Here is a 72,089-nt window from a genome sequence, read left to right as displayed (position 1 = left end):
CATGGTGGGCACTCAGTTCCTGATCTTATTACAGACTTGATCCGCAAATTCACAAACAGCTGAATTCCTGAGGTGAGGTGAGGGTAAACAGCAGAGCCCTGCACAAAAACCACGTACTTCCACTTCAGTGACAATGACTGACAGTGACACCTTAGTTTCAGCTCATCTGCTGAACCTCTCATCTATTCCTGTGTTACCTCTAGGCTTAACTATCCAAACTCACTGCCAGTCGGCCTCCCACATTCAATGTCCCTGTAACCTCAAGAATACCTAAAGTTCTGCTGCACACAAGTACATTTGTACCAAGACCTGTTCACCCATCACTGCTGTGCTCCCTGACCCACAAAGGCTCCTGTTTATAAGCAACAATTTAAAATTCTCAGATAATAAAATGTGAGGCTGGATGAACACAGCAGGCCAAGCAGCATCTCAGGAGCACATTGGCCTGCTGTGAAGCTTTTGTGCTCCTGAGATGCTGCTTGGCCTGCTGTGAAGCTTTTGTGCTCCTGAGATGCTGCTTGGCCTGCTGTGAGCTTTTGTGCTCCTGAGATGCTGCTTGGCCTGCTGTGAGCTTTTGTGCTCCTGAGATGCTGCTTGGCCTGCTGTGAGCTTTTGTGCTCCTGAGATGCTGCTTGGCCTGCTGTGAGCTTTTGTGCTCCTGAGATGCTGCTTGGCCTGCTGTGAGCTTTTGTGCTCCTGAGATGCTGCTTGGCCTGCTGTGAGCTTTTGTGCTCCTGAGATGCTGCTTGGCCTGCTGTGAGCTTTTGTGCTCCTGAGATGCTGCTTGGCCTGCTGTGAGCTTTTGTGCTCCTGAGATGCTGCTTGGCCTGCTGTGTTCATCCAGCCTCACATTTTATTATCTTGGAATCTCCAGCATCTGCAGTTCCCATTATCTCTGATAGTAATTTAAAATTCTCACCCGTGATTTAATTCCTGGCTGTGACGAGCCCTATCTCCCTGCACCACACAACCTTCAAGAGTTCGATAACTCATTTAGTTCCAGACTCCAACAATGTGTTTAATCATCCCTTCACTATTGGAGGCTGTTTCTACAGTTGCCAGAAAACGTGATCTGGAATTCCCCTGATAAACCTCTTAGGTTTGCTTTCCTTGAGAGAGTCAGGAAAACCTGTAGATATGGTAACTTTTTGGTCACCTGACCTAATATGGCCTTACGTCAAAAGTTTGTTGATAATATTTTTGTGAAATTATAAAACATGATAAAAATACAAATAGTTTGTTGATTTGGACATACACCATTAGCTCTTCAGTATCGCTAGATGAATGATCTGTAACTTCTCAAATGGAGCATTGTGAGAGCACCTTTATCATACAAACTGAAGCAGCACACGAAAGTTAAACATCACCTTCTCCACAGGGAACAGGGCTTTGGCAACGATCGCTGGTATCTGTGGAAGGAGAAACACACAGTAAATGTTGCAGAAGTGCAAAATGAATGACAGATAAAAACGCTGTAGAATTTGGTGGTCTGAAATGGAAGAAAAATACACTCTCTTTCTGGGAAAATATTTCCTGACTGTGAAAGATACCATTCAAAAATTAATCTGGTAAGAGAGCAGCACATGGTCAGGGGGTGGGCAGCAGTGGAAAATTTATTTACAAAAAAGGTACAAGGAAATTACAGTAAAATACTACAGAGATCAAATCTATCCATCATTAGAGACTGAAGAGATTAGACACCGACAAAGGTGATCAGGGAGCACAGAAGTGAGCAAGAGCAGTGTGAGCTGCTATGATCCAACAGTCTGGGAAAAAAAATCCATAAGAAACAAACATTTCTCTTGGATAAGAGATAATAGGAACTGCAGATGCTGGAGAATCCAAGATAACAAGGTGTGGAGCTGGATGAACACAGCAGGCCAAGGAGCATCTTCGGAGCAGGAAAGCTGACGTTTTGGGCCTGGACACTTCATCAGAAACGGGGGAGGGGAGAAGAGGATTCTGAACGAAATAGGGAGAGGGGGGAGACAGATCAAAGATGGAGAGAAAAGATATTTGGAGAGGAGACAGACAAGTTAAAGAGGCGGGCATGGAGCAGGTAAAGATGAGGAGAGGTGGGGAGGTAGGGAGGTGATAGGTCAGTCCAGGGAGGACAGACAGGTCAAGGGGGTGGGATGAAGTTAGTAAGCAGGAAATAGGGGTGCAGCTTGAGGTGGGAGGAGGCGATAGGAGAGAGGAAGAACAGGTTAGGGAGGCAGGGACAAGCTGGGCTAGTTTTGGGAGGCAGTTGGGGGAGGGGAGATTTTGAGGCTTCTGAAATCCACATGGACACCATTGGGCTGCAGGGTTCCCAGGCAGAATATGTGTTGCTATTCCTGCAACCCTTGGGTGGCATCATTGTGGCACTGCAGGTGGCCCAGGATGGACATGTCATCTGAGGAATGGGATGGGGAGTTGAAATGGTTCGCAACTGGGAGGTGCAGTTGTTTCTTGCGAACTGAGCGTAGGTGTTCTGCAAAGCAGTCCCCAAGCCTCCGCTTGGTTTCCGCAATGTAGAGGAGGCCACAACGGGTACAGGGGATGCAGTATACCACATTGGCAGATGTGCAGGTGAACATCTGCTCGATGTAGAAAGTCTTCTTGGGGCCTGGGATGGGGGGGGGGGGGGGGAAGAGAAGAGGGAGGGGGTGTGGAGGCAAGTGTAGCACTTCCTTTGGTTGCAGGGGAAGGTGCTGGGAGTAGTGGGGTTGGAGGGCAGCGTGGAGCGGACAAGGGAGTCACGGAGAGACTGGTCTCTCCGGCAGGCAAGCAAGGGTGGGGAGGGAAAAATGTCTTTGATGGTGAGGTCGGATTGCTGATGGCGGAAGTGTCAGAGGATGACGTGTTCGATCCGGAGATTGGTGGAGTGGTATGTGAGGATGAGGGGGATTCTTTTTCAGTTGTTATTGCAGGGACAGGGTGCGAGGGAGGAGTTGTAGAAAAATGCAGGAGACACGGTCAAGGGTGTTCTTGACCACTCCGGTGGGGAGGTGGGGAGTGGAGTTGCGGTCCTTGAAAAACAAGGACATCATAGATGTACGGGAGTGGAATCCTGGGAGCAGATGCGGCAGAGGTGAAGCAATTGGGAATAGGAGATGGCACTTTTGCAGGACGGTGGGTGGGTGTGAGATGTTAATGTGATAACATCCCATTAATTTAAAGAAGTATAGAAATCAAAGTCTTTCATCTGCATTTGATTCCTATACAGAGACTTTGACTTATAGAAGTAAAGTCTTTTATCTACTCACATCGGTATGCAGACACTGCCCTGAAGCTTCCTGCCCAGCTAGGAATTCAGTGTAAAGCTTTTGTAACTCCTTATCTTCTCACACATCGGCATGCAGACACTGTCTTAAGTTTCCTGACTGAACTGAAATTAGAATCAATCTGTATCAAATAGGGTTAGGTGGGGAAATTTTGTAAAGGTGTGAAACCTCTAAAGCATGTAACTTCTGTCGCTGACTAAGGGGCCAGGGCACTGACTTTGTCCTAGCCAGACACACTGGCAACTTGAAATCACAATCTGTCCCGGACAACAACTCAAAATCATCTCCTGCCATGAGCAGCTACTTCACAAGCAATCGATACTATATCCTGGTCTTTTATGTTGTCCATGTAATAATTGCTTGGTATCCTGTTTTTGTCTGTTGTAGTAATTGTTTTATGTATCATGTCATTGGAGGTTGTGAAATCGTTTTCTGTATCATGTCTTTTGTAAAGTATAAAAAGCAGGGACTGTCCGGGGAGAACTCCTTGTGAGACTTTGCACTGTGTGCCGGGTTGAGTACAGTGATTCTTCACAGCTTGTACTTGCTTGGTAAGAAAATGATTTGTGTTTTTCTAAACAGGTCAGTGTCTTGTTATTGCAGCACGTCCGTGAGGGTCTCCGAAAACAAACTTGACAGGTGGGAGGAGGTGTATTCTAGGTAGCCGTGGGAGTCAGTGGGCTTGAAATATATATCGGTTTTGAGATTGTTCCCCAAGATGGAAATAGAGGACCAGGAAGGTGAGAGAGGTGGTTAGAGATGGTCCAGGTGAACTTAAGGTTGGGGTGGAAGGTGTTGGTGAAGTGGGCAAACTGTTCGAGCTCCTCATAGGAGCACGAGGCAGCGCCGATACAGTCATCCATGTACTGGAGGAAGAGGTACGGAAGAGGGATTGTTCCAACAAAGAGACAGGCAAAGCTTGGGCCCATGCAGGTACCCATGGCCACCCCCTTTGTCTGTAGGCAGTGGGACGAGTTCACCGAAGCACATAATGGGGTCAGTGGAGGGGAACTGGTCAGACCTGCAGGACAGGAAATAGCGTAGGGCTTTGAGGCCATCTGTATGGGGTATGCAGGTGCTAATGTGGTATGCTGCACCCGTTCTGGCCTCCTCTATATCAGGGAAACCAAGCAGAGGCTTGGGGACCACTTTACAGAACACCTACACTCAGTTCGCAATAAACAATTGCTCATCCCCACCTCCCTAACCTGCTCTTCCTCTCACCTATCCCCTCCTCCCATCTCAAGCCACACCCCCATTTCCTACTTGCTAACCTCATCCCACCCCTTTGACTTGTTGGTCCTCCATAGACTGACCCATCCCCTCCCCACCTACACTCACCTTTACCTGCTCCATCCTCACCTCTTTAACTTGTCTGTCTCCTCTCCACTTGTCTCCCACTCTCTCCCTGTTTGTTTCAGCATCCCCTTCCCCTCCCCCATTTCTGAAGGGTGTGGGCCCGAATACGTCAGTTTTCCTGTTTCTCTGATGCTGCCTGTCCTGTTGTGTTCCTCCAGCTTCACCCCCGGCCCTTTTAAAGTTTCAAAGCTGTCGCGCATGCGCCCCGCGGATCACTGCCCCCAATAAAGATGGTGACGGTCACACGGGCCTATCGCCATCTGAGGCGTTGATTTGTTTTCTGCAAACGTGAGTCTGGGAGTTTCAAATGGGTGTGTTTTCCGACGTGCACTAACTGTTTGTAAAACTTCCAAACCCATACGAATATCACTTCCCTCCAGCTTTCTACCGTTTTGCTTTCTTTACTGTGGCCTGCTCTTACCTCAATTGCACAAATCTTGGTCTCAGCGAAGGATCTAGGCCCGAAACGTCAGCTTTCCTGCTTGACCTGCTGTGTACATCCAGCTGCACACCGTGTTATCTCGGATTCTCCAGCATCTGCAGTTCCGGTTATCTCAGCGACTCTGCACCGCACTCGTGGATGATCACGTGGTTTTCACTGATCCCGCCCTCCCTTCATTCCGATTGGGCGACATCCGTCCGTTCATGCACGGCACACCTGTGCTCCTATTGGTCGCGCACTGACATCAATCAGCCAGACTTCACTGTGAGCTGGAGCATGCGCAGTGCTTTGTGTTATTGTTGGAAGCAAATGAACGTCGTCGCAATGTTTCATTTTGAGACGAATGAGACTGAAAACTGGATCTGTCTTTTTACCTTCACAGATGCTGCCAGACCTGCTGAGCTTTTCCAGCAACTTTGTTTTTGTTCCTGATTGACAACATCCCAGTTCTTTTGTTATTTTTTAATAAGTCGCGATTGAAAAGGCTTCCGGCAGCTCAAAGCTAAAGGTACTCTTGATACCGCTCTGTCAGCCAATAGAGAAATAGCGATGAAATAAGGGTAATAAATACAGGTCTAGCAGTCCTCAGGTAAGATGTAAAGGGAATAATTATGAATATGAAGAACATCACGTGGTGAAGTGAGGTGAGTGTTGTTCATATGAACTGTGATTGGACAGAGAGGGAGGTTAATCAAAAAAGAACAAGCAGAAAAGAGATTCTCAAGAAAGGTCTGTGCAATGGAAAGCAACGAGAATCAGAAGATAAAAGCCCAACACAAGAAAAAGTTTGAAGACCGCGGCTGCAGAAACTCCAATAAGTTGTTTCACTGCTCTACTGCCTAGTTATTGACTTAAGCAGTATAATCCACATTCAACTGTAAGTAGCTGTCTGAGTTTGTCACTGTAGTTTACTTCATAACAGATAAACTCCACACTTTGTCTCAATAAAGCTGACAGTTGGTTCACCAATTAGTTCTGCTGCCAAGTCCGTTCTTGTTTGAAAAGGGGTATAGATCACATTTAAATAGACAATGAAAAATGTCAATCCAGGCTGGGAGCAAAATTCTACTCCCTCGCCACTGACTCCATCCCTGCCCCGGGTAACTGGCAGGTAACACACTGGTCACAGTCAGGGTGCAATATTTGACCCCAAGATGAGCTTCTAACCACATTACTCACCCCCACACTCATTATCACAAAGACCACATACAATTTCAACCTCAACAGCATCTCAGGTCATCTGCTGCTGAAACTCTCATCCATTCCTTTGCTACCTCTCGACTTAACTCCCCAAACACACTCCTGGCCGGCTTCTTAATACTACTTCCCTGAAATCTTGAACTGATCCAAAAATCTGCTGCCCATGTGTTTATTCTCACCGATTTTAACATCTTCAAGTTTTGCCATTCTGTGCTCACTGACATAAACATTTTCTCAGTGGCAAAGCACCAAGGTTTTGAAATTCATATCCTTATTTTGAAATTTTGGCATCACACCACTTTCGTTTGATAGTCCCTCCAGCTGCAAACCCCTCTGAGATATATCTGAAGAAGGGTCACTGGACACAAAACAGTAATGCTGCTCTCTCTCTCCACAAGCACTGCCAGATAAGCTGAGTTTTACATCAATTTCTGCTTGTGTTACAACTTTCAAGCATCTACTGTCCTTTTGCTTTTTCCTTCAAGACATTTGTTCTCCCTGACTTCCAACCTCCTGTGGATTTCTGGTTTTAACTCCCACCTTTTTCATGTTTTCAGTTCCTAAGGCCATAAGCTCTTGAATTTACTCCCTAAACATCCGTGGTTTTCAAAGTCCCCTTGTTTGTTCAGGATATTCCTTGAAACCTACTTCTTTGGCCAGTTTTGGGTCACTTGTCCTAATAAGTACCTGGTATCAAATATTGTTTTGTGACAACCTTGTGTAATATGTCAGATCATTGGATTGAATCAAAAATGTGAAAACATTTAAATTGTTCTTTTGGAAAACATCACTAATCCTTCACGATCATTTGGGAACTCGTTACCTAATATCATTGCAAGTGCGACTTCACCACATGACCTGCACTGGTTCAGAAAGGTCAGACATCAAGTTCTCCAGATGTAACTGAGGATTGGCAATAGTTACTGATACCTTTGGAGAGTGATCCAACGTTCATGTATCTGGATATGGTGAATGAATAGACAATAGGTGCTGGAGTAGGCCGTTCGACCCTTCGAGCCAGCACCACCATTCATTACGATCATGGCTGATCATCCACAATCAGTATCCTGTTCCTGCCTTATCCTCATAACCCTTGATTCCACTATCTTTAAGTGCTCTATCTATCTCTTTCTTGAAAGTATCCAGAGAGTTGGCCTCCACTGCCTTCTGGGGCAGTGCATTCCATATATCCATCGCTCTCTGGGTGAAGAAGTTTTTCCTCAACTCTGCTCTAAATGGCCTACCCCTTATTTTTAAACTGTGTCTTCTGTTCTGGACTCACCCATCAGCGGAAACATGCTTCCTGCCTCCAGAGTGTCCAATCCCTTAATAATCTTATACGCCTCAATCAGATCCCCTCTCATCCTTGTAAACTCAAGTGTATACAAGCCCAGTCGCTCCAATCTTTCAACATATGATAGTCCCGGACGCCATTCCAGGAATTGAGCTCGTGAACCTACGCTGCACTCCCTGAATAGCCAGAATGTCCTTCCTCAAATTTGGAGACCAAAGCAGCACACAATACTCCAGGTGCGGTCTCACCAGGGCCCTGTACAGCTGCAGAAGGTCCTCTTTGCTCCTGTACTCAATTCCTCTTGTTATGAGGCCAGCATGCTATTAGCTTTCTTCACTGCTTGCTGTACATGCATGCTTGCTTTCATTGACTGATGTACAAGAACACCTAGATCTCGTTGTACTTCCCTTTTACCGAACTTGACTGCATTGAGATAGTAATCTGCCTTCCTGTTCTTGCCACCAAAGTGTATAACCACACATTTATCCACATTAAACTGCATCTGCCACGTATCCGTCCACTCACCTAGCTTGTCCAACTCACCCTGTATTCTCATAACATCCTCCTCACATTTCACACTGCCACCCAATTTTGTGTCATCAGCAAATTTGCTAATATTACTTCTAATGCCTTCGTCTATATCATTAATATATATCGTAAACAGCTGCGGTCCCAGCACTGAACCTTGTGGTACCCCACTGGCCACTGCCTGCCATTCTGAAAGGGACCCGTTTATCACTACATTTTGCTTCCTGTCAGCCAGCCAATTTTCAATCCAACTCAGTATTTTGCCCCCAGTACCATGTGCCCTAATTTTATTCACCAATCTCCTATGTGGGACTTTATCAAAGGCTTTCTGAAAGTCCAGGTACACTACATCCACTGGTTCTCCCTTATCCATCTTCATATGGACATGTTGCAGAACCTGTTGGGTAGGAGAAGTTCAGAAACAGAACAGCGATGGCTTCCTTCTGACTCGAGAGGGTCTAACTTTACTTTTTAATTGAAAAATCTTCAGGTTCATTTATAGTTCTTCACGGAGTATGAATTGTTGAACTTATTCAGCTGCATGTGTCCAATAAATTTCTTCAGATGTGAGGTCAAAGAAATTCAAAACTATTCCTCATCCTCCCACAGACTTTCTCTCACTGTTAAGGTGCCTACTCATGGACTTAGGGGATCCAGGTACATGATTATTTGAAGTTTACATCCCATTTAGACAGTGGTTAAACAGTCTTTTGGCACGGCAGCCTTCATTGCTCAATTGTTTCAGTTTAGGAGTTGGGAAGTCATATTGAGGTTGCACAGGATGTTGATGAGACCTCTTCTGGAATACAATGTGCGGTTTCTGTCACACAATTACAGGAGGCATATCATGAAGCTGGTGAGCGTTAAGAAGAGGTTTACCAGGATGTTGCCTGGTATGGAAGCTTTGATTTATAAAGAAAGGTTGGATAGACTTTGACTTTTCTTGCTGGTGCTTAGGAGGTTGAGAGGCGGCCTGTTAGAAGTTCATAAAATAATGAGACATGTAGATAGTATGAATTGTGGTCGTCATTTCCCAAGGATGGGAGATTTCAAGACTAGGGAATGTCTTTAAGTTGGGAGGAGATAATTTAATAAAAAAAATATGCAAGGCAGAACTTTGCAGTGACTGTGAACAAAGCAATGGCAAGTTCCAGCAGAGAAACGGGTGGCAAAGAAACAGGTGACAGTGAACCAGGCATGTGAGGGCTAATGTGTTTCGTTTGCCAGTGACATTCACCGCTTCACAAAGTGGAGAATGTTGAAGTGCAGCAGCGACGGTGATTATTTTGCAGGATATTCACCTTGCAAATGGGTTTTCCGCCAGTATCCCTGATTACATCGCAATCGACAGGATGAAAGCTGCAGCAAGACGTGTGGAGCCAGTGGTGTAATTGATACGGCATCTGATTTTGAATTGGAAGTTTGGAATATTGTATCCTCTCTCACTCGAGTGAAGTTGACAGCTTTTCTACCCTTGCAAATTGACAGACACTCCCGAAGAGGAATGTCTGGCCAACGCTGTTTTTGTCAGGTTCCCAGCAGCTTAAGTGAATGGATTGCTGGGTTTTGGAAATTGAAAATTGAAATTAAAAGGTAAATGAGTAACTTGAGTGTGGGGCTACTTCATCTCATTGTATATTTCATATCCCAGCTCATGGCAACAGTACCCATTGTCAGGAGAAACTGCATGTGTTCCACACAAAGCTGCCTTTTGCTGGGAAACCTTGTGTACAGCAGGAGAAGCGGGTAGAACACTGTGTGTATAAGACTGACACTGAGCCACACATTAAACGGTAAAGATAACAAATAAAGTTGTAAACTTGCTCACCCAGCTGGCTTGTTTTCGTTCAGACTTTTCGTCACCACGCAAGGTAACGTCATGAGTGAGACTTCCGAAGAAGCGATGTTGTTCTCCTCCACTTGAAATTTATACTGCCCGGTCTGTTCCAGCAACTTCTGTCATTTCGCATTCTGTTCTGTATGGGTTGCATATGGGGTCCAATTCTATATGTTTGCCGACTGCATCATGGATTGAGAACCATGCCTCTAGGAATTCCCATGTGTGGCTATGTTTGGATTGCACTACTACGGTTATGTTGTCCCAGTTAAACTGATGGCCTTCATTATCCGGGTGTACTGATATTAGGGAAAGTTTGTCATGTCATTTTGCTGCCGGCTGATGTTCATGTACACTGACGGCTAGTTTCCTTCCTGTCTGTCTGATATAATGTTTGTGGCAATCGTTGCACAGTATTTTGTAAACACTGTCAGTTCTGCATGTCGTGGGTATGGTGTCTTTAATCCTTGAGAATGTTTGTCGTAGCATGGCTTTGGGCTTGTGTGCTACCGTAATTCCTAGTGGTCATAGGAGTTGTCAGTTCTGATATGTTCTTGATGTGTGGCAGTGTGTCCAGTGTGTTAGGGCATAATGTGTCCTCTTCGTGTTGCTGTTTAGTCAGTACCTGTGGATGAAATTGCAGGGATAGCCATTCAAAGCGAAGATTTTGTATTGGTGTTCTTCCTCTTTCTGCATAGTTCTGGGTCATTGCAATGAGTGGTGACCCATTTAAATAGTGTCCCGACACAGCTTAGTTTGTGCACCACTGACCTGAGTTAGTTGCCAAATTAAAAATATCCGAGCCCCTCAAGGCACTGACCCGAGTTGTTTTGTGCAAAGGACAACACACAAAGGAGGATCCTTGTGTGATTGATCCAATGTGATCTGTATGCCAGGGTAACAGTGAAGACTGGTCTTCAACACCCACATTGAACCTGGCTCCACTTGGCCTCCAGTCACCTCTCACAAACTACCATGGCCCTTCACTTTTCCTGGCCTCCCCTCTATTCTTGTTTTAAACTGATTGCACGCCAGGCAGTTTCAGCTGGCATTGCTGCTGTGGAACTGTAACATGGAGTGAATTGATTTTGACTGATCAATGACATAATTCTGCTTCTCAAGATCAGTCAATATTTCAGATTTATTACTTTAAATGATAACCATGAACAGGCTACAACAGTGAAGGCACTGAATCGTAATCTCTGGACCAGCAGGAAAGATCAGTTTATGGCACTCAGGACACTGTCTGATTCGGCCTTGCATTCTCCCAACCTTCTGCACATGATGCCCCTCTGCTCTGTTTCGGTTTTGTTACGTCTTGATATATAATAGTCTCCAGTTATCTATTCTTTTGTCATTTCCAATACATGAGACCCTCTTTCCATGTCTTGTGCCTGGCCCCACAGCTCAGTGGTCAGAGCACTGGTCTCAGAAACTAGTGGTTGTGAGTTCGAGCCTGTGATAGTGTTTGTACACCCCCTGCTTCAAAGGTCAAAAAGAGCCCTTTAAAAATTATCTGAAATTATAACAGTATCATTTCCTCCACAGGCCGGAAATATGTGTGAATTTCCACATTGCTGTTTGTCCTTCCACTTGAGGAGGAGCATTTGGAATGGCAGGAAGCAGCTGACATCAGTGATGTTTGGCTGGAAGTACAAGGTGAAGCAGGAAAACTGTAGGTGAGCAATGGGGGAGGAGCACAAACCCAGGGCATCCATCAAATACTTCCATTTGTTGCTGTAAACAGGTTCTAGTTTTGGAGTCTGGAATGGGACAATAGAGCCAAGTGAGTGAAGTTCTGCTTTCTGGGGGTTGCTCTCTCCGAAAGCCTCTGGCACTCTCGGTGGAAGGTGTCCTTGTTAGTTTCCTTCTGTGGGTGAAAATGAGGGTCACTTCCCCGAGGGGGCATGGACACAGTCTTCCCACCTCAAACTTCAGTTTTGCTTGTTGGTTCCTCAAAGTGTTGACACAGAAACCCGCACTGCACACACTTCATTGGGGAGACAGTGGCCTGAGATTGTTATCACTGGACACTTAATCCAGAGACCCAGATAGTACTTTGGGGACTTGTGTTTGAATCCAGTTGCAGCAGACGGCGGAATTTGAATTCAATACAAACCTGGAATTAAGCGTCTAATGATGAGCATGAATCTGTTGTCCTTTAAGGGAAGTAAACTGCCAGCCTCGCTTACATGTAACTCCTGACCCACAGCAATGTGGTTGACTCTTAACTGCTCTCTGGACATTTAGGAATTGGTAATAAATGTTACCCTAGCCAGTGATGCCCTCATCCCGTGAATGAATTTAACAAGTATGTCAGGAATTCCTCCTGTATGCAATGATAACTGATTTGCTTTGCCCAATCTTTATGCAGACTGAAGTCACCTGACTCTTGAAGTCAGTGACCTTTCATCATAGTTAGAGCTCTCCCTTTCTGCTGGTGTCTTCAATTTCCTGTTTAGTGCCTTCTGCTAAAATTACCACTTGAGTTGACTGGGGTGGATATACATCGACCACTGTCAATTTCTGTCCCTTGATGTTTCTAAACTGTACCCAGACTCCATTTCACCAGAACTAATATCCATTGTCATTACCATATTAATTTTATTCCGTAACCAGTAATGCTAACCTACCTCCTCCTTCTTGTCAGTCCTTCCAAGAAACTGAATACCCCTGGAGCCCAGCTTCAGACATCGTAGATATTTTGGTTTCTGATTTACCAAAATATCCTGGAGTCTGGAAAAGTCTGAGTTCAGTAGAAATTAGCAGTTGTAACACTGCTATGTAAGAAAGAAAGAGGAGCAAAAATAAGGGATAAAGCCAGTTAACATGATTTCAATCAGTTGGGAAAGTGCTTAATAATGTCTCTTCATTAAGTATGTTTCAGCAATGCTTTTAAAACAAAAATCGTATCATCTGATTAAATCAACGTGGTCAATCCAGAAGAAGACATTCCATGATGGAGACAGGGCAGTTGCAGGTAAGTTCAAGGTCACCCTGGGGCCAGGCATGTTTGACAATTTCATTCCTTTTTCAGAGTCAAACAAGTGAGGTCGCAAAGAGGAAACCAACAGCTGCATAGCACTTGGATTCCCAAGAGGCACTTTGTAGGGTGTCACACTGGTGGCTAATAGATAAGATAAGGGCTCTGGAACTGAAGGTAATGTATGAGCATGAATAGAGAGTTGGTGAACATGCAGGACATAACACTAAGTGTTGTTGTGACTGTGATGAGAGGAGTGCAAAGGATTCGAAGGTGAATATAAAGGTTAAATTAACTTCAGGGATGTTTTTAAGGGACTTTCAGGACAGATGAGACCATCCATCCTCTTGACAGCTGACCAGCCAGTCTGGCCACCAAATAAATTAATAGACGGATTGGTCACGTGGGCAGGCCTCCTGGTGCCTTCACCCCCATGGGCAATATACCAGGAAGGCTGTTATGGGAAGATGGTGAAGATGGGAAACTGCATCCATGTTATGATGCCCACGTTTACAAACAAGCCCTCCCCACATGACAACCGCGTACATGGAGATGAAGTGGAAAACAGCAGGTAACTGCTCGAACAGGTTTTGTGTTCTTTCTCAGGAAGGTTTTCTTTTAAAAAAGAATAAGCCCATTGACGTCACAATGGTTTGCCTGTGATGTCATAAACACAAACAAGAATAAACAATAACTGCTGTGTGTCTTCACTTCATGTTGAGACAACGTGAGGTGAACATTGCAGACTTGTAGCTCTGCAGTTTCAAGTGCGCATCGCTTATTTCTTTTCTCTCCCTCGTCAGTGTAATTAGAACTAACACTAATTGAAGCGGAGGGAAAGGAGCAATACATTCGTGGTATCACTCTTGGTTGTGAGAAGAGTTTTGAGGTAATTTGAATTCAATATATACTGGACACTATTTGTAAAGAAATTGGATTTTAGTACGAATTTCAAAGACGGGAAAACTGGAAAAATGATGTGAATGTGGGGTAACCCGATTGAATTGATGCGTGTATGTTGTGGGTCACAATGGTTCCAGTACTTGCCAAAACCAAAATTATATTGGCCACATTTTTGTGTCCACTCTTTGATGGAGCAAAATGTTTCTTCTGGTCTTTGCTGAAGGTGATATTAGCAGGGAAAATGTTCATCTCGGATGACCACAAGATCCCATTATCACAACAATTCGCAAAAAAAACAAGAATGGAATTCTCCCGTATAAATCATCTACTATTTATCCCTCAGTGAATGTTGTTTCAATGGAGAAACTAGTCATTACCAATTGTTATTCATGAAAACGTGCTTTCTGCACATTAACCAGTGCCTTTCCTACATTACAGCAGCCAAAAAATAGTATTTGGATGAAAAAGGCCCTTTGGGAAATCATTCCAAATGTTCAAGGAGTTGAATTAGAGCACAGCTTCGTTGAGTTTCATTTTGAACTGAAGTATCTGAAGGGTGATGTCCTGGCTGCTCAGTTGACAAGTTAAAATGTTAAATTGTTGAAGGAAGACCAAGTAGACAGTGAAGAGGCAAATGAATATTTGACATATATAATGAGGCTGAAGTCAGCAGTTGATATTTTTTGGTCTAGTATTTAAGTGTGATCGTACTCTTTCTCTTTTCATGTTGAATTTGGCTTTTACTTTTATGGTGTTTTCATTTGTCTTTTAGGTTTGACGATACTTCACCTTTCTCATTCCTCAGACTCCAACCCACTTTGATTCTGAAAGGTATGAGTTATCATTAATTTTTCACAAAGCACAAGCTTCAATCCAGTTCCTTGTCTCCCTGTGTTCAGTCAGGCATTGACTCACTTATTCCAGACTTCACATGGAAATTTGCCTTTCGAGTCAATGGGGACTGCAGATGCTGGAGAATCCAAGATAACAAAGTATGGAGCTGGATGAACACAGCAGGGAACTGCAGCAGCTTGGCCTGCTGTGTTCATCCAGCCCCACACTTTGTTATCTTGGAAATATTCCTGCTCCTTTGTTCCATTTGCTCATACTCATCTCTGACATATTAAATTAGATTAGATTCCCTACGGTGTGGAAACAGGCCCTTCAGCCCAATAAGTCCAAACCGCCCCTTGAAGCATCCCACCCAGACCCATCTTCCTTTCACCCACACACCCTTCAACACTACGGGCAAATTAGCATGGCCGATCCACCTAGCCTACACATCTTTGGACTGTGGGAGCACCCAGGGGAAACCCATGCAGACACGGGGAGAATATGCAAACTCCACACAGTCAGCCTGAGCCTGGAATCGAGCCCGGGTTCCTGGCACTGTGAAGCTGCAGTGCTAATCACTGAGCCACCGTGCCTCCCATATCCGACGAGATTAAAACAGCAGCGGTCCATTGACACCTCTGAAAAGTAATAGTTGTCAGCCTTGCATCAATGACAGCAGCCTGACCCTGGAGTCAGACATTTCTCAGTGTAATATCACTGAGCACAATGAGGACTGATGTGGCAGCCCCCTTGAGCGACCTTGACAGACTGAGCAATAGGTGACCCGACATCTAACTGATGTCTCTACAGTTTCCCAGCTGTTTTCTCCCCACTCCCCACACTGGGTTCAGTCTCCCACTGGGCTGACTGAGTCCCACTCACTGGACTGCAGAGGTGTGGACTCTGAGAAGCTGACTGCCTCGGGTGTCCATCTGGCAGTGCCCATTACCCTGTATTAATGCCAGAGACTGCTCTTGGTGAACCTATCCTGCATGAAGGCAGCCTACCTTGCCTCGACTGTGGGTTACTCCCTTTAGATTCTGAGACAGTGCTTCCAGGGTGTGTAGAGTGATTTTTACTTATATATTGATGTGAAAGCTTTGTTGATTTTTATTTTGAGTGGCCTAAAAGTCTGAAACCTGACGTCCGTGTTGGCTTAGTTAGGATTTTAGAGTTGTGTTTTCTAAGCAAGAGCAATGTGATATCAGAAGAGCAAACAGATCATGGACAGATGTAACTACACTGAAGTCAGCATTTTATCTTTTTTGGTCCAGTATTTAATTTTTATGGCAGTCTTTCTCTTTACATGTTTAATTTTGTTTTGTCTGTCATGATGGTTTCATTTATCTTATAGATTTGACTGTTATTTCCGGTCAGTCAGCTTGCCGAAGCAGTCAGATTTCCGTCATACTACTCTGAATAAAAATGGTTTGTACTATCCTTGGTTTTTTACACATGACAAATTCCAATCCCCTGATTACTTATTCTTCATATTCCTATATACCATCCAACACTCACTCACTCGCACGTTCTTCCACGATGTGCAAGATGTTTTATATATTTGGTCACAGGTTTGTCCCATTTCATTCTGAGGGAGCTGAAATATTTGAAGGCTGATGCTCTCGTCTGCTCACTTGGCCTTTTAAAGTTTCAATTGTTCTAAGGAAGAGCAAGATGATATTGAAAGAGTAAACAACATTTGTGTTGACCATGAGGGATTGTCCTTCTCAACTTCTCCCCGTGCCTGACATGCTGGTTAAACAACCACCAGCTGTCTCTCTCTCTCACTCATGTGAGCACAGCCCTATGATGTGGTGTGATAATGGTGACTTTTTTTTTCGAAAGGTGGGTCACTTTGAAACAGACAAGCGGGTTTTTCTTGTGATAATCACTGACTGTTTATGTCAGGAAATATCTATTGCTGCACTTTTCAAATCCAAGCTATGTCCGTTGGGTGTGAAATCTGGCGACAGACGTTTTTCCAAAAATGTTGTCCGTTGGAGCTTCTGAAGTTGGAGTCTGTTGGGTTCATTCAGAACTTCAAGACTGCCATTTATGTTATGCCAGTGTATTCACGGTAAATGGATAAATGGTGGATAAATGGAGTTAAGAGAGAAACACATCATGATGTGATACAATAGAGCAAGCTCAAGAAACCTTATTCCTATGAATTCAGAAAATATCGTTTAAGTTCTGAGATATTCAGCAAGCAAACTGTAAGACAAATGGAGTAACAAAAGTATGCTGTGTACTAGGATAGAGATCTGTTCAACTTTTCTAATTGGTATTAATTAAGTAAGCGACGTGCAAATTCTTCTTTTCAATTTAAGACTGAGATAGAATAGTCACCCAATTTACATTCATGATGAACATAGAACAACGACATAATCATGAAGAGGAATTGTGTCCCTTGATGTAGTGTAGTGGGGGTGGTGAACATAACTGTCATGTTTTTCGTAAATTTTTGACAATCATCATGACTAGAACTAACTTATAGCCACAAACTGGAGTGTGTTAATAGGAGTTAAGTGTGGACATGAGATGGTGTTTCAATCACTGGCCACATTCCACCGCTCTGCCACATGCTGTGCCTGGCAACCTTCAGTTAACAAAGTCCAAATTTGAACCAGATTTGCAAACCAGTTCCTGAATTTGAAACAAGAAGAGAACATGTCATCTGTCAGGCAAGCTAGTGTGTTGTGGCATTTTGACTACGAGAGGTAAATAAAACAATGTTCATGTGGAACTCTACTTAATATTTGAAACCTGAATGTGCACACTTCAGTTGATTTTCTCCACTGCATAATTAACTTCAACTCTTCCATCCTGCTTTTATTGACATGTTAATATCTGCTTGAGAGATTTCCTCCATGCCTGTTGATTGCTTACTAATTGCATATGTTCAATATGCTGTGAAAATGCACCAGTTTTGAATTATCGCCGCAAAAACTGTGCGTTAAGGGACTGTGATTTACTGTGCTCGATTATTTTTTTTTCCTTTTTGCTGGCATTGTGAAAACTTAGAACACTGAAGGGCACATCCTTCCATAGATATCCTGCCCTTTCTTCTGTTACACCGTGCGATGAATGGGAAGGAAAGGAGCGGGAAGAATGATTATGAAGTAAATTTGAGTAGGGGAGCTGATAGCTTGGTACCACAACAGCAGAACAGATGGAAGGAATGAGAAGTAGGGTGAGAGAGGAAGGAACAGAGATTTCACCATTAAAAATGGTGAAAGCAATGTATTGACAGCTGGTAGCCTTTATTTTAGTAACGTATTGCAACCATTCAATAGTTTTGCTCTTGTAATATTTAAACATGGACATTACGTAATTTCTCTTGCTGAGATTGTCAGCATGGTCATAAAACATCAATTTATTTTTAATGTTATTTGTCTTACTGGATCAAAATATGGTGACACATAAACAATTTGAGCTTCAAAATCTCCCCTTCCCCTACCGCATCCCAATACCAGCCCAACTCGTCCCCGCTTCCCTAATCTGTTCTTCCTCTCACCTATCCCCTCCTCCCACCCCAAGCCACACACCCATTTCCTTCTGTCTAACCTCATCCCGCCCCCTTGACCTATCCGACCTCCCCAGCCTGACCTATCCCCCCCACCTCCCCACCTACACTCACCTTTACTGGCTCCATTCCTGCCTCGAAACTTGTCTGTCTCCTCCCCACCGAACTTCTCCTCTATCCATCTTCGATCTGCCTCCCCCTCTCTCCCCATTTATTTCAGAACCCTCTCCCCCTCCCCCTTTTCTGATGGAGGGTCTAGGCCCGAAACATCAGCTTTTGTGCTCCTAAGATGCTGCATGGCCTCCTGTGTTCACCCAGCTCCACACTTTGTTAGAGATAATGGGAACTGCAGATGCTGGAGAATTCCAAGACAGTAAAATGTGAGGCTGGATGAACACAGCAGGCCAAGCAGCATCTTGTGCTCCTAAGATGCTGCTTGGCCTGCTGTGTTCATCCAGCCTCACATTTTATTATCCACACTTTGTTATCTTTGTTTGAAGGTTATGCTTTTCTTCAGTCATGCTTTTTTATACTTGTGTGGGGTAAAGTTCTTAAAACGACAACTTCATTTAATTGAAACACATTTTGTACAATTTTCTATTACTTGGAACAAGTCTTGGAAATACATTTCCTGTGATTACAGACAATTCATCATTCTGACTGAACCGGCCAGCTACTCTGGCAAAGTTGAGAGGTTCACATTGGATTTCAAATTTCAAATCAGGCTCCTTAAAGAGTGCTCCAATTCCCTCCTTTGCTGACATGCTCCACCCTGACCCCTGCCCAATCCCAAAGGTATATTCATCTGCTGACATGAAGGAAACTGAATTTGATATAGGGGTGCTTGATGCGATTTGAACTATGAAGTTCTTTGTGAGAGTTCTTAGTTTCTTTTGCACACTCCACAGTATCAAGTATGATAACCCTTAGGCAGCACATTGGAAGAGACCTTGCATAGCACGAGCTGTGGAACAAAAAACAACAGAGGTTTCCTTTTTCTTCAGTTTCTCCCTCCTTCTATTTTCCGCCAAGTCAGCAAACATTTTACACCTCTCTGTTTTCCGACCAGTTATGTAAGCTTGCTTTCAAGAGTAATTAGATTCCTAAAAACAATATTGTTCAGAAATGTGAAGTCAGTGATATTGTTAGCAGAGAATTCAAACAGGATTGAAGCCAGACTGTCCTGTTTCCGGTAGCTTGCTGTGGCCTCGAGCTGTAGACGGAAGTTGCTGTACATAATTCCACATTTACTCTGTTGTGGAAACTTTCTGGCCCATCTGATGACTGGATTGAAGTAGAAATTGAGAAATAGTGGGTGGTCAGCTGAAGGGATTTAATATTAAATGTTTATTTACTTAAAATGATGGTTTAATATTCTTGAGATCGATACAAAATAACTCCAAGGCTCAAATTTCTGTTTTATATGAATCTAGCTGGCCATGTTTCTGTGATGTTTTGACTTTAACTTTGTATTTTCTTTGAATGGTTCAAGTAATACATGAAGTGACCAGCTGCTTTATCATTGGATTGAACATATTGTATCTCCTCATCAATGGTATTCCCCTCCAGCCCTTCAATGCTCATATCTTTGCACTTCTAATTCCGGCCACTTTGATCTTGCCTGCATGCTTGATCTTCTTTATTCTGTCATTGGTGTGTTCAGCTACCCAGTTCTGCGACACTCTTCCAAAACATCTCCGCTTTGTCCTCAAAACCAATCTTTCTGACCAAGCTTTTGGTGGCCTGTCCTAGTTTTAGCTTCATGAATCTTGGAGTGATTTTTAAATGATTATGTAAATGTGAAGCATTTTGAAATGTTTCTACCATGTCAGAGATCTATACAAATAAACGTTGTTCCTGCATCACATTTACTTTTTAAATTCGTACTCTCTGTAGGCATCAGGAGATGAGCTTCCATCACATCTCACTGTCGATACCTCCAACGTTCAAATTCTTAACTCTGAGACCTCAAAAAGACTCGTCGAAAATTTTGTAATCGCTCTCATGAACAAGGAGCGTTTCTACATCCGCACATTCTTTTCGACATACAAAGCATATACCACTGCTGAAAGTGTGTTGTACATCCTCCTGGACAAGTGAGCATAAATCTAATGAGCATCTCCTTTGTTTAATGGTAATGATAGAAAAGTATGTTCTGTCGAGTAATTTTTGTTATTAATCCTTCTGGCAATGAATTGCTGAAACTAGCCATATGGAAACAAACTCTCAGTAAACTGAGAATCTCCATCCAACCCTCAGTAAGGGAGACGATTTTTTGTTCATTGAAGACATGAACTTACCTGCACCCCAATCCCTCGGACGTTAAGCTCTGCAAATTTGGGCTTTAACTTTCATCCAGTTTCATCAGAAAAGTCCACATTTTTTAAAGTATTCTGGAGGATTTTATCCTCCACACAGATGGTTTTATCCTACACCTTCTGCCCAAAAGGTCCAGATTCAAATTCTATCTCCTATGTCATGTGTCATAATAAGTTTGAATAACTTGATTAAAAGTAATTAGACTTGAAGTCCTTCATAAAGAGAGACTGCAGTGGGACTGATGAGCTTGTTTGTTTACAACAAGGCAAAGCAGTCCTTCAGCCCTCCTGTTTTGTGCCCCCATCGCTTTCCAATATCCCTGATCCCAAATGGTGGCACAAATCATGTTTAAGCACCCGGCTAGTGATTTGGGACAGAAGTGAATAAAACATACTCACAAAACATAATGCTGAGACAGGTGCCAATGTATTTTTGATTATTTTTTCGCAATAATGAAGCGATCGAGAACCAGTACAATACAACGATTAAAAAGTGTGGTGAATGTATTAGGACAATGTCTAGACCTTGGTATTAAAGATAAACAGTGACGTTGACTTCCTTCAATGCTTTTTATGTAGTTTGGGGCTTCCTACAACTATGTTTGGAATGTTTAAGTTTCTGCATGTAGTGAATGGAAAAATGTTATTTTAATTGAAAGAAGCCTATCAATTGTCTGTAATAACAAAGTGTGGAGCTGGATGAACACAGCAGGCTAAGCAGCATCTTAGGAGCACACACGCTGACGTGTCAGGCGTAGAGCCAGCTTTTGTGCTCCAAAGATGCTGCTTGGCCTGCTGTGTTCATCCAGCTCCACACTTTGTTAATTCGATTCTCCAGCATCTGCAGTTCCCATTATCTCTGATCAATTGTCTGTAAGTCTGTGTTGGGCACAACAATCAAAGTTTGGAAGCTGAGTTCAGGGTGAGGAACCTTCATTGCAAAACTGAAATGTTGGTCAAATGAATGTCTGCTTCCAACTGAAATATGCAGGAATACCGCAATTCTGTAATAATGGGTGAAATGTTTTTCAAATGACATCAGTGATGGTTTCTCTCGTCACCTCAGTTTTTATACATTAGTTTTTTGCACGTTGGGTGAGCATTGAACAGTTTATGTACTTCACAAATGGTGTTTTGGGGTAACTTATCAAAGCTCAGTTCGGGTACAAAGCGATTCTCACCACTGCTGACCTTCAATTGATGTACCTCTGACATTAGAGGGATATCCCTGGGTAGGAAAAGTTTCCCAAATGTGCTATGGTTATAAAATTTGAGAAAATCAGCAAATAACCAGAGATGATTAGATTTTTCTTCAAAGCAGTAAGCTAATGAGCTGGCTTTCATGAACCCAATGGGTTGCAGAAATCGATCCAGCTGGACCTTTCAAAAGTGAATTTGGGTTTCTCTTTTTGCCTGTTGCCAAAATATTCTCTTTCTTTGCCCAACTAAATAAATGTTCCAGCAGAATAATTCCAGCAATAAGCTTCTGAGTTTTTAAAAAAAGGTGACCCATTCTTGCCGTAGAATTTGAAACATCACAGCTCACTCATGTGTCTCATGTTATCTCTCAGAGGTGAGATAGTGGACAACGATTCTTCGCAGGTTATTACTTTCTTATTTGCTTTTGTGTTAGGCCGGTGGTCATCTTAGATGATGGTATTCTTTTAAAGGTAAAGCGAAAATTCCGTAAAACCAAGGAATCTCAGCAAACTGTGGTTTGTTGAAATTTGAGGAGTTTGGTTCTCATTAAACTCTAAGGTAGCTGCGGTTAAGACAATCATCTGTTATATTTACTGTCTCCTCCTTTCACAATGTAGCTGTTTATTACTTTGGCTGCTTTGATCTCTAACTTGTCCATTGTCTTTTGGTGAAAGTCTCCATCTGCAGGGAGATTCTTGGAGTTTTTAAAAAGTCAACAACAAAATGGCTTCCATGCCATTCAAATTTCAAACCCATTTTACCAATTGGACAGATTTTGTGTTTAAGATTAGTGTTTGAGTCAACCATTTTAATTCGGCTAAAAGATCATCATAATTCAACGGATGTTTATAGCATCCGTTCACCTTACACGCACCCTACATTTCAAAATTTTCCTTTATCCGTGGTGAAAGGGAGAAACAGTCTGACTAGATGCTACAGTTATTTTGGTGTTCTGTAATTAGATCCAGGGAATTCATCTCTTTTTACTTGAGTGTTTTCATTTACTGAGGTTTTTATTTGAGACAGAGAATTAACTTGAGTTCAAAATGGTTAGGATCGTATAGTATGAGTATAATTTTAAAAATCTGTTCCTGCCCAAGTTTTCCAAGTGTTGACGATCAGTCCATGACTTCTGAAGGAATGAATTTGTGACTGACAGATTTGGTGACGTGACAAAGATGCGCTAAAAAATTAACCTTAGAGGACTTCGGAATACTGCAGAGAAATATAGGTTTAGCAAGTCGTCAACGATCTGACAAATAGAGTTGTATATGGTAAATTTGAAGTCCATTTTGGCAGAAAGAATAGCAGTTTTGTTTTTATTGAGGGAGATTGCATTGCTCTGAGATACAGTGGAATCTGGGTATCCTCGTGCATGAATCACAAAATGATCGTGTACAGACATGTTAAGTAATTTGGAAAGCAATTAAATGCAGAGCAGAGCTCTGGAATATTGTAAATGCAAAGATAAACAGATACTTGTTGAGGGAGAGGAGGTGAAAGGTCATTAGGAGAGGCAGGAATGTAGATTTGAAGTTACGATCAGATGAGACAGAACCACATTGAATGCTTTACTCTTCCCTCCTTGTATGGGAAGTGGCAGGTATGCTGTAAAATGCCAAATTGGAGTTTCAATGCAAAGTATGAACAAACTCGGTAATCAAGGCTTCAAATGCCGAAATCCTGAACCTTCAGATGTTTTTCAGTGGCTGAATGCAAATTGTAGATTCAAGCTTGTTTAAAATCACTTAGTTTGTGCTGTCTGACCAATTGCAGATATGGAAGCTTTGACACCTCAGAGGCAGAAGAGATTCCAGTAATCGATTCAGTGAGCACAAAGTAAGATTTAATCTTATGTGTGACATAATTAAGTTTCATCCAAAATACAACAATGTTAAAAAACCTGCTGGCACTTCCTGTAAGATCTATGGAGGGCCTTCCTCCCACAGCAATGCAGCAAACACGAGACAGCAGCAGTCACATTAACAAAGTTGCTTGATTGTATCAAAAATCTACACAGATTTTGTTTGTTTAAAAAGAAAAGTTGTATCAACAGAAAAGATCCAAAAGTGTTCAGTGAAAAATTGCTCATCCATTCACTATTCAGATCTCCATTTGTCGCCAAACATTTAGATAGCTGAGCTCTGAATTAAGGATACAGCATGTCGAAGAATTGAGGTTCCTACCTTCTCCCCTCCCCTCAGTCTGCCTGTGGTGTCTTTCAAATCTCCTGTGAAGGTTTTGAAGAAAAACCTACTCACAGTACATCTGGAGGGTAATCTATTTTATAAAAACAGTTGACCAAGAATGAAATAGAGGCAGAGCTGCAATCTTTTCTTTGCTGTCATTACGGTTGGTATTGCTGAGCTTATACAAAAGAGATCTGCAGGCCAATGTCCACTGTAGGAGTTGAGGAGCTCCAATATTTGCCAGAGAGACAGACATGTGCAGCTCTCAGCTGGTGACTTAATTCATGCCCAGTGCGTCGTTAAGCCGGCTACTTTGCCCACCGCTGACAATACAGTACAATGGTGCAGAAGAGAGTTCAGCTTTCCTCCTGAACTCCCCTCCACTTTGCCAAGAATGTCATGTCTCAGGCCAAGGCCAGTTGACTTGGGACATTCAGCCCTGTATGTACAGACAGTATCTGAAGTTCTTCATTGGAAAGTTGGTTGCCCTTCTATATTTGGGCCAGGAGCTCTTTGTTTGAGATATTTTTAGACTTTGCAACAAATATAAAATGTTGAAGATATGAATCTGTTACATCCTTCTGTCCCTCTCTCTGTCTTTACAACCACACTCCAGTCTCACGGTCTTATCCTGTAAACTATCGTTCAGGGTTTTGGGGAGACCAATCACCATATTCTGTAGTTGCGTCTTGACCCGTTGTTAGAAAATTAGCTCTCAATGGCACGAAATGCCGACTCAATGTCTTTCAGGTGTATGGAGATAATTTTCTTGTGGATGTGGATGTTTCCTCAAATTTACTTGATAACACTTTTAGGACCATTTGCAGATCACCTGACGGTGCAAACTACAAGGTAGATGGGAAACCATGCTCTCTAAAATCTGTCATGAAAGAGTAAATTTGAATACAATATGTGGTTAAGGTTTGCTTTATTCAGAGCACAAGGAATACAAAGGAAACTACCGATGAGCTAAGAATTACTGGGTACAAGTGTTTGTTTAAAATGACATTCTTCACAACTAATTTCAGCAGCGGAAACAATGCTAACATTCCGAGCTGTGAGGAGCTTGAAAATCCAATTCCTCTAGAGACAGTTGCTGAGATCAGAAAGTAAGTATTGATCCAATGTATGAGGAAATGATGCTTTAATCAGAATACAACTATGTGAAGGGCAACCTCTGGAGGCCGCCATTTTCAGGAACATTATTTAGAGACTTTCTCCTGAAACTTAGCAGCATCTGTGGTGAGAAAACAAAGTGGGCATTTTGAGTTGAGGTTCCCATGTTCAGAACTTCGCATCTCTGAAGACGTGTCACTTGGCTCAACTTGAACTCTGTTTTCTGTCTGTAGATGCTGCAAAACCTGTTGAGTTTCTCCAGCAATGTCTGCTTTTCTTTCAGCTTGTCGGCTTCTGTAGTTTGTTCTTTTACATTAAAGAAACAGTTGGCTGTTGTTCTAATATTTGCTCTGTTCTTAGTGTTGTAAAAAGAAATTTTAGATGGAAGATTGTGGTTCATGCTGCAGGCCTTCTGCTGGAACTGCAACCTGGAGGCCTTGGCCGATTCTAGCGGTGACCAACAAAGAGATCATTGCCGGGTTACTCACCAGTTGACGGTTTGGCTCAGTTTTGACAGCTGCTAGTCCAGTGAAAGGGATGGCAGATCAGCACCTTTCTCAGCCCTACTGTTAATGCTGATTGTCACTGAGGTTGTGTAAGTGGGCGGAAAGTGAGGGAGGCAGTCCTTAGATGTCAGGGAGAGCCCAGGTGAAAAAGAGAACTGGCCCATGTCACATAGCTTTGCAATGTGTAGGTGGTAAACTCCCTCCCTGCCATTTTCCTAATCCTCCCACCTCCAATTTAATTGTCAGCGAATGATTGGCCATGCATTAACACACAGTCTTTAATGGAATATTTCTTTTCCAAACATTGGACTGTGCACTGCCGGTAAATATATTGAAAAACTTGACTCTCTAACTCTGTTTGCAGTGTTATTACATGTCCCACCTCCCCGCATCGCCCAAAAAAATCCAGACCATTGTGCTTTGAGAACTTGTGTGAAAGTTGAAATCCCTTCTTCCTTGCAACTCCCCCAGCTCCTCTTCCAGACTCAACTCCTGTCACTTGCAAACCACCTGTTAGAGCTTGGAAGGGAAAAACAAATCTCGATCTATTGTAGTTACATACATCAGAAATGTTGCCTGTTTAACAAATCCAGTTGAATAGGACTTGAAAACTTGAGAGGGCTTGTCATCTGAAGAGTGGTTGAGGGTTTTGGTTCTGTTTAGGATGGAGTTTAGAAGGATGGGAGGGAATTTTATTGGCACTTACAGAATACTGAGAGGCCTGGAAGGATTGTACATGGAACAGAGAAGATGTTTCCACTAGGAGGAGAGATTAGGACATGCGGGCACAGTCGCGGAGTGAAGAGGCCAACCTTTCGAACTAAGGTAAGAAAGAATTTCTTCAGACAGGGAGTGGTTAATCTGAGGAAAACATTGCAGGAAGCCGACGTCATTCGGACTATTTAAGATAGAGAGAGAGATGGGTTCTTGATTAATAAGGGGATCAAGGCTTTCAGAAGAAGGCTGGCGATTGGGCTTCAGAAACATCACAGCCAGAATTGAATGGCAAAGCAGACTGAGGAGGTCGAATGAGCTAATTCTGCCCCTATATCTTATGGTCTTATGGATTTGACACTAAATATTTCATTGGTCCTTTTGTGATGAAGCCACTTCTGGGTGCAAGTGTTTTTTTAAAATGTCTTTAGTTTTTGCCTTATATAGTCAGGAAGGCAAATGTAATGTTGGCATTTATTGTGAAAAGATATGAATCTAAAAACAGGGCTGTACCTCTGAGGCTTTATAAGGCTCTGGTCTGGCCGTACTTGGAGTACTGCGTGCAGACTTGGGCCCATATCTCAGGAAGGATGTACTGTCCCTGGAACGTGTTCAGAGGAGGTTCACGAGAATGGTCCAAGGAATGGAAACCTTAAAATATGAGGAACGGTTGATGACTCTGAGACTATACTCATTTGGAGTTTAGAAGGATGAGGGGTGATCTAATTGAAACTTTCAGAACACTGAATGGCCTCGACAGAATGGTTGTTGGGAAGATGCTTCCATTGGTAGGAGAGACGAGGCTCCGAGGGCACAGCCTTAGAATGAAGACAAGACCTTTTAAATTGGAGATTTGCAGAAACTTCTTCAGCCAGAGAGTTTTAAATCTGTGAAATTCACTGCCACAGAATGCTGTGGAGGCCAGGAAATTTAAAACTGAGACAGATAGGTGCCTGATTATCAAGGGGATCAAGGGCTATGGGGAGAAAGCAGGAGAATGGGGTTGAGGAACTTATCAGCCATGACTAAATGGCAGAACAGACTCAATGGGCCGAATGGCCTAATTTCTGCACCTATGTCTTACGGTTTTGTGGTCTTAAATAATTGCAGGTCTAAAACCTTTGACAGCCCAAACTCTGAGAAAGATGAAGAACCAAGTTCACCAAAAGAGACAGCAACAATTTCAAAGTAAGTTTCATCCTTCTGTGCTTCATTCATAATACATACCATGAAAAGAAATTGCAGTGAATATAGTAGCTCTTGAAAGATTATATCGCCGTTCGAGACAATAAAAATCACATTAAAGAAACAGCTTTAATCCCTCCGAGGCCATTGCCAGTAATTAAATCAATGACACATTTCAGCCTTTGATCGATAGAAAACATTTAAAAATGTTCAGTGAAAATTTGATTGGCCCTCAACATCCAGACCTTGTGGTCTAACTTGCAACAATGCTAAACTGCGAAACCTCCCACCTCCCCTCAAATGCACAAGCCGATGTAACTGGAGTGTCCTACATATTTTCTCTGAAAATTTGGAAAGCAAACCATCTAGTGTAGTCATTCATCTGGACTTTGACCAAATGAGGACTTGAAATACAGAGCATTTTGGGATTCAAAATTTATTTTCAATGTTTACAAGTCATTTGTAGATGCAAATCCTTTCCTTAATTTGTGCTTCATGAGCACTTGCAGCTGCAGATATTTTGGCCGTATAGATTGTCGGGTGGGTGGGAATCAAAGTTTGCCAGGCATCTGTGTAACCATGAGGAAGCAAGTTTGATCAGAAGTACTTTTGATGTGTTTTAATTCTGCAATTTGGAATGCAGCAGTGTGAAAAGGGAATGATGGAGTATCATTGATTTCAAAACTTTTTGTGCAATGTAATGAATGCCACTCCAGACTATGGCAGTCACATTAAAGTGTCTGCTGGACTGCTTTCCTAGAAAATTCATGGTAGAGATATTTACCTTGAATGATAGCATCACCATTGAAGCATCCAAAACACTTAGATGGGAAATTGTTCTCAGATCAATATTGAGGTTATATTTCTGGACAATGTGGCTCTGGTAAAATTGCTAAAGAAATGAGTTAATCTCCTCTACCCCACCTCAGCACTTCTCTGTGTTCCTCCTTCCTGCTTCAGCTGCACCCTCCCCACAAACTTCCTCCAAGTTCATTGAAGTGTCCTTCAAACGTCTGTGACATTTGTAGAAATATGTTATCAATTAAGAATGTGACCTGCTCCCCGTGTCCGAGCCTTGGTATTTCTCCCATACAATATTGCCATTGAATAATTTGCATTTTGAATTATCTAAGTTGGCCATTTGCCATGTGTATCCATGGAGTCAGGCAGAGACCTGGAATTAATCCTGAGTTTATTCTGTCCAGGTCTTTAAGGAAACTCAGAACTGTTAAAAGAGCAGGAAAGAAAAATGATTTTTTTTCAGCAAAACAGCCACTGGTGACTAATCTGACCTTAAGCTTCAGTGAATTTGAGCAATGACAAATTCCTACATCAGTGCTCCGAATCAAACTATGAGTTACAAGCTGTGCTTGTGAGGGTTGAATTGTCAATAGTCTGTAAAGAGCTTGAGTTTCTTTGCCAGAGATGAGGAAGTTAAACTTAAATCCTCTCTTTTGGGATGTTTATTGTCTGTCCCAGTGTAGAGGTTCTTTATTTGACCTCTTTACTCCTCATCTACCCACTGGCTCCCCCTCACAGCCAAAATAAGATAAGAGTGCCAGAAATTAAAAATGTGATCATGTGCACAAGTAAAATGATTTATTTGGTGTTTTGTGACCAGTTGCAGCTGTGAAAATGTTGACATGTCACACTGTGTAGTGGGTGGAAACCTAAGTTTGTCAGAAACTGAAGGAGTAATTGACAAGTAAATTTGATGTGATGACAGATTAAACCTGTTGTTCAGTATTTGGGATCTAATACTGTGAAAGGAAACTGTTGGGATTTGCTGTAGGATTATGTCAGGGTTGCCTCAGGAAGATACCCCAACTGGCAGTGCAGTGAGCACCAATCCAGACAACAGCAATCACATGAAGCAACTGCTTCACTGCTTCTGCAATGTTTGGCTTATTTTAAGAGATGGAATAATGTTGAATTAGCATAAAGCTTTCAAAGCTTTTCAATGGTAGACTGAAATTTGCTTGTCTTTCAGTATCAAGTTCTTGCACAGCGCAGGAACGGCTTTCAACAAGGGTGAAATACTGAAGAAATGGTTTTCTCTCCTTATTGCCCTGCTCTGTCTCTTCCAACCCACACCCCAGCACTGCCTCAGTATGAAGGCCTGTGGGCATCCTGTGGAAGTCAAAAGGACCCCTCTCTCAACACTGTGATTTTTTGTTGTTGAATTGGGTTGGATTTAATTCTGGACGTGTTTGCCTGTTCTAAATGACTTAATTTGTTCTCTTCGATCAATTGCAGTTCTGGAAATGTTGACAGTGCAAATGGTGAGGAAAATGGAAGTTGTGTTTCTTCAGGATCCAGCGAAATAATTGCTGAGTAAGTTTAATTGCATGCATGACAAAGTGAATCATTATTCAGAATATGACAAAGCGGTAGGAAATAGCTGGGGAGCTAGCAGTTTGTGCAATGTTATACAGCCATCAAATGGTAATAGCCCAGAGACAATGATTTGATGTTTGTACCAGCTCTCAAAGAGGGACTTGCCTACGTTCACTCCTAAGTCCTTTTACTGTGTAATACTGCGAAACCTCTCCTTTCGAAAATTGTAGTTCACTTTTGAAGACCGCAATTGAAGCTGCATCCACCACACTATTCGGCAGAGCTTTCCAGTTCCTGAATAGGCTATTGAAAAAAAAAATTCCTTGTCACCATTGGTTCTTTTTGCTGATCATCTTAAATCAGTGTCCGTTTCTCCTTAAGCCTTCTGTCACAAGGCACCGATTGTTCTTATCCATTCTAACCAAATCCCTTATGATTTTGAACACTTTTACAATCACTTCTTAGTTTTCTCCAAGAGCAGCCTGAGCTTCTTCAGGCTCTCCACAGGGCTGTCTAGTTTGTCATCTCTGGTAATATTTTTTGGGAATGTTTTGTGCACCCTGTCAAATCCCTTCCTGAAGTGTGGTTGGTAAATACCAGAGTTGAGGGCATATCAGGAGTTTTTTTTATAATGATTTGTCAGAACATATTTGTTTTTCATACAATGCTCCAATTTTTAAAGTTCAGAATCCTGATGATATCTTCAACCTGCACTACCACTTCTATAATTATTGTGCACACACACACACTATATATCGAATATCAGACATGGATCATTTCAGGAAGCACCATATCATAAGATATTTATTTTGGCTCCAGAAGAGAAGAAGGAACAATCCAGAATAATTTTGATTTGGAGGAGGTCCAACTTCAAAAGGAGCAAGAAGGCGTTTGCAGCAAGTAAATTTCAACACAAGTTTAGGCAAAACTGCAATGAAACAGCAGTCTGTCTTACAGCAGGAGGTTGTTTAGTGACAATCTCAGAGTGTTCCCACAAGCAGGAGAGAGTGGCACATGGTACAAATGATGAGGATTATTGATGACCCCAATGTGTACAGAGTGAAATATAGGTACTTCAGAAGGGAAGTGTAGAAGGAAAGGAGACTGGCAAACATTTTCAGGTGCCTTGCAGCATTCAGTCATCTCTTGCTAAATGTGGATTTGCATGCATAAGAGATTTAAAGGACCCACAAAATATTGTGCCATATTAATGCAGTCAGAATGATTTCACGGGCAATACACACATGTTCTAATTTTCAAAATGAAAAGAAAAGAGATGTGGAAATCCAGTGTGTGACGTTCATTCTGCTTCCCCGACATTTACATTAGATTTTCTTTTCTCGAAGATGAACTTGTGACTATTTTGGGCTCTCCTATTTCCTGCAGGAATCCTTGACAACATCCTGTGATGAACTTGTTTGTTTACAACAAGGCAAAGCAGTCCTTCAGTTCTCCTGTTCTGTGCCCCTATCCCCTTCCAATATCCTTGATCCCAAATGGTGGCACAAATCATGATTAAGCGCCCCGCTAGTGGTTTGGGACAAAAGTGAATAAAACATACTCACAAAACATAATACAGAGACAGGTGGCAAAGTATTTTTGATTAATTTTTCGCAATAATGAAGTGATTTTGACCCAGTACAACACAAAGTTTAATAAGTGCGGTGAATGTGTTAGGACAATGACTAGACCTTGAGATTAAGGATAAAATGTAACATTGACTTCCTTCAATGCTTTTTATGTAGTTTGGAGCTTCCTGAAACAATGTTTGGGATGTCTAAGTTTCTGCATGTAGTGAATGGAAGAGTGCTATTTTAATTGAACAAAATCTATCAATTTCTGTAAGTCTGTGTTGGGCATAACAATAAAAGTTTGGAAGCTGAATGCAGTATGAGGAGCCTTTTTGCAAAACTGAAATGTTGGTCAAATGAATGTCTGTTTACCACTGAAATATGCAGGAGTACCGCAATTCTGCCATAATGGGTTGCATATTTTTCAAATGACATCAGTGATGGTTTCTCTTGTCACCTCAGTTTTTTTTAATACATTAGTTTTCTGAATGTCGGTGAGTATTTAACAGTTTATGCAATTCACAAATGGTTTTTTGGGGTAACTGATCAAAACTCAGTTCAGAGACAAAGCGATTCTCACCACTGCTGACCTTCAATTGATGTGCCTCTGACATTATAGGGACACCCCGGGGATGAAAAGTTTCACAAATGTGCTATGCTTATAAAATTTGAGAAGATCAGCAAATAACCAGAGGTGATTAGATTTTTCTTCAAAGCAGTAAGCTAATGAGCTGGCTTTCATGAACCCAATGGATTGCAGAAATGATCCAGCTGGTCCTTTCAAAAGGGAATTTGGGTTTCTCTTTTTTCCTGTGGCCAAAATATTCTCTTTCTTTGCCCAAGTAAATAAATGTTCCAGCAGAATAATTCCAGCAATAAGCTTTTGAGTTTTAAAGAAAAAGATGACCTATACTTGCCCTCGAATTTTAAACATGACAGCTCACTCATGTGTCTCACATTATCTCTCAGAGGTTCAATAGTGCATAAAGATTCTTCGCAGGTTATTACTTTCTTATTTGCTTTTGTATTGTGCCTGTAGTCATCTTAGATGATGGTATTCTTTTAAAGGTCAAGCGAAAAATTTGTAAAACGAAGGAATCTCAGCAAAATGTGGATGTTGAAATTTGAGGATGTTGGTTCTCATTAAGCTCTGAGATCGTTCTGGTTAAGACAATCATCTGTTATATTTACTATCTCCTCCTTTCACAGTGTAACTGTTTATTACATTGGCTGCTTAGATCACTGACTTGTCTATTGTCTTTTGGTGAATGTTTCCATTTGCAGGGAGATCCTTGCGAGGTTTTAAAAAGTTGTGAGGGGTAGGTCATGCCTTACAAACCTTATCGAGTTTTTTGAGGATGTGACTAGTAAGGTTGATGAGGGTCAAGCTGTGGATGTGGTGTATATGGACTTCAGTAAGGCATTTGATAAGGTTCCCCATGGAAGGCTCATTCAGAAGGTCAGGAGGAATGGGATACAGGGGAACTTAGCTGCTTGGATACAGAATTGGCTGGCCAACAGAAGACAGCGAGTGGTAGTAGAAGGAAAATATTCTGCCTGGAAGTCAGTGGTGAGTGGGGTTCCACAGGGCTCTGTCCTTGGGCCTCTACTGTTTGTAATTTTTATTAATGACTTGGACGAGGGAATTGAAGGATGGGTCAGCAAGTTTGCAGACGACACAAAGGTCGGAGGTGTCGTTGACAGTGTAGAGGGCTGTTGTAGGCTGCAGCGGGACATTGACAGGATGCAGAGATGGGCTGAGAGGTGGCAGATGGAGTTCAACCTGGATAAATGCGAGGTGATGCATTTTGGAAGGTCGAATTTGAAAGCTGAGTACAGGATTAAGGATAGGATTCTTGGCAGCGTGGAGGAACAGAGGGATCTTGGTGTGCAGATACATAGATCCCTTAAAATGGCCACCCAAGTGGACAGGGTTGTTAAGAAAGCATATGGTGTTTTGGCTTTCATTAACAGGGGGATTGAGTTTAAGAGTCGTGAGATCTTGTTGCAGCTCTATAAAACTTTGGTTAGGCCGCACTTGGAATACTGCGTCCAGTTCTGGGCGCCCTATTATAGGAAAGATGTGGATGCTTTGGAGAGGGTTCAGAGGAGGTTTACCAGGATGCTGCCTGGACTGGAGGGCTTATCTTATGAAGAGAGGTTGACTGAGCTCGGTCTCTTTTCATTGGAGAAAAGGAGGAGGAGAGGGGACCTAATTGAGGTATACAAGATAATGAGAGGCATAGATAGAGTCGATAGCCAGAGACTATTTCCCAGGGCAGAAATGGCTAGCACGAGGGGTCATAGTTTTAAGCTGGTTGGTGGAAAGTATAGAGGGGATGTCAGAGGCAGGTTCTTTACGCAGAGAGTTGTGAGAGCATGGAATGCGTTGCCAGCAGCAGTTGTGGAAGCAAGGTCATTGGGGTCATTTAAGAGACTGCTGGACATGCATATGGTCACAGAAATTTGAGGGTGCATCCATGAGGATCAATGGTCGGCACAACATTGTGGGCTGAAGGGCCTGTTCTGTGCTGTACTGTTCTATGTTCTATGTTCTATGTTCTAAAATGGCTTCCATGCCATTCGAAAGTTCAAATCCATTTTACTAATTGGACAGATGTTGTGTTTAAGATTCGTGTTTGAGTCAACCATTTGAATTCAGCTAAAAGATCATCATAATTCAATGGATGCTAATAGTATCCATTCACCTTACACACATCCTACATTTCAAGATTTTCCTATATCCATAGTGAAAGGGAGAAACAGGCTGACTAGATGCTACAGTTATTTTGGTCTTCTGTAATTAGATCCAAGGAATTCATCCCTTTTTGCATGCGTGTTCTCATTTACTTAGGTGTTTATTTGAGACAGAGAATTAACTGGAGCTCAAAATTGTTCGGATCACATAATTCCAATATAATTTTAATAATCTGTTTCTGGCCAAGTTTTCGAAGTATTGACGAACAGTCGATGACTTAGGAAGGAATGAATTTATGGCTGACAGATGTGCTGAAGAGACAAAAATGCATTAAAAATTAACCTCAGAGGACATTGGAATACTGCAGAGAAAGAGAGGTTGAGCAAGTCGTCAAAGATCTGACAAAGACAGTTGTACATGGGTAAATTTGAAGTCCATTTTGGCAGGAAGCATAGCAGTTTTTTTTTGTTGAAGGAGATTGCATAGCTCTGAGATACAGTGGATTCTGGGTATCCTCGTGCATGAATCACAAATTGCTTATGTACAGATACATTAAGTAATTAGGAAAGCAAATAAATGTTTTCATTTTATCATGAAGGAACTTAAACACAAAATTAGGGATCACTGGTGAGCCCATATCTTGAATGTTTTTCTTTGTGGTGGTCAGCCTTATTTAAGGATGGAACTAAATATATGAGAGGCAGTTCAGAACAGGTTTACCAGAATAATACCGAGCCTAAGTGACTTGCCTCACAAGGAAAATTTGTACAGACAAGGCTTGCATCAGTCGGTGTTTAGGGCGGAAGGCGCAATGTGATTGAAAGAAAAAAACCTGAGCATTTGTACAGGGTAGATATGCAGACGGTGTTTCCTCTTACAGAAGAGACTAGAATGAAGGGCGAGTGTCTGAAATTCAGTGGTTGTCAACTTAAAACAGTGGTTTTTTAAATATCTCAAAATGTGGGTATTCTTTTAAGTTTTCTTCCTGAAAAGATGGTAAAAGCAGAGCGCTGGAATACTGTAAATGGAAAGATAAATAGATACTTGTTGAGAGCAAGGGAGTGAAAGGTCACTCAGATAGGCAGGAATGTAGATTTGAAGTTACGATCAGATGAGACAGAACCACATTGAATGTTTTACTCTTCTCTGTTGTATGGGATGTGGCAGGTATGCTGTAAAATGCCAAATTGGAGTTTCAGTGTAATGTTTTAACAAACTCGGTAATCAAGGCTTCAAATGCCGAAATCCCGAACCTTCAGATGTTTTTCAGTGGCTGAATGCAAATTGTAGATTCAAGCTTGTTTAAAATCACTTAGTTTGTGCAGTCTGACCAATTGCAGATATGGAAGCTTTGACACCTCAGAGGCAGAAGAGATTCCAGTAATCGATTCAGTGAACACAAAGTAAGCTTTAGTCTAATGTGTGACTTAATTAAGTTTCATCCAAAATACAACAATGTTAAAAAACCTGCTGGCACTTCCTGTAAGATCTGTGGAGGGCCTTCCTCCCACAGCAATGCAGCAAACACTAGACAGCAGCAGTCACATTATCAAAGTTGCTTGATTGTATCAAAAATCTACACAGATTTTGTTTGTTTAAAAAGAAAAGCTGTAATAACAGAAAAGATCCAAAAGTGTTCAGTGAAAAAAATTGCTCATCCATTCACTATTCAGATCTTCATTTGTCGCCAAACATTTAGATAGCTGAGCTCTGAATTAAGGATACCACATGTCGAAGAATTGAGGTTCCTACCTCATCCCCTACCCTCAGTCTGCCTGTGGTGTCTTTCAAATCTCCTGTGAAGGTTTTGAAGAAAAACCTGCTGCTGTCCATGAACACACTAAATCTGGAGGGTGATCTTTTTTCATAAAAACAGTTGACAAAAGGACGAAATAGGGGCAGAGCTGCAATCTTTACAATTGTCATTGCCGAGCTTATAGAAAAGAGATTTGCAGGCCAATGTCCACTGCGGGAGTTGAGGAACTCTAATATTTACCAGAGAGACAGACAGACACAAGTGGCTGTCAGCTGGTGACGTGATTCATGCCCAGTGAGTCATTAAACCACCTACTTTGCCCACCTCTGACAATACAGTATAATGGTGCAGAAGAGAGTTCAGCTTTCCTCCTGAACTCCCCTCCACTTTGCCAAGAATTTCATGTCTCAGGCCAAGGCCAGTTGACTTGGGACATTCAGCCCTGAATGTAGAGACGCTATCTGAAGTTCTTCACTGGAAAGTTGGTTGCCTTTCTATATTTGGGCCTGGAGCTCTTTGTTTGAGATATTTTTAGACTTTGCAACAAATATAAAATGTTGAAGAAATGGATTTGTTGCATCCTTCTCCCTCTCTCTCTCTCTCTCTTTACTTCCACACTCCAGTCTCATGGTCTTATCTTGCAAACTACCGTTGGGGGTTTCGGGGAGACCAATGACCATATTCTGTAGTTGCGTCTTGACCCGTTGTTAGAAAATTAGCTGTCAATGGCACAAAATGCCGACTCAATGTCTTTCAGGTGTATGGAGATAATTTTCTTGTGGATGTGGATGTTTGCTCAAATTTACTTGACAACACTTTTAGGACCATTTGCAGATCACCTGAAAGTGCAAACTACGAGGTAGATGGGAAACCTTGCACTCTAAAATCTGTCATGAAAGAGCAAGTTTGAATACAATAAGTGGTTAAGGTTTTGCTTTATTCAGAGTACAAGGAATACAAAGGAAACTGCCGATGAGCTAAGAATTACTGGGTGCAAGTATTTATTTAAAATGACATTCTTCACAACTAATTTCAGCATCGGGAACAATGATAACATTCTGAGCTGTGAGGAGCTTGAAAATCCAATTCCTCCAAAGACAGTTGCTGAGATCAGAAAGTAAGTATTGATCCAATATGTGAGGAAATGATGCTTTAATCGGAATACAAAAATATGAAGGGCAGCTGCTGGAGGTCTGACATTTTCAGGAGCATTACATAGAGGCTATCTCCCGAAACTTAGCAGCATCTGTGGAGAGAAAGCAGAGTGGGCGCTTTGAGTTAAGGTTCCCCTGTTCAGAACTTCACACCTCTGAAGAAGTGTCACCTGGCTTCACTTGAACTCTGTTTTCTGTCTGCAGATGCTGCAAAACCTGTAGAGTTTCTCCAGAAACATCTGCCTTTCTTTCAGATTGCCGGTGTCCATAGTTTGTTTGTTTTTACATTAAAGAAACAGTTGGCTGTTGTTCTAATATTTGCTCTGTTCTTAGTGTTGTAAAAAGAAATTTTAGATGGAAGTTTGTGGTTCATGCTGCAGGCCTTCTGCTGGATCTGAAACCTGGAGGCCTTGGCCGATTCCAGCGGTGACCAATACAGAGATTGCTGCCGGCGTTACTCACCAGTTGACGGTTTGGATCAGTTTTGACAGCTGCTGGTCCAGTGAAAGGGATGGCAGATCAGCATCCTTCTCAGCCCAACTGTTAATGCTGATTGTCACTGAGGTTGTGTATGCACTGTCCCTGGAACGGGTTCAGAGGAGGTTCATGAGAATGGTCCAGGGAATGGAAAGCTTAAAATATGAGGAACGTTTGAGGACTCTGAGACTATACTCATTGGAGATTAGATGGATGAGGGGTGATCTAATTGAAACTTTTAGAATACTGAATGGCCTGGACAGAGTGGATGTTGGGAAGATGCTTTCATTGGTAGGAGAGACTAGGACCCGAGGGCCCACTTTTAGAATAAAGAGGAGATCTTTTCAATTGGAGATTTGGAGAAACTTCTTCAGCCAGAGAGTGTTGAATCTGTGAAATTCACTGCCACAGAAGGCTGTAGGGGCCAGGTCATTGAGTACATTTAAAACTGAGACAGATTATCAAGGGGATTAAGGGTTATGGGGAGAAAGCAGAAGAATGGTATTGAGGAACTTATCATCCTGACTGAATGGCAGAACTGACTCAATGGGCCAAATGGCCTAATTTCTGCTCCTCTGTCTTATGGTCTTATGGTCTTAATGAATTGCAGGTCTAAAACCTTTGACAGCCCAAACTCTGAGAAAGATGAAGAACCAAGTTCACCAAAAGCGACTGCAGACATTTCAAAGTAAGTTTCATCCTTCTGTGCTTCATTCATAATACATACCATGAAAAGAAATTGCTGTGAATATAGTAGCTCTTGAAAGATTATGTCACCATTCGAGACGATAAAAATCACATTAAAGAAACAGCTTTATTCCCTCCGAGGCCATTGCCAGTAATTAAATCAATGACACATTTCAGCCTTTGATCCATAGAAAACATTTTAAAATGTTCAGTGAAAATTTGATTGGCCCTCAACATCCAGACCTTGGTGGTCTAACTTGCAACAATGCTAAACTGCGAAACCTCCCACCTCCCCTCAAATGCACCAGCCGATGTAACTGGAGTGTCCTACATATTTTCTCTGAAAATTTGGAAAGCAAACCATCTAGTGTAGTCATTCATGTGGACTTTGACCTAATGGGGACTTGAAATACTGAGCATTTTGGGATTCAGCATTTATTTTCAATGTTTACAAGTCAGTTGTAGATGCAAATCCTTTTCTTAATTTGTGCTTCATGTGCACTGACAGCTGCAGATATTTTGGCCGTATAGATTGTCGGGTGGGTAGGAATCAAAGTTTGCCAGGCATCTGTGTAACCATGAGGAAGCAAGGTTGATCGGAAATAATTTTGATATGTTTTAATTCTGCTTCATTTGGAATGCAGCAGTGTGAAAAGGGAATGATGGAGAACCATTGATTTCTTCAAAATTTTTGTTGCAATGTAATGAGTGCCACTCCAGACTATAGCAGTCACATTAAAGTGTCTGCTGGGCTGCCTCCCTCGAAAATTTATAACAGAGACAGTTGTCTGAAATAATAGCATCACCATTGAAGCATCCAAAACACTTAGATGGGAAATTGTTCTCAGATCAATATTGAGGTTATATTTCTGGACAATGTGGCTCTGGTAAAATTGCTAAAGAAATGAGTTAATCTCCTCTACCCCACCTCAGCACTTCTCTGTGTTCCTCCTTCCAGCTCAGCTGCACCCTCCCTACAAACTTCTTCCAAGTTCATTGAAGTGTCCTCCAAATGTCCGTAACATTTGAAGAAATATGTCTTCAATTAAGAATGTGACCTGCTCCCCATGTCCGAGCCTTGGTATTTCTCCCATACAATATTGCCATTGAATAATTTGCATTTTGAATTATCTAATTTGGTCATTTGCCATGTGTATTCATGGAGTCAGGCACTTTCACAAGTCAGAGACCTTGATTTAATCCTGACCTTATTCTGTCCAGATCTTTAACGAAACTCAGAACTGTGAAAGGAGCAGGATAGAAAAATGATTTTTTTTTCAGCAAAACAGCCAATGGTGACTAATCTGACCTTAAGCTTCAGTGAATTTGAGCAAAGACAAATTCCTACATCAGTGCTCTGAATCAAACTTTGAGTTACAAGCTGTGCTTGTGAGGGTTGAATTGTCAATAGTCTGTGAAGAGCTTGAGTTTCTTTTTCAGATATGAGGAAGTTAAACTTAAATCCTCTCTTTTGGGATGTTTGTTGTCTGTCCCAGTGCAGAGGTTCTTTATTTGACATCTTTACACCTCATCTACCCACTGGCTCCCCCTCACAGCCACAAATCCCAATGTTGATAAGAGTGCCAGAAATTAAAAATGTGATCATATGCACAAGTAAAATGATTTATTTGGTGTTTTGTGACCAGTTGCAGCTGTGAAAATATTGACATGTCACACTGTGTGGTGGGTGGAAACCTAAGTTTGTCAGAAACTGAAGGAGTAATTGACAAGTAAATTTGATGTGACGACAGATTAAACCTGTTGTATGGTATTTAGGATCTAATACTGTGAAAGGAAACTGTTGGGATTTGCTGTAGGATTATGTCAGGGTTGCCTCAGGAAGATACCCCAATTGGCAGTGCAGTGAGCACCAATCCAGACAAAAGCAATCACATGAAGCAACTGCTTCACTGCTTCTGCAATGTTTGGCTTATTTTGAGAGATGGAATAATGTTGAATTAGCATAAAGCTTTCAAAGCTTTTCAATGGTAGATTAAATTTTGCTTGTCTTTCAGTATCAAGTTCTTGCATGGCCCAGAAACGGCTTTCAACAAGGGTGAAATACTGAAGAATTGGTTTTCTCTCCTTATTGCCCTGCTCTGTCTCTTCCAACCCACACCCCAGCAGTGCCTCAATATGAAGGCCTGTGGGCATCCTGTGGAAGTCAAAACAATCCATCTCTCAAGGCTGTGATTTTTTGTTGTTGAATTGGGTTGGATTTAATTCTGGACGAGTTTGCCTGTTCTAAATGACTTAATTTGTCCTCTTTGATCAATTGCAGTTCTGGAAATGTTGACAGTGCAAATGGTGAGGAAAGTGGAAGTTGTGTTTCTTCAGGATCCAGCGAAATAATTGCTGAGTAAGTTTAATTGCATGCATGACAAAATGAATCATTATTCAGAATATGACAAAGCGGTAGGATATAGCTGGGGAGCTAGCAGTTTGTGCAATGTTGTATAGCCATCGAATGGTAATAGCCCAGAGACAATGATTTAATAATGTTTGTACCAGCTCTCAAAGAGGGACTTGCCTACGTTCACTCCGAAGTCCTTTTACTGTGTAATACTGCGAAACCTCTCCTTTCGAAAATTGTAGCTCACTTTTGAAGACCTCAATTGAAGCTGCATCCACCACACAATGAGGCAGAGCTTTCCAGTTTCTAATGATGCTATTTAAAAACAAAATCCTTGTCACCATTGGTTCTTTTTGCTGATCATCTTAAATCAGTGTCCTTTTCTTCTTAAGCCTTCTGTCACAAGGAACCGATTGTTCTTATCCATTCCAACCAAATCCCTTATAATTTTGAACACTTTTAAAATCACTTCTTAGTCTTCTCCAAGAGCAGCCCAAGCTCCTTCAGCCTCTCCACAGGGCTGTCTAGTTTGTCATCTCTGGTAATATTTTTTGTGACTGTTTTGTGCACCCTCTCAAATCCCTTCCTGAAGTGTGGTTGGTAAATACCAGAGTTGAGGGGAAATCAGGAGGTTTTTGTTTAATCATGATTAGTCAGAACATATTTGTTTTTCATACAATGCTCCAATTTTTAAAGTTCAGAATCCTGATGAGATCTTCAACCTGCACTACCACTTCTATAATTATTGTGCACACACATACACACTATCGATCAAATATCAGACATGGATCATTTCAGGAAGCACCATATCATAAGATATTTATTTTGGCTACAGAAAAGAGGAAGGAACAATCCAGAATAATTTTGATTTGGAGGAGGTCCAACTTCAAAAGGAGCAAGAAGGCGTTTGCAGCAAGTAAATTTCAACACAAGTTCAGGCAAAACTGCAATGAAACAATAGTCTGTCTTACAGCAGGAGGTTGTTTAGTGACAGTGTCAGAATGTTCCCACAAGCAGGAAAGTGTGGCAAATGGTACAAATGATGAGGATTATTGATGACCCCAGTGTGTACTGAGTTAATTATAAGTAGTTCAGAAGGGAAGTGTTGAACTAAATGATGCTGGCAGCTAATGTTAAAAGGGAATCCGAATGTCGTCCTCCATTGTGAGCAGTGAAAGGGTAGCGAAAGTGGGGCTAATGGTCATAAATCACTGTTTAATCTTCACAGAGGTAAGGGCCTGGCTGCGATACTATTCAGAAGAAGTTGATGTCCAATTCACGATGAAAAGTAAATAGTTGAGGCAAGGATGAGCTGAGGTTGGACAGCATTTTAGAAATGTGAACATTAAACAACTGCAGATGCTGGAAAACTGAAACGAAAATGGAAATTGCTGGAAAAGCTAAGCAGGTCTGGCAGCATCTGTGGCGAGAAAGCAGAGTTAATATTTTTGAGTAATTTGAGCCACTGAGCTTTTACAGCAATTTCTGCTTTGATTAGAACGGCTGGTTGTCCCTGGTGTTGGTAACTCAGAAGGAAGTGAATTGTAGACAACTGAGGATACTGAGAAAGAAAAAAATAGCTTGAGGCTGCAGTGGCACTTTGCACAACAACCTAATCCTGTTTGAATACAGGGGGTGGTATCAGAGGACTGGAGGATTACAACATGTACTATGTTTATGTTCAAAAGTGTGTGGATAAATCCAGCAACTAGATTCATCTTATTGGCGGGACAGCATCACAGGAACTGTAATCCCAGTCTCAAGCAAGAATACTTGGGGAGCATATGGGCTAACATTTTATGCTGACTCAGAAATCTTCACCATCTGGTGTGTAACCTGTTTAATAAAACCATCTGATGGAGGCTTGTCATTCTGAATCTTCAATTTTCATGGGTATTTTAATGGATTTAACTGAAGATGAAAGGGTTTGCTTGAGGTGTTTTAAATTGTTCTTGATGTTCAATTGCAGCTGTGAAAGTGTTGAGTCCAAACACTGTCCGAATTCTGATGAAATTCAGAATTTAAGTTCACCGGAGAAGGGAGCGACAGTCAAGAAGTGAGTTTGATCCAAAATGTGACCATATTATGCTTCATTTGCAATACAGTAGTGTGTAAAGGGAATGGCTGGAGAGCTGGTGGCCATAGGTTGGATAATCAGAAATCTCTTCATGAAGGCAGAGATGTTTCCATGCTGTATGACTCTGTAACACATACCACAGAAACAAAAACACGGATATCATTCCAGATCATGGCACATTGATGAAGAAACAGCTTCTGAGTTCTTTGCATATTCTCTCCCTAATTCTGAGGAACAAGCAATACAAAGCATAAGCAGCAGTTGCATGTGAAGGTGTTGAGTTTATCTCAGACTAAAATTTCTGGACTAATAGCAAATGTAAGCTATTGAAGAAGTGGCTTCACTCCTTGCACCTGCTCCTTTCCCCTGTTACCACCAGCCGCCACCACTGCTGGCGAGCTGCTTTGGCCCTCAAGGGCATTTCTGGTAAACTTCCTGAGGAAATTTAAAGAAGGTATTCACTATTTTATGCAGTTTTACATTTAGAGTGTGACCTTGTTTCATAAAGTTAGCTGATCACGGCTTAGGATGCTGAATTTTGAGACTTCATTTCTTATTTTACGGCTGGCAAGCAATTGTAGACCCAAACACCATTTTAATTTGCTTTTTCTTTTGTGGTTTATGATCAATTGCAGAAGCATAGACTTCAACAGATCAAGCTTTCTAGAAGAATATAATTTCAGTCCTGCAGAAAAGGAAACACTAATGAAAATGTAAGTTTGATTTGACATGTAGTGAAATTGTATTTTCAATGTGAAATTTAAGAATGTGAGAAGAATTGCTGGAGAGCCAGAAAGACCTGTAAAATAATGTAGAGCCTTTGTCATGAAGATATAAGGCACCCAAAACAGGATGGCAAACAGCACTCCAACCCATAACAATCATATTCAAGAAGCTAAATAATAACTGAAAGAATCATGGACACTGCAACTCAGGGACAAAAACAAAGTTGTTGGAAAAGCTCAGCATTTCTGGCACCATCTGTGAAGGTAAGAATGGAGTTAATGTTTCAGGTCCGGGTGACCCTTCCAGTTCTGAGGGAGGGTCGCTGGACCCAAAATGTTAACTCTGTTTTTGCATTAAAGAAGCTGCTTGTCTTGCATGTCCAATGATTGCATTATTCCCAGAGATTGGCTTGTTTATATTTTTCAGTGTAAATCATCCAAAATTCTTTGTCTTTTGGAATTGTTTGTCCTACATTATCACGCTTTTGGGGTTGTTTATCTCAGATTGTCATTAGTCTAGTTTGTGATAATGATGCATTGTTGCAGGAATGGTTTTCCTCTTCACACCACTTTATTAGAAGTTATCCTGCAAACTTCCTGTGAATAGTTGAAACCGAATGATACCGCTATCTAGAGCAGTCAGATACTTGGCAAGCGGTTTGTTTGTGGTGTCCTGACTTTGGTAGCCCTCCCACTCCGTGCTGCTGTTGTACGTTTTGCACATAATCGATCTTGAATTAATACTTCCTGAATCTATGAAATCCAAATGATCTTGTGAAATGATTTTTCATGTTTGAAGTTTGTAAACTAAGTGCTTTCAAAGATATTTGACTGTAGAAAGCATCGCACAAATGCATCTCTAGCTGGAATTCTAGTTATTTTTGAGCTGTACCAGATTGCTGAGGTTGTTTTACTGCTCTGAATAAGATTAGATTACCTACAGTGTTTAAACAGGCCCTTCGGCCCAACAGGTCCACACTGTCCCTTGAAGCATCCCACTCAGACCCATTCCCCGAACACGAAGGGCAATTTAGCACACGGCTGATCCGCCCAGCCTGCACATCTTTGGACTGTGGGAGGAAACTGGATCACTTGGAGGAAACTCACTCAGACATGGGGAGAATGTGCAAACTCCTCACAGACAGTCACCCAAGGCTGGAATCAAACCCGGGACCCTGGAGCTGTGAGGTGGCAGTGCTAACCACTGAGCCACCATGCTGCCCTGCATGACACTTTGGCAGCATGGGATTAAAGATGGGATTATTCTGGTTTGTCTGGCCGTTCGATTAAATTCTGTGCTTTTTGATTAAGACGAAAGAACATTTATCCACTAGATTTGAGTGCTGGACTGGACTTGGGGACATTAAAGTTTGAGATTCTTACCTTTATATATACAGTGATTTATTTTCTTTTGTACATGGTTTGCTTACTCATTTATTTTGTTTTCTTGAGTTGATATTGTTTTGTCGTTTTTATAATCAAGAAAGCCAATGCCTGAAGGGCCGAGCACAGATAAATTACTTGTGAGCAAATACAAATGCAAATTTTTGCAGTATTGCATTGAGAAAAATGGTCAATTTGAGGGAGTGAGGATTTTCAGGGAATATTTTTACTTCAGATGAAATAGCAAGCGTTCACAACTGGGCTGCACTGAAGTTTGAAATAAAGCTCAAACAATTTATGAAAAATGCAGCAAAGGAAAAATCCCTCTTGTTAATCAAACAATTAGGACACAGTTGGTCTGGCAGCATCAGAGGAGCAGGAAAGCTGATGTTTCGGGTCTGGGCCCTCCTCCAGAAATTTTCTGAAGAACGGTCCAGACCTGAAATGCCAGCTTTCCTGAGCCCCTAGTCTGCTAGCCTGCTGTGTTCATCCAGCTCCACACTTTGTTATCTCAGACTCCAGCATCAGCAGTACCTACTAACTCAGAACACAGTTGGGATGCCTTTTGCATTGCTATTCACTCTAACCCACCCAGTTGTCTTTTTGGGTAAATGAAACAAAGTTTTAGAAATCTAAGCCACAGGGATTGGTGGTTATCTGGAAATTCTTCTCCAACACCTAGCTACTCATGTCTGGACGGACACAGCTAATTGTGGATACCAAATTGGTCCGGATTAATTTCACAATATTCCTGTACGAATGTCTCAAGAGACATATAGGGATGAAGTGTATGAAGGAACCTAAATTATTCTGATCCCCGATTGAGGACAGTGTAATCCTCATGAAAGTAATGTGCTGGTTTGGCATGTTATTTGGTATGTTAATCTCCTTTTGAATTCAAGTTTTTTGGGTTGAGTAAAGTAGAAAATTATCATTTTTGTTTTTTACAGAATAGTAGCTTACAACCTGTCAGTCTGACATTGAAGAAAACACAGATATTGAGGGGTTGAGTAAAAGCATGGTCAAAACATGGGTTTAAAGGAACATCTTGAGTGAGGGCAGAAGAGGCAGGAATATATCCAGTCAAGTTGTCATCGATGAAACAATTAATCTCAGATGCGCAAGTGGCCAGAATTGAAAAGAAAGTGCACCCATATATCATTATTTCAATTCTGGAATACTCTAATACGTTAAGAATACACTTCTCTCCAGTGCCATTGCAATCTAAGATTATGTTGTGCTTGCTTTAGGAAATGATCCTTTTAGATGGTGGAAGGATGATAATGAGTAATTAAATGAAATGATGTTGTACACTGCAGCTGATTAGAGGTTTCAGATTACTCGGTAGGGATGTAGTAACTTGTTAATGAATCTATTGGAAACAGAGACTTTAATTCTAGTGGGACGACAGAAAAGTGTTTTGGGTCAAATTTTGGACTCTGCAAGTACTAATTAAGTTCTACCATATTGTCAGCAGGGTAGAGGCTCTTTAGCTCAGCAACTTATTTCCCAGCCACGAAGACTTTCAGTAGGATATGGAATTTTTTGGTTTTGTGATCATTTGAATTGATTTTTCTTTATATATATTTTTGGAGGGTTACTGTTCGAGTGTTTGTAATGTGATGTAAGCATTTCTGAAAGATTCAGGACCAAATGAGCCCAGGCAACTTCCTTAGGTCACGTTTCCAGTGTGTTTCAGTTAGTCACTGTTTCCGAGAGGTAACATAACAAATAACATTTCCACAGCCTTGTCCCTCCATCTCTGCAATTTCCATGTGTCCACTTCAGACGTTTCTCTTTCTTCCTGTTTCACTTTCTTCCAGTTTCACTTTCTTCCCTATCCCGGATTATGTTTGTCCTGTTGTTACCAGCCATGGCTTCAGCTGTTTAGACTCTAAAATCTGAAATACACAGTATGCTTTTCTCCATTTTTTAGAAAGCAAATTAAAAACTTCACCTTTTATCAAGCTTTTCATAATTCTTCTGACCTCACTGAAAAACAATCTCTTGACATTTCCAAAAATGAGTCACTTCATTTCATAATTTGCCATGTTCACTAGTTAATATCATTCAGCACCTTACCAGTGTGGGCCAGCTGTGTTTTTGAATCATTGCAAAAGAGTACGACCTATGCCAACTGATCTGAAAGCAGATGAAGTCAAAATAGTCCCTCCAGTGTAAACTATTTCTAAGTCGTATATCTTTCTCAAACAACAAGAGGCTATTGCTGCATATGGCACTATGGCTGCCTAGCACTTCCTACACCAACCACTGTTTAACAGGAATGGAGCTGGTAAAGTCTGAATCAAGCCCCAATGTCTGTGTGTAATGTTTCACATCATATAATTTCTGTGCTGTAATGATCTATTATGAACGGACTCAAATAAGTGATCATCTGTTTCAGTGTAGGGCTGCAGATAAGGAAATTCCAAATTAAAAACTAGAACAGCACTTTCAGTGTAAAATATTCCATGTAAATTGGGGATGCTAATCAAACAAATGTTTACTTTTTGGAGTCTTTGGAACGTCAAAGGTTTCTTCTGCCTATTGCATCATAGACCATAGCTGCAACTCAGTCCATCTCCCAATTCACAACAAGACTCATTATTCTGATGTTTGCTGGCCCACGTTGTCTCTCGGTTGACCAATGCCTGAACTTTAGATTTTTTTTCGAAAAAACTTTCAATTCTTGTGTTCACATCCTTCCATGTTCTTATTTTGCTTTTGTCTGGAATTATTTTAGGTCCCAAACTTTGCCTGGAACTTTTCTGTTCTGCCAAGTCCAGTGTGCTGTGTACTTCTTGATTTTTTTCTTCATCAGCCCACCACCGTTAGTGCTACTTCCTGCAGATGTATAGTTTCTTCCTCTAGACATCACCATCTCTCGCCTTTAAGAAACTCATGAAGAGTCACTATGACCAAATGTTTGGACACCTGTTTGAATATCTCCTCCTTTGTCAGTTTTTGTATGGTTAATCTGCTGTGAAGTGCCCTGGGGAGTTTTTCTGTGCAAAGGGTTCGATTTCAGTGATGTGATGACTTCTCTGTGCAGCTGATGTCTTGTTGCAAACAAGTAACCATTGATTTACCTGTGAAATAATGCTACGTGGCCTCTCAGTATTAGCCAGGCAGGCAGTTAAAATAAGTGAATTGAAAGCTGACTATGTTGGAGTATTTCATTATTCATCCTCAGCTGGACCCAATTTATCCATGTTACTGAGGTATCCAACTGCTGGCAATGCAACTCCCAGAACAAAGACAAACAAATCATCATTATCCTTGTGTTTTTCTTTGTTCATCTGATTTGTCCCATTTGACTTTTATAAAGAAGATTTTTTGTTAAAGCTCACTTTCTCTTTACGAGCAAACTCTAAACACCAAGAGGTCCTGCTGGTGTAATAAGTAACCTCAGACACATGTGAAATCACTTTATACGTGAGCCTTAAGCTTACCTGTGCAATCTACAAAGAAGAAAACTTGGAAACATGGCCAACTTGCGGTTTCCATCCATGGCCAGTGTAATTCTAACTTGGACAGTCATTTCTTCATCATTGGGTCAAAGTGCCACACAGCCCCCCTCTGATGGCACAGCAGGATCACCATTGCCATGTGCACTGCAGCAGTTCAAGATGGCAGCTCATCTCCTGTGCGAACAAGATGACCCCACATTCCAACTTTAATCTGTTGCATTTACATTTGTAGAATTAGAAGCTTTTTTCCCCACACGTTTTGCTTCCCCGATGAACTGTTATTATCTCTGACTTTATTTCCAGTGCTATACCTGAAATTCTTGAAATCTGGCTGGAGGAGTCTGCCGAAGACTTTCGTCAAGTTCCAACTTACTCTTGTCTCCGGAAGGTACTTTCCTACTTGAACCAGACAGTGCCAGGGTCAGATGCTGAAGAACGGGCCCAGAAACTCCTGAGTCGTTTTTTGGCGGAGGAAGCAGCGGAGAAAGAGATGTTCAGTAAGATTTATAATTATGTTGCAAAAATGTGGCTTTAATTCAGGGTGCCTCCCTACAAGTTTGTGTGTGGCTTGCCCCTCTGTCTCAGGATTTAGTTCATTTTGGTTTCCTTTGACAAGCTTCAAAATTACTTCCAAATTTTTGGCTAAACGAAGTTAATTAAAATTATTGCTGAGTGATTACCCCTGTACCAATTGCATGATGTACAAGACCAAATTCTGCATAGAATTGATACTCTAATATAGTCCGATAAGACCCAGCAGCATGTAATCCGACTTTCTGGACAATTTCCTTTTGAACTGTTGCCGTCAATGACATTTTATTTTATAATCTGATGTAATAATTTTGCAAGTTATTGTGAAACAATAGATTGTGATTCGGAAGATTTCCTAAAGCCAGAAATTGGGATGGGAATCTGTCATTAAATACAATTTCTTTTGCAATTGAGATGCTCCCAACAAGAGGATTTCAGTGCAATATCATATTAATTTCACCAAGTCTAGATTTAGAAGTATGAATATTAGATAACTATTGTAAACCAATGCATGATTTCTAGTCACAAGTTTGTGAGATATTTTAGAGCAGGGTGAACTTTGGGCACAAAATAAATGTCTATCTTCACTTGCACAGAAGGCTACCGTAGAAGAGTCAGATTCTGTGTGGGAGAAGAACACGACCAAACCATCGAACAAGTTGACGAAAAGCTCCTGTCCTACCCATCACGCTTCATTGCAGAGCAGCTGACTTTTATGGATGCTGTGAGTAAACAGGAATCTGGGGCCCAGTCATTCTAAATAAGATATTTCAGTCAGCAGTAGGCATCTGAATCTCTCTGTATTGTTTTCTGCTATTACTGTTCCACCAGTCATTATAACTGAATTCCCTTAAAAATGCAGCCTTCCAAGATGTTAGAATGTGTTGTTTGATGTGTAACTTCAGTATCTCGCTTGAAATACCTGCCAACTAAAACTTCAGCACTTGTCATTTGTTTTGAATGAACGCCATGTGAAATAAGTGACCCGAGAGAGCACTGAAAATCCTTTGTAACTTCGTGTTGAACCTTGACAAAATGAATAGTATTTCAGGGTAAAAGTTTAATTGTTTCATCATAACAGTCACTGTTTCTTCAAGAGTCCACTGATTTTGTTTGAAGTATCCAGTATGGCAATTTTGTTGTTTTCCCAGAATCTTCTGGAGTGGGATCAGCCACGGGGTATTCCAGTCTAGTCTCCAAGGTGGCTTGATGTCTACCTCTACAAAATGAGACTCGTGGTTGCTGAATCAAAATTTGAGTTATGTCAAAGTCTGGTCATAGGCTTAGGCTTGAAGTGGAAGTTCAGCGGTCTGTATGACAGCATTGGGTGTGACTCTAGAATGTAAGTAGTCCTCTCGATCTCAAAAATCCCAAGCATATGTTAGTGTTCAGAACAGGGGTGCAGCGATCTCATCTGGAAGTGACCACTTTGTCAAAAGTAGGTTTTGGTTATGGGATAAGAGATAATGGGAACTGCAGATGCAGAAGAACCCGAGGCAACAAAGTGCAGAGCTGGGTGAGCACAGTTGCTCCTAAGATGCTGCTTGGCCTGCTGTGTTCCTCCAGCTCCACACTTTGTTATCTCAGTTTGTTAAGGGGCAGCTGCTTTTCTGCACAGAGTTCCAAAGGTAACAGTCTGTTTTCACTGCAGTCTCTGTTGCATATGTGTATGTATATACCGACTGGCACTTAGAGTCTAATCATGTGACATAATGATGACAACAGCCATTTTTGGTGGGAAGCAACCTAGCTGGGTGTCTGTTGAAGAATGTAGCTGCTTTTCTTTTGTTGAACCATCGAGATCTGCAGTGAGGGCTGTGAGTCTTTTTCAAATCAGTGGTTTGACCTGGTGAATATCAAAGCGGTTTTTTTGATCCTCATCGCTAGTTTTTTTTCTTTACCATGCAGGGCCAGGGGGCTGAAATGTTAAACAGCAGGAGTTTTATTGTGTAGTTTACTGTCGAGGCAGCAGGGTTAGCCTAAGCTATTCCTTGCCGGAAATGATCGCTGACATCATTGTGACGTGATCAGACTGTTAAAAGTGAGAGCCCACCATGCTTGCATAAACATGCAACAGTTTCCCACTCAATGGTTTCTGAGCATTCCTTTCTACTCCAACCTGTCACAACCAACTCTGGCTTTGAAAGTGATGAGACTGACAAATTTCTCCATTCTGAATGAGTTTACGGGGATCTGAAGGAACTATTTGCCAGCTGTGTTAACTTTCACTGTCGGAGCATAATTGTTGATGGGAGTTGCTCATCTTGAAGAGGGACACAGAAGGACATTATGCAATCTGAATGGCCAGTTGACAAGCTTGGATGTTTGGCAAGATTTGTGTTCAGCATGAAACCAATAGTGGGGAAGTGTTGATATTCAGGTCTGTTGAACCAACAGAGGGCCGGGCTGCCATTGTGTTCTGTCAACCTGCCTTGGTGCGAGAAGTAGACATGATGCAGGGCCGCTATACTGATGCCCAGCCTGTCTAGCCTGTGGGCCACCAGGGCTGAGCATCTGTAGCAGTGACTATTGCCAGCAGAGCCGTGCATTGAAGGTGTGCGTGGAGCCAACAGTCGGAGTTGGGTGGAGATAACCGGTGATTTTAAATCTAACATACAAATAGGAAGCAGATGACTGAAAATTTGAGGGTTTTGATTTGTCTGAATAGCCAATGTGCCCTTGTGCATCAATGTGAGTATTATGTAGCCAGTCATTGACAATATAGCATGCAGTTTTAATGTACAATTGCAAACTAGCAGGACGAATGTACCCATGGACGGACAAATCTTGTTTGTCGTTCATTGCTTAAAACATGGCACGACTGACACCTTTAACCTTTGTTTCCTTTTTATTTTTGATCAGGATCTTTTTCGGAAACTTGTGCCCAGCCAATGTTTAGGGTCCATCTGGTCTCAACGAGGGAAGGAAGAAAAACACCATCTGGTATCAACCGTCCAGGCCACCATTACACAGTTCAATAATGTTACAAAATGTGTCACCAGCACCATATTAAGACCTCAACAGCTGAAACCACGGCAGACGGCTAAAATCATTGAGAAATGGATTGATGTTGCCCAGGTACACTATTCTTTATTGGTTTTTAGCCTTTGTGACATGTTAAAGTCCACAGTGCATGGAACAACCATGGTGGAAGAGAGCAAGCCATTAATACTATGTGTTGATATGTCCAAGGTTTGAAAGCCTCTTGAATTGGCGAGCAGACTACTTTTCTGAATAAGAGTTGAATACTTCATGGAAAATCCTAGCATTCATAATTTCTGTAGTGCTGGCTGCTAATAGTTCTTGCCTCAGTTTACAGTTGCATTGAAATATTAATGTATTTTTTTCTAATCAAATATATTTAAGTGGATAAAAAAGGCAGTGATTTCAGATTTTTACTGGCCCTTCAAAAATGAAGTTACGATTGGGCATTACATCGTGTTATTTGCCTCCCTTCCAAGCGGTAATCAGTCTATGAAACAGTGTACATTTTATTCCCAATGTTCTGCATTCTGTGTGCCTACATGACGGCCCTTCAGTAACTTGCCTGGTTGTCTGTTTCCTATGTGTTTGCCAAAGGAATTTGTCTCAGCATGTTAGTCAGCAATCGGGAAAAGAGTGAGGAAGGGCTGTCAGATCTGATACCTGGTTTGTACTTGTCGCCAACATGTGGCATGCCCACTCGTACATTTGGAAAGGATCAGGATAGGAACCGAGTAATTAACTCATTAAGTAAAGGAAGTAATTGATTCTTACTGATTTTATAATCTAAAATTGCACTGGATTTTGCAACAAAACTGTACTTGCAATGTATTTTCCCTTATACACGTGACAACAAAATATTCATTCATTAGTAAGGTTTGGAATGAAAGTTCACAATAATTCTGTTGCCAGCTAATTTGGAGAAGTCTGGTTTGGGTCTTGGCAACACTGCCTGCATCAGTTTTGACTCATTAAGAGTCTTGAGGCATTATTGGGACCTTGATGGGGATTTGAAAGTCTGTCTCCAGTTTCACAATATGGAGAAGTTCAACCGAATGTAGGCTGAAATCCAGTAGTAGACATAGATGAAAGAGTTCCTGACATATACACAGGCGCTATCAAAGGCTATTCTGAAGAGGAATCGCCACCTTACAGTGATCACTTGGCTGACTTTTCTAGTTCTGATTTTGAGTTTTTACAATAGTTGACAAGGAGTGGCTTCCATGTTGAAGTGCCCTCCATTACTTCCATTTTACTGCAGCAGCTTTATTTCCCTGAAGCCGGAAGACTCTGGGCTTGAGAACCTACCTGCTGGCCTTAATCAGATAAGGCACTTATGATTATGCCAATTGACGCACCTCTAAAGAAATCCCAAATGGTGTGATCACCCTGCCCCTCCCTGGCCTTCCTCCCCAAGCAGAAGTGGCTTTGAGACCTGATAACAAACACTCACAGGTTTCCTCCTCATCTCCACCACACCCCAAAGTACACATTTGGGAGGTTTGATTTGATCCAGTTTTCTCCCTACCTACAACAGGTTGGGGGGGTGGTGGAAACAGATGAAGGACATTCAGCTGCTAATCTATGTAAGATTAGTTAACTCAGTATCAATAACGTAGTGAATCATAAAAGTAGACCCAATTTCCTGATTTGTCTGTTTTCCGTCGAATGAGTATCTCACGTGACTGGTCCTGCCCTCCTATTCTGTCAGATAATACAACCTATCATTCATTTATGAGCTAAATGTGATGGATATAACAAAGATGATTACCCCGCCTCCACCCCTCTACCTTCGCCACTTCTACCACTCAGATGTCTATGTCTCAATCCTACTCATTTTAAGCATCTCCTTTGGTGTCAGTAATCATATCTAACCAGTCACAGGCTGGCAGCAAGGCAACTGAAGAGGTTGTCTCAGAGGGATACAAAACGAATATCAAGGTTTGAGTTGCCAAGTATCATGGAATTGTTTCCATCAAAAAGTTTGTTTGTTAATGCTGTTATTCTATCAGCTAACATTTTTCTGATAGAACCTTTTTAAAAAGTCTGAGGTGTTGGGTAATGGGGAGTCACTGCTTTTTCCACAGAACTCACGGCTTTTTTTCTCTGACAGGAATGTCGGATCTTGCAGAATTTCTCGTCAGCGCATGCAATTACTACGGCATTGCAATCAAATAGTGTGTTCAATTTGAAGAAGACTTGGGCAGCCGTGTCAAAGTAAGTCATTGTTCAGAAAGAGCCTTGTAATATTTATTTAATAAATATGAGGTAGGAAATTGCAGGTTTGACCTCCAGGTTTACTTGCCCAAGTGAGCTTCACACGCTCGGTGCATTAACAGGATTACCAGAGGCACTACAGTGCAATCCTAACAATTGGCTAATTGGCAGAATCTTTCATTCTTTCACGAAGGAGCAAAGAGTTAATTTGTTTAAGTGGAAAAAGAAAACTGTTTGGCAACTCGAAATATTTAACTATCGTGTTCCAAAACTGATCTGCTGTTGGATGGAACGTAACACAGTTTCCTGTGGATATGCTGTGATGGGGTGATATAAGCCAGAGGTTTGTGTGGGATACTAAAATACAAAGACAACAATTATTTTAATCTCCCAAGAAAGCACTCTATAACACTTTGAAGTGCACACCTGTAGTTTATGTTCGTGTGCCTCAGACCATTTGATCATGGTTGTTTTTTGTAGGCAGCTTGGGAATGAAATCTCTCTTGCTGCAATGAGATTCACCAAAACGACTGCACACAAGAGCTTTTGCGGCACAATGGCAGTATCCCCATCCCTGGGTTTCAACAATCAGGGTTCAAGTTCTACCTGCCCCAGAGATTGCCAAAACATTTCTGAACAATTTGGTTAAAATAACTATACTTATTGTAAAATTGCTTCACTGCCGTTCACTGTCTGTATTACTTGCTTATTTGTCAGATTCTATGTCGGCTGTTTGTTATCTTGACTCTATTCTGTCAAGAGTAATTTGTCTCATTCTCTTGACTAGGAGCAGTAAGATAACATTTGAAGACCTTTCAAACAATGAAGAAGATAACTTTATAGCAAGTAGAGAGCTGCTAATGGTGGTAAGGTGTTGCACTTGACCCAGTGTGACTATATTCAGGGCATGATCAATAGTTTCTAGTAAAATATCTGCAATGAACTCAGTTGGTGACTGAATGCGTACAGATGCTGTCAATCAACAATGCAACAGGAATATGTGTATTGCAGTCCAGGTGGTCTGGCTTGGCTCAAGTCTTCCAAGATTGTTTTGCCATGATTCTTGTAATTGCTGATGATATTGCAGTTGACATTTTAATCAACATCAAATTTGGTTATACTGCAGTGATGCAGCCTTCATAGATTATCTTTCCAGGGTTCATTATCTTGGAAATTTGAACTGAAGCAATGTCTAAAGTGCAATATGTGCCAATTTCTTTTTCTTTTGCTTTGTACACTTCAAGGGCCTTGTAATTAATAAAGGCCAAGGCAAATCGTTAAGAGATTTAACTGGTTCTCATAAGTGTTTTTACTCAATTACCATGTCTTCCTTTTATTGTTCTCTGCAGTAAGAACTATTTGCTGCGTAGGAATGGAGAGATATTCATATCTCTTTGTTTGTTCAGTATTTCAGACATCAACTGTCTCGTTTCAACTAGCTTGGACGAAAACTGACAAGTTTCTAGCCATTCCTCCTCACTCCTTTTATCATGCTCTTTGTCCACTCATTTTGCTCCTGAATTTGACAAAATAACAAAATAATTGGTCAGATATAAATATTTTAGTGCCACTTTACCAAACTAGTTGTCCAGCTCAGAAAATAGTCAAAGTTTTCTTATTCTCTAAATCATTCTTAGATGGAATTGAAGCATTTTTAAGCTGGTGTTTGAAGAGGGAGAAATGCAGTAATCATGCTAGCATGTTGTCAGTTTGACAGACACTCCATGTTTCAAACTGCTCAATGTTCCAGTTGCAGTGAACTATCTTTTTACATTGCTTTCCAGATGTTTGCCCCAGAATTTCTACTGCCCTGCTGTCACACTTTGTTTATTGTGTGTTGTGATTGGTGCACTGTGCAGAATTTCAACATATTTTTCTGATCTAGATTGAATCTAAAAGTCGGTTTGCTTTTATAATCAAAAATGTGTGCTCTGCATGATGATTGTTTTTGTGGTGCAAAATTCTGTAAGTATATAGGGGAAAATGTGAGTTCATGATTGGACAGTTGTATAACTTCCATAAAGCTTTCTCCCAGATTATGCAGTGAATGACAGTGCATGGTTTGCTAATCTTTCAGCATCTTACACAAATGTGCTTTGGCAGTGGTGCAGGGTACCGCAATAGTTCTTGTTGTGTGTACATTAATGTTCAAGCTCCAAGTATGAACAGCAGGTTCACAGATGACACAAGAATTGGAGCGGTAGTAAGTAGCAAAATGCCTTAGTTTCTCGGCACACATTGTTCCAGCTGTGGCTTAACTAATGTTATTTACAGTTCCATCATTACCCCTTTGCTCTTATATTCAGGCAAGTATCCAATATTTTATCAATTTATCCACAGGTCCTCCTGCCTTCAAGAATATGTTTATGCACACACCAAGGTCCTTCTGATCCTCTGTCATACAGACCCAAAACATCAACTTTCCTGCTCCTCTGATGCTGCCTGGCCTGCTGTGTTCATCCAGCTCCACACCTTATTATCTCATTGAACATATATTCTCCTGACTTATTAGGCTCCCAAAATGCTTCACCTCACACTTTTCTGGATTGAATTCTATTTGCCTCTGTTCAGGCCTTCTAACCAGCCCATATGTGTAACCCGAGAGACTAAGGCTTTTTGCTGTTTACAACCGTCCAATTCTTGTGTCATCTGTGAACCGGCTGTTCATACTTGGAGCTTTCGTGTCTTCAACATTAATGTACGCACAGTAAGAACTATTACTGTACCCTCTGGTATGCTGCTGGATGAAAGCATCAAGTTGCCGAAAAGCCCCTCAAAAATCGCATTTGCTTCCTGCCACAAACCCAATATTGGTTCCAATTTGCCAATTCCGATAGATCTCCTAGGCTCTTAGGTTCTGAACCAACCCACCGTCTGAGACCATTAAATTATTTCTTTGGGTAAGAGAGGTGTCCTATGAAAAGACATTGAGAAGAATTATATTCTTGATTTTAGAAAAAAATTACATTTAAACTTGTTGAGACAAAGTTTTGGAGATCTGGTGAGGTAAATTGTTTTTATATTCAAGCGAAATTGCACATTACGTAGAAAATTTCCAATCTCCAAATGATGAAGTTACTCAAATATTGAGTTTGGTTTACAGTTCACAGATCAGGGATCAAATGTTGAACTTGTCTGGCCTTTATAACTCCAACTTTGCATTCCACCGTGTGACAGTCCAAAATTTTGACTTCTAAGTTTTGATTCTAAATAGATTTAGTTGCATGATCAAGGGAATAAATAAGACATGGAGTCGTATGTTTGGGAAATATGACACTGAATTCACAATGGATTAAACAAATTCACCTCTCTTTTTCTAGGATATAGTTCAGGGAATTGTGCCGTACCTGGGAACTTTCTTAACAGAGTTTTCAGTGCTGGATTCAGCTTTCCCTAATTACCATTCAGTAAGTCTCTTTTACAAGATTTGGATTCCTTATTTGCAGATGACCACTATTGTTACAGTTTCATTGCAAACTACTTGTAGATGAGAATCAAAGCAACAAAAAAAAACGATTGAGTTTGATTAATCACCCTGATCAGATTAATTTGATGCTTTGCGCTGTGAATCAAACAATTTGTAAACAAAGGAACATTCAATTCATTTTGCAGTTAATTGAATATGGGTTTAGTTTTACAAAAAGTTGGATAAGTTGCAAATCATTTTTATTCTGTACAGCTAAATTTGGTACCTGGATGTGACTGCCTATTGAGCAGTTAAGCAGCTGAGAATGCCACCAGCTTGGCACTGACCTACTTGACTGGAGCAAAGGGCTCTATGTAATGTCCAAAGTTGGACCTGGTGGTATGATAGATAGAACATAGAACATAGAACAGTACAGCACAGAACAGGCCCTTCAGCCCACAATGTTGTGCCGACCATTGATCCTCATGTATGCACCCTCAAATTTCTGTGACCATATACATGTCCAGCAGTCTCTTAAATGACCCCAATGACCTTGCTTCCACAACAGCTGCTGGCAACGCATTCCATGCTCCCACAACTCTCTGCGTAAAGAACCTGCCTCTGACATCCCCTCTATACTTTCCTCCAAACAGCTTAAAACTATGACCCCTCGTGCTAGCCATTTCTGCCCTGGGAAATAGTCTCTGGCTATCAACTCTATCTATGCCTCTCATTATCTTGTATACCTCAATTAGGTCCCCTCTCCTCCTCCTTTTCTCCAATGAAAAGAGACCGAGCTCAGTCAACCTCTCTTCATAAGATAAGCCCTCCAGTCCAGGCAGCATCCTGGTAAACCTCCTCTGAACCCTCTCCAAAGCATCCACATCTTTCCTATAATAGGGCGCCCAGAACTGGATGCAGTATTCCAAGTGCGGTCTAACCAAAGTTTTATAGAGCTGCAACAAGATGTCACGACTCTTAAACTCAATCCCCCTGTTAATGAAAGCCAAAACACCATATGCTTTCTTAACAACCCTGTCCACTTGGGTGGCCATTTTAAGGGATCTATGTATCTGCACACCAAGATCCCTCTGTTCCTCCACGCTGCCAAAAATCCTATCCTTAATCCTGTACTCAGCTTTCAAATTCGACCTTCCAAAATGCATCACCTCGCATTTATCCAGGTTGAACTCCATCTGCCAACTCTCAGCCCATCTCTGCATCCTGTCAATGTCCCGCTGCAGCCTACAACAGCCCTCTACACTGTCAACGACACCTCCGACCTTTGTGTCGTCTGCAAACTTGCTGACCCATCCTTCAATCCCCTCGTCCAAGTCATTAATAAAAATTACAAACAGTAGAGGCCCAAGGACAGAGCCCTGTGGAACTCCACTCACCACTGACTTCCAGGCAGAATATTTTCCTTCTACTACCACTCGCTGTCTTCTGTTGGCCAGCCAATTCTGTATCCAAGCCGCTAAGTTCCCCTGTATCCCATTCCTCCTGACCTTCTGAATGAGCCTACCATGGGGAACCTTATCAAATGCCTTACTGAAGTCCATATACACCACATCCACAGCTCGACCCTCATCAACTTTTCTAGTCACATCCTCAAAAAACTCAATAAGGTTTGTAAGGCATGACCTACCCCTCACAAAGCCGTGTTGACTGTATTTGATCAAGCCATGCTCTTCCAGATGGTCATAAATCTTATCCCTCAGAATCCTTTCTAACACCTTGCAGACGACAGACGTGAGACTTACCGGTCTATAATTGCCGGGGATTTCCCTATTTCCTTTCTTGAAGAGAGGAATTACATTTGCCTCTCTCCAGTCCTCAGGTACGACTCCAGTGGAGAGCGAGGATGCAAAGATCTTCGCAAGTGGCGAAGCAATTGCATTTCTCGCTTCCCAAAGCAGCCGAGGACAAATCTGATCCGGGCCTGGCGACTTGTCAATCTTAATGTTTGACAAAATTTTCAGCACATCAGCTTCGTCTATCTCTATCCATTCCAGCATGCACACCTGCTCTTCAAAGGTTTCATTCACTACAAAGTTCGTTTCTTTCGTAAAGACAGAAGCAAAAAACTCATTTAGGGCTTCCCCTACCTCCTCAGGCTCCACACACAAGTTCCCTATGCTATCCCTGATCGGCCCTACTCTTTCTTTGACCATTCTCTTATTCCTCACGTAAGTGTAAAATGCCTTTGTGTTTTCCCGGATTCCTTCTGCCAAGCCTTTCTCGTGCCCCCTCCTGGCTCTCCTCAGACCATTTTTGAGCTCCTTCCTTGCCTGCATGTAATCCTCTCTAGCTGAACTTGACCCTAGCTTCCTCCACCTTATGTAAGCTACCTTCTTCCTTTTCACTAGAAGCTCCACCGCTCTCGTCATCCAAGGTTCCCTAATCTTACCCCTTCTTGCCTGTCTCAGAGGGACATATTTACTCATCACTCCCAACAACTGTTCCTTAAACCGTCTCCACATGTCTATAGTTCCCTTACCATGGAACAACTGCTCCCAGTCCATGCTTCCTAACTCATGTCTAATCGCATCATAGTTTCCTCTTCCCCAATTAAATATCCTCCCATTCTGCCTAATCCTCTCCTTCTCCATAGCTATGTAGAATGTGAGGCAGTTATGGTCACTATCACCAAAATGCTCTCCCACCACAAGATCTGATACCTGCCCCGGCTCGTTTCCGAGCACCAAGTCTAGAATGGCCTCTCCCCTCGTCGGCCTGTCAACGTACTGCGTTAGGAAACCCTCCTGAACACACCTTACAAAAACAGCTCCATTCAAATCTTCTGCTCTAAGGAGGTTCCAATCAATATTAGGAAAGTTAAAGTCACCCATTACAACAACCCTACTGCGTGCACACTTTTCCAAAATCTGTCGACCTATGCTTTCTTCAATCTCCCTGCTGCTATTGGGGGGCCTGTAGTAAACCCCTAACGAGGTGACTACTCCCTTGCTGTTCCTAATTTCCACCCATACTGACTCAGTAGGCAGATCTTCCTCGACAAAGGAAGCTTCTGTAGCTGTGATACCCTCTCTGATTAGTAGTGCTACACCCCCTCCTCTTTTTCCCCCCTCCCTATTCTTTTTAAATGTTCTAAACCCTGGAACATCCAGCAACCATTCCTGCCCATGAGAAACCCATGTCTCTGTTATGGCCACAACATCATAGCACCAGGTACTGATCCATGCTCTAAGTTCATCACTTTTATTCCTGATACTCCTTGCATTAAAGCAAACACACTTTAACCGATCCCTTGGTTCCTTCCCAGGAAAATCCTTCCCACTAGCTGGTCTACCTCTTGCTACTGCCTCACCTGCATCAACGCTCACCTCTGGTATACAGCTCAGGTTCCCACCCCCCTGCCATACTAGTTTAAACCCTCTCGAACTACTCGAGCAAACCTTCCACCCAGGACATTGATCCCCTTCCAGTTCAGATGCAACCCGTCCTTCTTGTACAGGTCCCACCTTCCCCAGAAGGCATCCCAATTATCAACATATCTGAAGCCCTCCCTCCTACACCAGCTGCGTAGCCACGTGTTCAGCTGCGCCCGCTCCCTGTTCCTCACCTCACTATCTCGTGGCACCGGTAGTAAACCAGAGAACACTACTCTGTTCGTCCTGCTCTGCAGCTTCCATCCTAACTCCCTGAAATCACTTTTTATATCCTCAAACCTATTTCTGGCTATATCATTTGTGCCAATATGTAACACGATTTCTGGCTGTTCGCCCTCCCCTTTTAGAACTTTATACAACCGATCGGAGACGTCCCGGACCCTGGCACCAGGGAGGCAACATACCTTCCGGGAATCCCGATCTTGCCCACAAAATCTCCTGTCGATTCCCCTAACTATCGAGTCCCCTACCACGAGTACTTTTCTATTCTGCCCCCTTCCCTTCTTTGCCACAGTGTCAGGCTCAGTGCCAGAGAACTGACTACTATGGCTTTCCTCTGGTAGGTCATCCCCCCCAGCAGTATCCAAAACGGTATACTTATTGCTGAGGGGAATGCCCACAGGGGATCTCTGCACTGTCTGTCTGTCCCCTTTCCTCCCCCTAACTGTAACCCATCTATCCTCGACCTGAGCCTTAGGAGTGACCAACTCCCGATAACTCCTCTCAATTACCCCCTCTGCCTCCTGAATGATCCGTAGTTCATCCAGCTCCAGCTCCATTTCCCTAACACGGTTTTCAAGGAGCTGTAGCTGGGTGCACTTCCCGCAGATGTAGCCAGCGGAGACGTGTGCCACATCTCCCAACTGCCACATTCTGCAGGAGGAGCAAGCAACTGTCCTAGCATCCATACCCCACTTATCTGAACGCCAACTCAATACTAAAGTAGAAAGCTTACGTCAAATAACAATAACAAATTAATAACAAACTTATATTCAATAGAGAAAGTTTAGAATGAACCTTACCTTATTAACTAGGTTAGAGGAGGAGGGCGGGTGGGAGACACTACAGTTGTAGAGTCTCGGGTTTAGCCGCCTTGCTGATATATATGGTCACTGCTTTCCTTCCCGGCTGCCCCTCTGGTCCTCGTCACTTCCTCTGCTGCTCCCGCTCCTTCTCTGAAAGAGGAAAAAAAAACACCGCTGCCCGCTACCGGTAAGTAATTTTAAAAATAAACTGCTTTACCTTAGCTGCAGTCTTCCGGGTCCGTCTTGCCTCCGCTGCTGCTCGCACTCAAAATGGCCGTTGGCGTCGAAGGGTGAGTATTTATACTTACTGCTTTCCTTCCCGGCTGCCCCTCTGGTCCTCGTCACTTCCTCTGCTGCTCCCGCTCCTTCTCTGAAAGAGGAAAAAAAAACACCGCTGCCCGCTATCGGTAAGTAATTTTAAAAATAAACTGCTTTACCTTAGCTGCAGTCTTCCGGGTCCGTCTTGCCTCCGCTGCTGCTCGCACTCAAAATGATCATTTGTGATTGACCTTTGACGATATCCTAAAATGGAACCAAGTTTACAGAGCTTGTATTTCACTTCTGATCTTTTAAATTTCATGATCATGTAGTACCATTTGATCTTTGTCCATATTGAATTAATTTTCTTTGTCCTTGTCTATCTCTTACAGAATGGCTGGATCAACTTTGACAAGAGACAAAAAGTTAGTACTGAAAATTGCATTGTGCAAAATGTTTGGAATTGTCTGAAAGGGGAAAAGCATGCTTTTCACTCTTTTGCTGTTTTATTTGCTTGATTGGGGGTGTAGGGGGAGTCCCCAACTGCATCCTAAATGTATATGGTCACTAATAAATCCAATAAAGAATTAAGGAGATGCTTTGTTGCTCAGAGCAGCCAGATTGCAGAAGCTGCTGCTACCAGGACTCGTTGAGAGGATGAGCACAGATGTATTTGAGAGAAAGTTAGATGTCAGAAAGGACAAAAAGAGGCATATTAAGAGTTGAAGCAAGGTGGGAGAGGTGTAAAGATCAGCATGGAGCAGTTCAGCCAAATGGCTTGCTTTTGCGCTGCTAATGTGCTGCAATTTACCATTGAGCAGTCACAGCCACGTACAGGATATGCCAGGTGTTATGTGAGTGAAGATGTTGTTCAATTAATCTCAGTGTCATGGAAGCTATTTCATTATTGAAGACACTGGATAAACAATCTCTCCATATTAGTATTTTCCTTTAGATGAGAGACATCATTTCGTCATGGGATGTCAAAAAATTGAGGGATTGCAGCTGTTGGGGTTCTCACTGACTGGGCAGTATTTTTTACTCCATATTTCTGAATTTAGTAATACCAAATTCTCAAACATCCCTGTTGCCATGGTTACTGTTGAAGGTGTCATCAAATCCCCACAGTGTGGAAACAGGCCATGCGGCCCAACAAGTTCACATGGCCACTCTGAAGCGCGTCCCACCCAGACCCATTCCCCACGTCTAACCCACAGAACGTAAATATCCCTGGGAACGACAGGCAATTTAGCATGGGCAACCCACCTAACCTGCACATCTTTGGACCTTGGGAAGAAACCAGAGCACCCAGAGGAAACCCACACAGATTGTATTTTCGTCTTGTACTGCAACATTCAGCAGGCAACCTGGGAATATTAATTCGAGAGGAATTTGACCTTATGGCAAACAGAGCTGTAACTTGAGATCCCTATGAATAGAATAGGTTCCGATCAGAAGTAGCTGATGCTGAATTTGCCAAACTGGGCCATGTGATGTAAAATCAGCTGGGTGGCAAAATAGGCATCCAACGCTGTGTGACTCCAATTCACCAGCTTGGAATGTAATCTGTCAAATGGCCCGCCATTTGTAGTGGCTGATGTGGATGTAGTGAAGTGTTTCTTTTCACTGACCTGTTGAAAACTGGCTGGCACTTTACAACTTGGCAGTAACATGTTGTCAGAGTTTGACTTAGAGAGGCCTGGCCCTTTTTACATGTCAAATTGTGACAAGATTCAACCAAGAAGCCACTGTGGTTGAAAGAAAATAGTCCAGTAACTTCGAGCTGCTCATGGTCCATTCAATTTCGTGGTGGTGCAACTTTGAAAAATTAACTCAACATTTTCACCGTCTGTCTTGGTACCAGTTACTATAGATCAGCCACTTATTTTGTACTTGGCAGACTTCCTTTTGCGTCGATGAATGATCTTTCATTACATTTCTTGTCTTCACCCGAAATCAGCGTATTGTTCTTAAGTGAATCATTTAAAAAAAAAATCCATCTTTGAAGCACTGTTTTGGGAATTAGTGTCCTGAAACCTTCCTGGATAATCTGTACAGAAATTTATCCTTGAAAAGTCACATTTGTGTCATTTATTTCCAAAGCAGAAATATTTTTGTGACATGATGTACTGTGCACTTTGAATAAAGTTATTGATGCTGTTCAAAATACCACGGACTCGGATTTAGCAGGAGCAATTATAGCAGTTTAAACTTGCTTTAACAGCTCATTATTTATTTGTGTTCTTTCAGGAATATGAAATAATTTTGGGTATCAAATCCCTGCAGTTTGCTTGCTCATCATACACCCTTCGTTCAAACGAGAATTTTCTAGACTTGTTCTTTATGCAACAATACTTAAGTGAGGATAGCGAGTACGTAACTGGTATTGTAGGAGTGTGCAGGTAAAACAGTTAAGGGTTGTGTGTGAAATCTTCTCTAGTTATAATTGCTGTTTAATGCTAGTGAGCTGCCAGTTTACTTACTGTCTTCCTTTTCCTTGGTTTCAAAGTTTTGACAATGAATTCTGACCTATGAGGATAAAGCCAGTTGCTCAATGAATCAATTCTGTCGTGTTGCATCAAATTTTTTTCAATTCCATGTGTTCTGCAAAAAGACGAAGACGGTTATCGTCTTGGTAAAAAAAAATACCCAAAGGAACTGCAGATGCTGGAAATCAGAAACACAAAGAGAAATTGCTGAAAAAAATTAAGCAGGTCTGGCAGCATCTGTGGAAAAAAAGCAGAGTTAACTTTCGGGTCTGGTGACACTTCTTCAGAATTCTTATTGTCTTGTTCTGCTGTTCATAAAGCAGAAAAGATTGATGTGCCCACAGAAGAGATTTTGTTGCTCATTAGTCAAAGTAATGTTCAGTGTTCTTTTGCCTGAAAACACTTGCCTTTTGCAAACAAAATTATCATTCATGCAGTTTCAATTCTCTGTAAATGATTCATTTTGCCAAAAATATTCAGAGTATTGAACAAAGGCACCTGATTCTTTTTAAATGAATCTTGTCTGAACATGTTCATCTGCTGTCCTGCAGCTCCTCTGAACTCGAGAAACCGCCAAAGCCCAAAAAGAGTGTGTTGAAGCGCCTCAGCTGGTAAGTATCCCATGTTAAGCATCTCAGATATCTCATTATTTCCTTTTTTATCGGGATGATTGGACAGAAAGATAAGTACATCTGTTCCTTGACAAATAGAGACATTTGATGCGTGGTCATTATTGTTTCATTGGAGTGGGATGTTTTTAGTCACTGGTCGAGTAATTTGAGAAGATGCAAGGAGTGGTGGTGTTATTCTCACCTCATGCATGTGTCTAATGTAGACTGATTGATACAGATTCTTTGCTATGGCCATGAATGTAGAATGTGGACCTGTGATGAGCTTGGTATTGCCTCGCGATTCTCATTTTTCCACTGAGAAGTTTCTGCACCATGGCTAAATTTATGAATTTGTTTATGAGAGACAAGTAAGCAAAAAAGGTGTTACAGTGAATTAAATTTGCATATTTGTGGGCCTGTATAATGAAAACTAGCAATGTTTAACAATTTTGAGTGAAAAATCAGATTTGTGTGCTACTTTGTGGGTCAGCAGGCAGCAGAAATATCTTCTGTTGAAAAATTATCAGCCATGCTTCTCACATTTGAAACTCCACCTCAAAACTCAAATCTCTTTCCGTGTGGAAGTTGACATGAAATTATGTGTTTGTGTTGTCACGCATACATGTGTAAAGACTTCAAAGTTATTGTTTTCAGTAATGTTCCTGAGTTGGAGATATTATCTTATATTTCTGTTCAATAGGCAAGGACTGACCAGAACTCAGCAAAGTCAGATTTTTCCCCCACCTACCCGTTTAGAGTTTCAGAGAAAAAAACCATGCCTTGTTGCTGTGTTGTGCCTTGCAGCGATCTGGACTGTGACATGTGACTATTGTTATATAGAAACCAAGAAAGAGAAGGGAAACACTTATTCACTTCCTGGGATATCTTCTCTTTACATGAGTGTGGATGTTACATGGATGTGATTTAGGCTTCCATGGCTTAATTGTGATTCTCGAAGTGCAGGCAATCAACATTGCAACATTAGTGTGCAATCTCACATTTCAGCAGCCATCTGCTCTTGCTCCCTGTACTATTTAATGCCCAATATACCAACAATCAGGATTTTCAGTGTGGGAATTTTTTATCATGCCATCTGCTGTACTTCTTTTGAGAGTTTTGGAAAATTTTCTATGTTAAACGTGCAATATAAATGAAAGTTACTGAATAGAAATCCTAACGTTTGCAGTACCAATATACTGAAGGCTAAATTCAGAGTTCACTGTCCTACCTGACAAAGTGCTGTGTACAGTTTTCTATCAATTATCAATGGTGTTACTTTGTTTTATGTTTTATGTTTTATTTTTAATAAACTTCAGATTTCGGGAAGAAATTATGTACACACTAGCATGTGGCCAGGTTGGGGGAAATTTTCCACTCTCTGGGTATTCAAGTCCACATTTTGGCTTTCATAAGATCTAGGTTGATAGCAGGTTGAATAACATTGCAAGAAGTCCAGATTTTCGTGCCATCTGAATATGCAAACATTATCACCTATTCATATACTCCCTAACTATTAGACAATATAACAGTGTTCAGTACTAGTAATACGAGCTCTTGGTATGAGTGTGCCACTGTTAATTTCTCACAGGTCAAATGTGGCGAACATCAAACTCCTGGTACTCTCATCATCAATATACCTTCATTCTAGTTTATTTTTTTTGACAGTTTGTCTAGAATGCAATGACGTTTCCATATTTTTGTTGTGTCCCCTTTCCCTTGTGCAGCCTGTTTTCAAGGAGAGGTGTTAAAGTACACAGCGCTCCAACTAAAAGCTCTGAGCAGCCAGCATCCCTTCGGAATGAGGATTCAGACGAGAGCATTACCTCAGCCAGACACTTGGAAATGGAAGAGCCAAGCACCTCGCAAAAAGCGCTGGAAAAGGTGAGATAGTGAGGCACTCATCACATAAAATATGTTGTTCTTGGAGACACTGGTTTGTTTAATAATGTCCAGACACTTTTTTCTTCTTTTCTTCCTTTCTTCTGTCTTCCTGCCGTCTATTATCCTGACTACACTTTGGCAGTCAAGAGGACACAAGGGTACTCAGTGATACCGTCCCAGCCACTGGAGCTGGATGACTGACTGGCCAATCTCCTTCTCCTTTTCAGAGCTATTAGCCTAATAGCCATTTTGATGTTTAAGCCAGACTGAAATCCTTATTTTGAATGCCGTTCCATCAAGCATCTTCATAATTGGCTGCTGCCAGCAATTTTCCATCCCAGGTCCCATTTGCCAAAGTTGGGTTACTTGCTTTCAGAACGAAGGCAAGACAGCTGTGCAATTCCCAGCAAAATTCAACCTTTGTGCTGGTTACTGAAGCATTTGATTCCAGAAAAGATATTATTCGCTCATGAAGTGAGAGCTGATTTTTTTTCAGATGTGGTTTGCTTTGTTTTGTTTAGATATTTTATATGGTTTTAAAAATGTACAAAGGAAGCTGTACATGTTCTTTTAAAGATCGCCATATCAATAACCAAAATATTTCATCTTTAATTATTCACAGCATGTTTAATTTCTACACAGTAAATTTTAGTGCATGGGGTACATCTGTCGCAGCTTGAAGCTCACTGCCCACAAAAACAGTGTTTAGAGTATGTTGGACAGGTCTTGATCCAGCAATTGCAACAAAGTAATGCAGCTCTCTGCATGGAGTCCTCGTGACTGCATGTTTTGTTTTTCTTCAATATTTGGGCTTTGAGCTGTTGATTAGTGTGTTCTCTTCCAAACACCATTGTATTCTGGATGATTATCAGAGTTGTGTTATGGTTATTGTTTATAGAATATGTCTAGGACTTGTCCCAGGAATGTTTTCGCAATGTATTCTCCCATGAATTGGGCTAAGTATTATTAGGTCACATTTGGGTGTTTTGGAGTGGTATTTTTTGTTTTAAAATACCCTCTTCCTTTTTATAGATTCTCCTGTTTAGTGTTGTGACTGCCTCTGTATTAATAATAAACTAAGAGCTGCAGTGACTTGGATGATTTCGCTTCCGGTTTCTTTAGTTCTCTATCTCTGTGTGTTTTGCTGTTGCTATCTCTCTCTTTCTTTCTGCCAGTGGTGCTGTGCCGCACACATTCTGACCTGCACCATACACTTGTTGGCCCATTCGCAGTCACCCACACTTCATAAATGTGTGTTTTAACTCCAAACATTGTAGTTGTATTCAAGATTTCTGTGCGTAGCAGGGTGAAGTGGGCAAATAAATATTTATGTAAGCATGTTCACATACTGAGTGCAAACTGAAACCCCAAAGGGTTTATCTGACAAACTTAGAATTGAAGCACCAGTTTACATGGTTAAGTGAAATGACCACAATGTTATTGTGCTGAGGGAAACTAATTAGTAATTTATGGGCATGCTAAGTACCGAATTGTTGATGTTGACTGAACAGCTCGTAAACACAAACAGGGGTATAATTCCTCAGAAGTGATCTTTCCTGGTAGAGGAAAGAACTGCAAGTAAAAAAATTCACAAGACAGCAACGACCAAGAATTCATGTGCAACTTCATGTTCTTACAATTAAGCTGTCCTGCGCAGAATGCCTTCACCTTTATGGGCAGCAGGCGAGCATATTTTGTGTAATAATAAATATAACTGGAAAGGGGGAGGTTTCTAATGTGCAACAATTGACAAACGTCTTCTTAAACAAAATAATTATTCCACAGTCATTAAAATCCGTGGATACCGCCTCCTCTGGAGGTTCATCCAACAGTGGTGCACCAGCAAAACCAAATTATGACACAGCCAAGTCTGGTAGGCGTGCGGGTTTGGGCAGCTGCTGGTGTACAACACGTCGGAGGGACAACCGCCAGAATGAGAAAAGCTGCCTCATCCGAGTCCGATTAGAGGAGGACAGAGCACAACAATTCAAAATGATTTTGGTAAGTCCCTGGACTGGTTGCTCTCGTCATGCTCGGTCCAAATAATTGCCATTGCTCTCTGCCAGTATCGCAAGAGGAATTTTTATCCCAATTATTTGTTGCCATGCAGTCATATTCATTGTGTATTTTCCACATTGCTGAAGTCTTTTTTGGTCAATAGGAGTGCTTTGACCGTCATTTTGATACTGTTTTGTAATGCAGTAGCAATGTTTAGGTTTTAGGCCTGAACACATTTTCCTTGCATTTCTCCTGGCAAGGTGCAGCACTCTGTTGCCCCACTTTGTGGATGAACCGATAACTATTGAAGAGGAAATATCACAAATTAACACGTATCATTAACTGTACAATAAATCAGCAACGATGTACCAGATCTTCAGTTAGCTGACCACAAGCACTTTGGCCCATCTGTAAACTAATCGAGTAATATTAGCAGAGATATTGAATATTTCTTTCCTGGTTTTGGCTCATGTGAAATTTAAAAGGCTGGTACATGGAAGAAAGCACATCAAAAATGGGTTGGAGAAGAACATAGAACATTACAGCACAGTACAGGCCCCTCGGCCTTCGATGTTGTGCCGACCTGTCATACCAATCTGAAGCCCATCTAACCTACACTATTCCATGTACATCCATATGCTTGTTCAATGTCGACTTAAATGTACTTAAAGTTGGCGAATCTACTACCGTTGCAGGCAAAGTGTTCCAATAGCAAGAGTGCAATCCAAACCAGAATAGTTGCCTACTGGCTAGTTCAGGAAAGCCGAAGGAATATTGGCCAAATTAGAAGGCACATAGGTTGTTTTGTTTGATCATGTATTTTCCTTGAAAGGATCAGTCATACTCTGATTGTGCCTCCACAGAGGTCAGTGTGACGCGTGGAAATTGCTTCTGGTGTTTAAATATTGTTGACAAACAGCGCCTCTTTACTCTGGTAAAGAGAATATTTGTTAGCTTGTCAGTGAGCTGTAGATGGGCAGAACCAGCCTAAGATCTGAGGCAGAATTTGGATAAGCAAATGGCAAACAGCCTATTTAAATTGGACATCTATGAAACACAGAAAACAAAATTCTCAACCAAAATGACGATAATGTCTCCTGATGAATGTGCAACAAATTGTTGCCAACTAACACAGTCATGAGAGGCCAACTAGAGAATCGTGGAATGTTATCACAAAGCAAAACTAAAAAGCTTGACTTATTGTGTCTGTGCTAAATCTCAGTAAGAAGTAGCTAAATTCGCCACCCACCTCCCCCACCACCACCACCATTGCCCTTTTTACCCCTGCCCTGCAAATTTTGCTCCATGTAATTATTCAGTTGTCTTTAGAAAGTTATTTAATCTGCTTTACCCACCTATTCGGATATTGCAGTTTGGAAAAAGCAGGATTCTTTTTTGTTTTTGCTTTTTCTCCCCACCAATGACCTTAGATTTTGACCTTGGTACATAGTGTTAGAAGGGCCAGTAAACAGTTTCCCTCATTTACTTTAGTTAGCCTGAGCAAATGACTGTTCTTCATTATTCTACTTCATTATTCTATGTTCTCATCCTCACCCAATTTTGTGTCTATACCGCCACTGCCCATTTCATTCCACAGGCTTCAATTTTGCTTGCACACTTGTGTGGCACTTCTTCGAACATAATTTAGAAAATCCAATGTATCACCAATTAATCACTAAAATTAGTGATTAATCATTTAAAGTGTGAGCATACAGAGTGGAAAAGGTATTGGTTATTCAAAAAAGATCACTTTAGGGGATGTTAGTTCATGTAAGTTAACAAGGTGTCGAGCTGGATGAACACAGCAGGCCAAGCAGCATCAGAAGAGCAGGAAGGCTGACTTTTCGGGCCTAGACCCTTCTTTAGAAAGATAATGTCGTTCATCTAATCTCTAGTTGTGTAATATTTGACTCGACCACTTATAGAATTGTCAAGACGTACCGAACAAAATATCCCCCCAAACCTTTCCTATTTATGTACTTATTCAAATGTCTTTTAAACGTTGTAATTGTGTCTACATCTGCCACTTCCTCAGGGATTTAATTCCACTACATTTTTTGGATTTTTCAGATTTGCTATCCATTAATATATTTAATATGATCTTTGCGTTTGACTGGGTGGCAAAAGTATTTTTTTTAGCCATGAACTCTCGCACTATTAAAGTAGAATTAAGTGTGAGTCTACTCAACCAGAAAACATTGCAGTTCTCCAGAAGAAACAGAAAATTTGCTGGTGCATTTCATCTTCCAGGTCATTGCTCAAACTTGAGCTGAGAAAAGCAATTTCCAAATATAACACAGAATTAAACAAAAGCAGACAATTGCCCAAAAAATTGGTCTTCTCAATATCCTGACTATCAAATATTATTCCTGTACAGTCACATTATGATTGAATATTAAATATTTGCACTGTCTTCAAATCACAAATTGCTAAATGTTTCAAACTGTTAAAGCAATTTTATGAATAACTTATATGAATAAGCATAACATTAGGAAATGTCAGACTTCACAAACAACATTGAGCCATTTGCTGTAATGACAATAAATGTTAAAAGCAGGCAAATTGTATGGGGGTAACAAAGTGGGAAGCTGGATGAACACAGCAGGCCAAGCAGCATAGCATCTTAGGAGCACACAATCTGACCTTTCAGGCCTAGACCCTTTTCTGATGAAGGGTCTAGGCCTGAAACATCAGCTTTTGTGCAGCAAAGATGCTTCTTGACCTGCTGTGTTCATCCAGCTCCACACTTTGTTATCTTGGATTCTCCAGCATCTGCAGTTCCCATTATCTCTGATACAATTTTAACCTCATTGTGAAGCCTCTTCCAGGGATACCTCACCTGAAGAAGTTACCCTCCTCTCTCCGGACAAACCTCAGTGGATCTCTCTCCCACTGCGACTCTCTTGTAATCTCTTCAGCCTTGAAACAAAGCTTTTCTGTTGAAGGGTCTGTGCCCGAAACATCAGCTTTTGTGCTCCTGAGATGCTGCTTGGCCTGCTGTGTTCATCCAGCTCCACATTTTGTTATCTCGGACTCTCCAGCATCTGCAGTTCCCATTATGTCAAATGGTGTGGGGGTTTTGGGTGGGAGGGGATGGAAGTGGATTATTTAAATTATGAATGTCGTCACCAATTACTTGTTTCAAACTGTGTGTATAGGTAAACTTGATCACTGGGCTCTGTTTCCATTC

General features: G+C 41.6%; 1 protein-coding gene and 2 long non-coding RNA genes across 4 annotated transcripts in view; 2 read left to right on the top strand and 1 right to left on the bottom strand.

Moving 5' to 3' along the window:
- LOC132208660 (uncharacterized) overlaps positions 1–5,258 on the bottom strand; it is a 16,103-nt gene extending 10,845 nt beyond the window's left edge. The window contains exons 1-2 of one of the 2 annotated variants that reach the window (XR_009444783.1): positions 5,047–5,258; positions 1,256–1,409 (exon numbers count right to left, since the gene is read on the bottom strand). This is a non-coding gene — a long non-coding RNA (uncharacterized LOC132208660). The remainder of the gene's footprint in view (positions 1–1,255; positions 1,410–5,046) is intronic. The other variant, XR_009444782.1, reaches the window with a different exon arrangement.
- A 9,195-nt stretch (positions 5,259–14,453) lies between these two features.
- Positions 14,454–20,262, top strand: LOC132208661 (uncharacterized). Its single transcript, XR_009444784.1, has 3 exons — positions 14,454–14,643; positions 16,001–16,074; positions 20,069–20,262. It is a non-coding gene; the product is annotated as an uncharacterized LOC132208661 (long non-coding RNA).
- A 4,981-nt stretch (positions 20,263–25,243) lies between these two features.
- LOC132208659 (ral guanine nucleotide dissociation stimulator-like 1) lies at positions 25,244–66,804 on the top strand. The gene is made up of 13 exons (XM_059644093.1): positions 25,244–27,403; positions 29,657–29,734; positions 42,403–42,489; positions 43,146–43,223; positions 48,392–48,585; positions 49,216–49,343; positions 51,482–51,697; positions 53,715–53,818; positions 54,606–54,684; positions 57,139–57,225; positions 62,313–62,345; positions 64,961–65,020; positions 66,745–66,804. The coding sequence occupies exons 1-12, from the start codon at positions 27,213–27,215 to the stop codon at positions 64,967–64,969; spliced, it is 1,284 nt and encodes a 427-aa protein (XP_059500076.1). The 5' UTR covers positions 25,244–27,212; the 3' UTR covers positions 64,970–65,020; positions 66,745–66,804.
- The last annotated feature ends 5,285 nt before the right edge of the window (positions 66,805–72,089 follow it).

Source organism: Stegostoma tigrinum, unplaced genomic scaffold, assembly GCF_030684315.1.
Source record: "Stegostoma tigrinum isolate sSteTig4 unplaced genomic scaffold, sSteTig4.hap1 scaffold_50, whole genome shotgun sequence".
Lineage (NCBI taxonomy): Eukaryota > Metazoa > Chordata > Chondrichthyes > Orectolobiformes > Stegostomatidae > Stegostoma > Stegostoma tigrinum.
The sequence above is the reverse complement of the archived record's forward strand: the minus strand, read 5'-3'. Positions and strand labels throughout refer to the sequence as shown.

Bases quoted from the DNA above. Each gene is read 5' to 3' on its own strand.
- LOC132208659 (XM_059644093.1), top strand. From the start codon at position 27,213: ATGGGGTTGAGGAACTTATCAGCCATGACTAAATGGCAGAACAGACTC. The intron at 29,735-42,402 runs GTAAGTTTAATT...GTTCAATTGCAG, and splicing joins TCCAGCGAAATAATTGCTGA to CTGTGAAAGTGTTGAGTCCA. The intron at 49,344-51,481 runs GTGAGTAAACAG...ATTTTTGATCAG, and splicing joins AGCTGACTTTTATGGATGCT to GATCTTTTTCGGAAACTTGT.